This window comes from Spermophilus citellus (assembly GCF_964194105.1).
Source record: "Spermophilus citellus genome assembly, chromosome: 3".
Lineage (NCBI taxonomy): Eukaryota > Metazoa > Chordata > Mammalia > Rodentia > Sciuridae > Spermophilus > Spermophilus citellus.
The window spans coordinates 225,950,584-226,020,531 of record NC_138184.1 but is presented as its reverse complement, the minus strand read 5'-3'; the positions used below and the strand labels follow the sequence as shown (position 1 = coordinate 226,020,531).

The 69,948-nt window shown below is 47.0% G+C and overlaps 3 protein-coding genes and 1 long non-coding RNA gene across 6 annotated transcripts in view; 2 read left to right on the top strand and 2 right to left on the bottom strand.

Annotated features, from left to right (window-relative positions):
• AOC1 (amine oxidase copper containing 1) overlaps nucleotides 1–4,016 on the bottom strand; it is a gene marked incomplete at its 5' end in the record, with an annotated part of 10,867 nt that extends 6,851 nt beyond the window's left edge. The window contains one exon of the mRNA XM_081285103.1: nucleotides 3,853–4,016. Coding sequence (XP_081141229.1) covers nucleotides 3,853–4,016 — 164 coding nt within the window. The remainder of the gene's footprint in view (nucleotides 1–3,852) is intronic.
• A 2,132-nt stretch (nucleotides 4,017–6,148) lies between these two features.
• Nucleotides 6,149–8,377, top strand: LOC308645844. Its single transcript, XR_014021284.1, has 3 exons — nucleotides 6,149–6,421; nucleotides 7,759–7,956; nucleotides 8,137–8,377. It is a non-coding gene; the product is annotated as an uncharacterized lncRNA (long non-coding RNA).
• Nucleotides 8,378–35,883: 27,506 nt separating this feature from the next.
• On the bottom strand, nucleotides 35,884–40,054 carry TMEM176A (transmembrane protein 176A). 2 transcript variants are annotated; one of them, XM_081285960.1, is made up of 7 exons: nucleotides 39,906–40,054; nucleotides 39,064–39,271; nucleotides 38,608–38,718; nucleotides 37,522–37,578; nucleotides 37,137–37,352; nucleotides 36,531–36,641; nucleotides 35,884–36,183 (listed from the first exon to the last, which is right to left on the bottom strand). In XM_081285960.1, exons 2-7 carry the CDS (start codon nucleotides 39,253–39,255, stop codon nucleotides 36,142–36,144), a joined length of 729 nt encoding a protein of 242 aa, XP_081142086.1. In that variant the 5' UTR covers nucleotides 39,256–39,271; nucleotides 39,906–40,054; the 3' UTR covers nucleotides 35,884–36,141. The 2 variants fall into 2 exon arrangements, with proteins under 2 accessions (XP_081142086.1, XP_081142087.1); XM_081285961.1 differs by having other exon boundaries at nucleotides 39,064–39,335; nucleotides 39,906–39,997.
• A 151-nt stretch (nucleotides 40,055–40,205) lies between these two features.
• On the top strand, nucleotides 40,206–47,528 carry TMEM176B (transmembrane protein 176B). Of its 2 annotated transcripts, XM_081285958.1 has the most exons (8): nucleotides 40,206–40,438; nucleotides 42,845–42,864; nucleotides 43,022–43,230; nucleotides 44,894–45,010; nucleotides 45,326–45,382; nucleotides 45,627–45,851; nucleotides 46,671–46,790; nucleotides 47,194–47,528. In XM_081285958.1, exons 3-8 carry the CDS (start codon nucleotides 43,024–43,026, stop codon nucleotides 47,275–47,277), a joined length of 810 nt encoding a protein of 269 aa, XP_081142084.1. In that variant the 5' UTR covers nucleotides 40,206–40,438; nucleotides 42,845–42,864; nucleotides 43,022–43,023; the 3' UTR covers nucleotides 47,278–47,528. The 2 variants fall into 2 exon arrangements, with proteins under 2 accessions (XP_081142084.1, XP_081142085.1); XM_081285959.1 differs by lacking the exon at nucleotides 42,845–42,864 and having other exon boundaries at nucleotides 40,247–40,438.
• Nucleotides 47,529–69,948: the final 22,420 nt, after the last annotated feature.

Here is a 69,948-nt window from a genome sequence, read left to right as displayed (position 1 = left end):
CTCAGGGGTTCCCCAGTAGCGGGGGGTGCCGGGTGCTGGCAGTTACAACACGTGTCCTGCTCTGTTTCCTTATCATTTTGCCACAGTGCCAAGTTCCCCGGGAACTGTCCTTGGCTTCCTCTTTTTCAAAATGCAATACCATAATCTGTGTACATAGTGTCACAATTCAGAATTGAGGACAGGGGGGATTTACAGGCTGACAGACTCACCTGGAGCAGACATATGGACCAAGAAACTGACACCCACAGCAAGTCAGGGAATTCAACCCCTAGGCAGAACAGGGAGCCAGAGACACAGAGGCCACTGACTTAAGAAACCTTTGTCACCCCTCTCTGGGACCTGACAGGATTCAGAAAGGAGGGAGGATGCAGCTGGGGGGCAAGACAGTCAGGTTCGCTAAGGCAGAGAGCAGAGGCCGAGGGCAGCTGGGGACAGGCAACATCTCTGCACAGAGGGGACAGAACCAAGGGTCCAGTTAGGGGGAGCTTAGCCTTAATCTAACAAACGTGGATGAGGCCGGAGCAGCTCCGGGGTAGAGCGACAAGCATACAGTCCACCAAAGAGCGTGGCTAGGAAGAACCAGAGGTCCTTATCTCCTTGGTCACTGAGGCAGCTTGCCCAGAGATGGCGTCTGATCGTGTGTTTGTGTTCTTGTATCTCTCACGAGAGTGCTGGCGTTGAAGTCATTTCAGTGTGTCCTGAAGATGAAGGATGGAAATGATGACCTATCTCCGTGTTCGACTTGCAATTCTAGAAGGTCTTTGGTGTCTCTGGAGGGGGATTAGCTTTAAAGGCCAAAATGATGATGGCCACAGTGAAGATGGAAGCTTGCATCTTCCACTCTTCATGTCCTCTAGGAGGGACACTTGGGGACTCTCTGTCATGGGCTCACCATCTCCATGGAGAGCTAGGAGAGCTTGGGCCAGAAGAAGGACAAATTGATTTTGAGAAGTCTGACCTGTTTCTCTTCCACAAAGGACAGAGAGACTGGCATGAAGACAGACTGGAGAAGACAGGTCCCAACTCACACCACAGCAGCCCACTCAAATTGGAACAAGTCCTAAATGCAAGAGCTAAAGGCATAAACTCTTAGAAGAAAAGAGAGGAATAAATATTCTTGATCTTGGGTGTGGCCAGGGCTTTTTAGGCGCTACCCCCAAAGCCCCAAAATAGCACAAAACAAACAAAAGGGAACAGGTGAACTGGATGTCATCAGTGCTTTGAAGGCCACTAACAAGAAAGCAAGAAGGCAGCCCGCAGGCTGGGGAATGTCTGAAGACGATGTATCTGATGAAAGTATATGGCACATCTGAGGAATTCACAGCTCGAGAATAAAAGACACCAATTAAAAACGGGCAAAGGGTCTGAACAGACAACCCTCCTAGGAAAACGTTCAAAGGGAGGGGAGCTCACGAAGACACCGTCAGTCACCAGGGAAATGAGATCAAAACATCAAGGACATTCGAACCCTCCATTAACGAGGCTGGAAGACTCAGGGAGTCTTGTCAGCTGCAGCTCTCCTTCTCTGCTATGGGACTTCAGGAGGCAGGTAGAGAGGGGCTGAGGAGGGGCGTTGGGGGTGTGGCTCTTGTATCTGGCAGCGGAGCCTCTGCTTCCTGACCGTTATGCCAGCCACTTCCCTCCACCCTGAGGTGTTCAGCCTCACCTCGAGCTCTGAGGCATGGAGCTGGCTACCTAGGACTGAGACCTCTGAAACTATAAGCCCCCAAATAAACTTTTCCTCCTTTAAAATTCCTGTTGTTAGGAATTTTAGTCACAAAAGCAGAAAAAGCTGACTAAAACATTGCTACAAATCAGGATTTCTTAACACCAGGAAATTACGAGTGTCTGAGATGACAGGTGTGCCTAATACTGTACTCACCACACATTTACACAACTATTGAAAGGTCACACTGTACCCCCCGAAATATGTACAATTACTATGGGCCAATTAAAAGTGAAAAATTAAAAAACAATGGTTCGATATCACTTCGCACCCACTAGGATGGCCAGAATAAAAAAGTGATGGACCAAGTGCTGCCAGATCCTACCCACCTGGTGGCAATGGAAAATGTAGGCACTTGGAAAACTGGCAGTTTTCCAAATGATTAAGTATAGAGCTTCCAAATGACCCAGCAAGTCCACATCTAGGTAAATAACCAAGATAAATGAAAACATATTTTTCCACATAGAAGCTTGTACACTAATGTTTACAGCAGTTGTCATTAACAATTGCCAAAAGGTAGAAGAAACTCAAATCCTTATCAACAGTTAAGTGCATAAACAAAATATAGTAGATCTATATAATGGAATATTATTCAGCTATAAAAAGTAATGAACAAAAAGGGGAATTTACCAACAGGGTATAACATGGGTGAACCTTAAAATCATTTTCTTAAATGAATAAAAGCCAGTTATGAAAGACCACCTATTGTATGGTTACATTTATATGAAATGTCCAGATTAGGTAAATCTCTATGCAGAGCACAGAAGTGCACTGGTGATTTATGAGGGCTGGATGGGTTGGAGGGATGGTGTGGGAGCAGGTGGGCATGGGGTTTCTTTTTGAGGTCATGATAATTTTCTAAAATTGACTGGCAATGTGTGTACCTCTATGTGAATGTACCATAGTCCATCGGTACCTACACATTAAATGGGTGAACTGTAAGGTGTTTAAGTGGTGTCTTAACAAGGCTGTTTAAACAAAAGTGAAGGGTCTACTACCTAGGATATGCAAAGAACTTTTGAGAATCAGCTGGAGAGAGGCAGCACTCGAATGGAAACCTGGGGAAAAGTATCTCTAAGGCAACTTACAGAAGAGAAAACAGAAAGGGCTAAAGAGACATGAAAAATGTGGTGGTTATTAGAAAAATTCCAAGTATTCAACAACGAGCTGTAATTTTACACCTATGATGAGCAGAAATGAGAAAGCTGGATGAGGCCAAGTGCTGCAGGAGGTGTGGGGAAATGGGAACCTCAGGTGTGGCTTGTGGGGAGGGGACATAGACGGGACAGCCATCCCAGAGTGCAGTCTGCAGAGCAGAACAAATGAGATCACTGCATGTCCTGTAGACCTGCAGGCCTGCCTCCAGGGACATGTGCCAGAGAGATTTCCACACAGGCCGCTAGGGAGGACAGAGGAATGAGCTGTCCGTGGGGAGGGACAGCTGGAGGCCACCAGGGGCCCATCCCTGGGACGGTGGTCAGTGCACACCATGAAGCTGTGCATGCAGAAATGTGGGCGTCCACACAGCAACTCACAAGGGTGGGTCTTAAGGTGAGTGACAGCACATCAAAACACATGCACGCAGCCACCTGAGACCTTCCCAAGGGCTCCTGTGTATAGAAGGAAAACTGAACCTGTTAGAACGCCTCCTGGCCAGGGATGTGGGTGAGAATGCATGCGCACACACAGGCAGACAGACACACACACACACAAGAGGGAGGAGAGGGGCCTTGCTTGGGCCTCTGAGGTAACACCAGGCCTGACGTCACACTTGGCTCAATTCCGCAGCTAATGTCCACAATTAAATGAAAGAAGGACCCCAGGAGACAGGCTGAGTGCCGGCAGGTCATCAGCCCAGGGTGCAGGCGGCCGTGGGAACAGGCACCCTCAGCTCTCACGCCTGGGCCTGGGAATTGGAGGGCAATTGGAGGGCGCACGGAGGACCTACAGTTAGCAGCATGAACAGATACGACTGGAGGGCTACTTGAGAACCGGCCTGTGGGGTTGGAAGGAGATGGCACGACGGCAACCCCCCAAGCCCTGGGGTTCCCTCTGCATCAGCCTCGTCGGGCTGCTAACCAGGCACCACAGCAGAGGGTTTAAAGTAACAGAAATGACTCGCTCACAGTTGGGAAGTCTGGAATTGGTGCCACAGGGCTGGCTCCCTCCGAAGGCTCACTGGCGGGCGTCTTTCTTGCTTCTTCCAGCTTCTGGTGTGCTGGCAAACCTTGGCATCTCCCTGGCTCCTTGATTTTCGATGCCTCACTCCAACCTCCGCCTCTGCCCTCATGTGGTGTCCCCCCGGCCCCCCCCCCCCCCCCCCCCCGTGCCTCTTCGGTTTTTATAAGGACACTTGCCACTGGATTAAGTCATCACCCACCCTATTCCATCTTAGCTGACCCATCTGCAATGACCCTATTTCCAAATCAGGTCACACTTTGCAGCCTGGGATGGACATGAATTTGGGGACAACACTATACAATCCGGCACACCCTATTTACGTGCTGCATTGTGGAGAGCTGGGCCCAGAAGCCTTTTTTTTTTTTTTTTTTTTTTTTGGCACTGGAGATTGAACCCAGGGCCTGTTAGCACTGAGCTACATCCCAAGTCCTTATTTTATTTTATTTTTTTTAGTTTGAGGCAGGGTCTCACTAAATTGCTTAGGGTCTCACTAAGTTACTAAGGCTGGCCTTGAACTTGGGATCTTCCTGCCTCTGCCTCCTATGCCACTGACTGATGTTACAGGTGCCTGGCCAGCCCAGAGCAGGTGAGTGAATTCTGTGTCCCCAGTGGGGTGGGCGTCCTTGGCCCTGGGGTTCCACAGAGGAGTCTGCCTGGGGCTTGCGGTGGTCAAGGACCTTGGGGGAGGAGCACTGTCTGGGTAGGGGACACGTGGGAGTAAGTGACAGAGCTGAGATGAGCAGCTGTTCCTGGGATACAGAATGGTCGGTTCTGGGGGAATGTGATGGGTTTGGGTTGCTGAACTGGGGAAGGGGAGGGGAGGAGGTTAGTGTGAGGGACCTCTTGTGCTGCTTATAGAAATGTGGGGTAAAGTGGGGCCCGGGAGACCCAGGAGAAAGAAACCTTTAAGAGAGGCCACAACAGAACTGAGGCACAGCTGTTGCTTTTGACTCAGGTCCGTGGAGCTGGGGAACTTTGATGAGATTCCAGCTCTGCTGCCTGACTCCTCTCTTGCCCGGGCTCCCTGGCTGCATGTCTGGCTGCCAGTCCCTCCCTGTGGTTAGGTGACCCTAATTTCTGAGATACAGTCCCTCCCTTCCTGGGGTTAATGATTGGTGACAGTTACAGATAACACTTGGGCAAAGATTGTACCCTTTATATTCTGGGCAGCCTGCCTGCCTTAAAGGGGAAGAACCCACGTGCCTGGAAGAAGACAGGAAGTCTAGTCCTGGGAGCCGGTCTTGCAATGAGAAGATAAATTCAGAATCTTGGAGTTGGTTGGCCACAGATCTCAGCTTATGGATGTCCCATGGCTAAATCTTGATATTTGGTTTCAGAAGGATACTGCTCATTAGATCAGATGAGACAACCTAAGAGCAGGATCATTCTCACAGAACCACTTGAAAGAAAGGGCCGCAGCTGCTTCTGTTAGATTAGACCTTTACCTCGGCCAAGCCCACATCACAGGCTTGGGCCCTGACTAGGAAAGACTGATTAGCAAAGAGAAAATCCTCCCATTTCACAAAAAAAGCAGGGGCCCTGACAAGGACAGAGGGTTTGGGCAATCAGCTGTGGATTTCTTCTTGATAGTATTTGTTCACTCAACAATGTTGACACACTCTGCAGGCATTCTTCCATGAACAAACATGGTAAAACAATGCTCCGGCTCACATTTCAATGAGGACCCATGGGCAGTACACAGAGATATAAGGGGACAGAGTGGCGCAGGCCCAGGCCAGAAGCAGGGCAGGTCCTTGGCTGGCTTCGGGGGAACTGGACCTTTCAATGGTCTCCCTCGGCCCAGCCTGCTCATGTTTGTGCTAACAGGGGAGGTGTCGGAACCCCTCCCGCTTTCCTTCTGGAGTCTGAAATCCTGGTTGTTGGGTTTGGCAGACAGTGAGTGTGGAACCCCGTGACTAGTCCCAGCCTTCCCCCCAGCTCCAGGTTCCTACTTCCTGGGCAGACGCACTGCCCAGGCTGTGCTGGGGTGGTTATCAGAAAAACCTAAGCAGATCCTCTAGGTTCACCTGCTTAATTGTCCTAAAAAGCGTCAACTTTGGAGACCACACGGTGGGCAGCACAGTACTGGTCTCCCACCGGCTTTGCTGTAGTTCCACCTCTGATGTGTGGGCTACGGTGTGGATGGTTAATTCTTTAGGGACCTGAAGGCCACTTTGCTATAAATGGGGGCTCTCAACTTGGGCCTGCAGATGACCATGGGTAACGGGATGGCTGGAAAGGTGTGGCCTCTCTGTCTTCATGTTGTGCTGTGTCCTTGGCTGCCTTAACCTCTGGGTTAGATTCTACTCAGCTCTGTATGTAGACATGTTGGTCATCTGAGTTCAGGGTGAACTTGACATCTTGCCTAGCCTCTCTCCTCCCTCTTCAAAGGCTGAAGACAGCTACCAGTGGCCACGGCCAGAAATACCAGGACACGAAAGGAATGATAAGAGGTGGCATTGCGTTCCTGAAAGGTCTCTGCCTATTCCCAGAGAGGCAGGAACTCCCCTCCTGGTGAGCCAGCCGGTGCCCTCCCTCACTACTCCTGTCCTGCCTCTGCTCCCCTCTCTGACCTACGGCATGTGCTAAGCCTCCTCCCAGCCTGCTGTGCTTGTCTGTTGGGACACTTCATCTGGACACTGTCCCTGGACTTTGGCATTCCTATGGGATGAGCTTCTTAACCTGTTCCAGGAGGGAGACAAGCGCAAGAGCAACACCCCTCAGATCCTGCAGGGGTGTCCCTTTCCCACCTCCCTGCCTGGTGCCTGCTGTGTGAAGGCTTTGGGTAGGACTGTCGGCTTGGCCTTGAGAGGCTATGAGCACGCGGGTGGCCTGGGCCCCTGAAATGTGGAGTAAAGCAAGACCCGAGGGAACCCAAGGAGACCTAGGAGAAAGAAGCCTTGACGAGAGGCCCCGAGAACACTTAGGCTAGTGGAGCCCTTGGGCAGAAATGCTGGGATGGAAGTCAAAGTTCAAATGTGTTTTCTCATATGTGGACAGGAGAGAGAGAGAGAGAGATTGAGATCAAGATAGAGAGAGAGAGAGAGAGAGAGAGAGAGAGAGAGAGGGAGGCAGGCGGGGGAAGGGGAGTATCTCACAAAAATAGAAGGGGAAACAGTAGAGGAAGGGAATTGAGAGGGAGGGAGGAGGGGGGAAATGAAGTACGGGGCATGGAGTCTACCACGTTATGCTGTGTGCATGTAGGAACACAGCACGATGAATCATATATATTTATATAGTGATAATGCACTAATTAAAATAATAATAATAATATTAGAAGGGAGATATTAGAGAGGAGCGGAGCAAGTGCATCACGGGAGGGAGGAGGAAGGGAAAGGGAGGTAAAATTCTGTTCTGTGCATGTACGAGCTTGACACGAGGAATCCCACTATTATGTGTAATTATCAGGCACCAATAAAAATCCATATCACTAATAAAAATATAAAATGAGGAGCATTAACACATGATAAGGGTATGATAAAGTTATTGACTGGATCAAAGGAGATCAGATGACTATAAGGCACTTAACTGGTGTTGTGGCCATAGAAGCCCCTCACTCAACGTTCACTCTTACGACCCTATGACCACAGTCACCCTGGCCACTGGTCTGGGTGGGAGGATGCAAACATGTAACACAGGGGCCTCCTGGAGTCCTGGAGGGGCAGGGAGTTGCAGTGAGTACCAATTAGCAATTCTAGATTTTTCTCCTTGTTCTGCTCCATAAGATTGGAGACTTTTTAGTTCACATCTGTTTTAGGAACAAATTAACTTGCTTAAGAAAGTGTCTCATGCATCCTTCTCTCTTTTTAAAGATCTTTGTTTTCTGTCCAAGTGTCTCTCTTTTCCACCAGAGTGAGCTGTTGGCCATGTCAGGAATCAAGGCTTCCAAAATCACAGGCAGCCTGCGCTGGGGCCTGCTGAGGGAAGCCGTGGTCTTGCTGGCCAGCAGGGCCCTGTCCATCTGTAGTTGACTACAGACACCACCAGCAGTAAACTACAGAATGACAGACTGAAGTTTCCTTAGAGGAATGGAGGCTGGCCTCCTGCAGGTACCTAATCGACTATGAAGCTCTATGTGTTCTGACTCCTAAGTAGCTCTGGATTCCTCCCTGTCCCAGGCTTATCCTCTCCTTCTCCTGTTCCTGTTCCTCCTCCTCATTGACCATTTTGTCTCTCCCTGACCTGTTCCTTTCTGAATAATTCTCACCTTTGGTTTACCTTGATTCCAGGATCACAGGATAGACAAGTATCTATGCTGGGATGGAAACATGGAAATTGAAACTACCTCTCAGGCAGCAGCGACTCCCCTGGTGACGAGACGTTGCAGGACCAGTGCCAGGGTCATGATCAACCAGACCCGACCTGACCAAGATGGCCAGCTCTGCAAATCCCCTCGGCTCTTGCCTCACCCCAAAGCTGTGGCCGACACCCCAAAGACAGCATTCAGACCTGTCTTCCCCATGGGGCGGTGCTGAGAATAAACCCTTTTCTGCTTTACTGTTGCTGGTCTCCTGTCTGGCCAACTGGGGGCAGGGGTGGCCGAGCCTGCTCTGTTGGGACTCCTTCAGTCTGACCTAAGACTCTGATAACACACTTAGGATGGCCTCAAGGATGGGGCAAGGGAGGGCCTCGGGGGAAGAGTCTGCATGCAACCTCACAGGCCCTTAGTGCAGGGACCACGGGGCGTGTCTGAGTGAGTGAGGCCTCCCGGTCTCCCCAGGTCCCCCCTCCGAGGGCTGAGCTAATGTGGTGCTCTGAGGCTGGGGCCTCCCCACCCTGGGCTTTTCAGGGAGGCCTTGGGTTTTCATTTTCTTCTGAGCTCTGCAATTTATGAGGCAGCCTTGGCTTGGGTTTAGAAGGTCAGGGAGGGGAACAGGGTGGAGTAGTGAGGCCAGCTCTTGTGGCTGATAAGATGAAGGAGTGGGGTTGAATGGCAGAGGGCCCTGCAGGCCCATCGTCAGCAGGTACCAGGAAGGCTCCAGGCAGATTGGTAACAGCAGTAAAAGCTTCACTGAGGCCAAAGTCTCAGGTCACTGGGTCTGGGCTTGACCCTCACCAGCTCCGACCCCTTCCTCTTGCGATCTGCTCCTCAGCTTCCTGTGTGCTACAGCAGTGAGAGCTGGGCCAGGGGCTCTTCGTCTCAGAGCAACTGGCCCCTTGCAGTACTGGGTCTGGAAGGTGGCCGAGGACCCAAGGGACAAGCTTGAAGGGACTAGCTGACAAGTGCGTCCTGATCAGCCTCAGAAGCAGTGGCTGGCAAGAATCCTCAGGTTGTCTGAGCCACCACATTCCAGTCGGGCTCCTCACCACGCAAGTGGCCCTCGGGGCTCCTTCTCCAGCTTGGGGTCCTCCTCGCCTTCTCCTGTTCCTGTTCCTCCTCTTTGTTGTCCTCTTCCTCCTCCTTCTTTTCTTGCTAAAAGCTGTGGGATTTTATAAATGGCGAGGAAAACTGTATGGTCACAGATTATCCATCTGAGTGGAGGGATGGGCGAGGCCCAGGAATTACTTGGGATCCCTCGCCAGCCCCAGAATCCAGAGCTCAGCGCTGGGCGGGGCCGGCCTGGGAGCAGCCGGCGCTGGGCTTTGAGGTCTGTGCCCAGGCTGGGCAGCACGTTCGTCCTCGCTCTCCTTTTCATTTGTGCCTAGTAGGATTTGGCTGTTTTGTTTTGCAAGCTTTAGCCTGTGTGCGCTGTGTAAGGGGAGGAGAGGGGAGGATTGAGGCCTTGTGTTCCTGCTAAAGGGAGGTGGGTGTCACAGCAGGGAGCCTGAAGGAGTGACTGACACGCAGGCCGCTGCTCAGCTCTTCTCTACAGTTAGGGGGTCCTATGACGTGCACGAGGGAAATTCCAAGTCGGCTGAAGAATGAATGAACACCAACATCCACGTCTACCCCTCACAGGGCCCTGGTGACAGTGGGCTGGGGATTTGTTTCTTCCTAGAGATAATCCTGCAGTAGGCATCATCCATGCCAGGGCCTCCCAAACTGGCTTCCTTTTGTGCCTATGATAGATCGGTGTTTGGGAAGAAACGACCCAACATATTGGTACGTTTGGCACGCTTACCCATGTAAGTATTTTTCCACACTTGAGAAAAACACCTTCAAACAAATATGAGACCTCAAGTATGACTTTTACCAATTCAGTGGCATTATGACTTATCCTAGAAGGTAGGGTTCAAGTCCGAAAAATTAAATTTTTATAGGGATTAGAATTTCTTGGCACCCAAATAGTTGCTTGCCTCTTGTTTTAAGCTGTACAGAACCTGGCTGGTATAATTCAGATTCTGACTGGTGGTCTCCAAGCTCAGACTTTTCCTGCCCAGTGGCTGCAATGGAAATGTGCTTCCCAGGAGAAGCCCCAGAAGCTTATCTTGGAGAAGGGGCAGCCCAGGCCCAATCCGAGCAGGCTCTGAAGCCACAGAGAAGCTGACATCACTGATTGTGTTGAGGGGGCGCATGCCGGGTGCTTTGAGTTCCAGAGCTAACACAGATTCTGTTGGCCACCAGACAGGCCCTGCTCTAAGAGCCTGACATGTGTGATCTCACTGTATCCTCACAGCAATCCTCTGAGAAAGGCCTTGTTCTGTTTTTTGTTTTTTCCAGTGTTGGGGATTGAACCCAAGGCTTCATGCGTGAGAGACGTGTGCTCTACCTCTGAGCCACATTCCCAGCAGAGAAAGTCCTTGTTATAATTCCTTTTCCCAGATGAGGAAACGTGGCCCTGAAGCATCTAACTTTTCCTCATCCGGGCTGGGTCCTGGATCAGCCTCACCCTGAGTCCTGGGGGAAGAGGCCCATTCTCTAATAACTGCTAGTGTCAGCACCTGGACTAAGCCCTCACTCTAGGCCATCGCCAGGGACTCATGGGACATCCCCTGTCATGGAAGGCCTGAGGGGAGGAGAGGGGCCTTGCACCTACTTGAGAAGGCAGATGTTGTGATCTTCCCTCGTGGGTAGAGCAGCGTGGAGGTGTGTCCCGGGCACCATACTCTCATTCCCTTTCTGGACTTCAGTGGGAGGGCCCCTCACCACTGGGGGTTCAGTGGGGTTCAGGGAGGCTGGGAAGGATCCTCTCAAGCTGATCAGCTGGGTTCTCACCAGGTCCCCTGAGGGATGACACTGCCTTCCCAAGGCATGAGGAGCATGGCCTCTGCCCAGTGCAGGTGCTCAGGGGCCTCAGTCGGTGCCCGTGCTGTGGACATGATTAGAAGCTTCTCCAGAATGATGGAAGATGAGCTGGTGTTTTTCACAGGGCTTTGAAGGTTTGTGAGTTCTCAGGGCAGAAAAGGCCTCTTGGAGGTGGGGCTCCGACCCTTTTCAAAGAAGCTACGTCTTGACTAGTTTGGGCCTCCTGGTCATGAGGTGGCCTGGTCCACTTAGGAGTGCTTCCCAGCTTCTCTGGCCACTGGGGTCCTCTGGAACATGGTTGAGGAATGAGCCGTGGTTCTGCTTTTCCTGGCGTTTCCTGGCGTTTCCTCTCAGTCATTTGTAACTGACATTGAGGATGCTCAGTGTGTCTTCCTGTCCCAGCAGCGGAGCTCCATGATGCTCCCAGGCCCCACAGAGACGGCTCACTGACTGCTGTGTCCCGAGACCTTTCTCTGTGTTCCTTGTCCTTTAGGGTTTTGGTCACCAAGGGAGTAGGCTAGAGCCTGGAAGTCCCTCTGGATTTCAGTGACTGCAGGGAGCTGTGAAATCCAACGAGACCTTCTAGGGCCCCAAAGTCTGCAGTTTGGACCAGACCCCCCCCCCCCCCGCCCCGGCTGTCCTCTCCTGGCTGCACATTGGAACAACTGAGGGAGGGAAGATTCCTAACTACTGGTGTCCTGGGCTCCAGCCCTGGATTCTGACCTAGTGGTGGGGAGGGCCTGGGTTCCAGATGCACAAAAGCTCCCAGGGTGGTTCTCAGGTGCAGCAGAGAAAGAGCCATCCAGGGAACAGCCCCACAGGGGCAGGGTGCTCACACCCAGGCCCCCCGGGCCTGGAGAGATCTAGTTTGTTTTTGAAAGTCAAGCATCAGGTTCTCATTGAGTTCAAGTCTCTAATCTTTAAAATATTTGATTTTTAAGGAAGTGAAATTCCCACTTGCTGACTGTGGTGAAGGAAGACTCAAGGATGTGTCTGCAGTCAGCCTCCGTCATGGGCTGAATTGTGGCCCCCGAAATTCGTATGTTGGCCTCCTAACCCCTGGTCCTCAGAAGAGGACTGTCTTTGGAGATGGAATCTATGGAGGCAATTGAGCTAGAACAAGGTCCAGAGGGTAGGCCCTAATCCAATCCTAATCTGTCCTTTTAAGAGGAGGAGAGTATGACACAAATGACACAAATGACACTGGTGGTGTGCGTGCAGAGTGGAAGGACATAGAAACAAGGCAGCCATCTGCGCGCCAAGGAGAGAGGCCTCAGGACAGAGGGCCCTGCCAATGCCTTGATCTTGGCCTTGCAGTCTCCAGAGCCCTGAGAATTAAATGCCTGTAATCCCCGGGTCTGTGCTGTGTTGTTATGGCAGCCTGACCAAGATAATCCAGGCACCACAGCCAGCCAGCTGTCACCATCCCCTGGAGTCAGATGGAAGGCTTGACAGACAGCCAGGAGGAGGGGGAGAGGAGCAGGTGGGCTGACCTCTAATCTGCCCCCCTCTTTACCACGTTGGACAGGACTGCCTGTGCCCGGGGTCACGAGTCACCATCCATGGAAAGAGGGGCATGTGCTTGCTGCCTCTGCTGTCCCTGGGGGCCAAGCAGAGCACACACTGAGAAATTCCCAGCCTCCCTGGTGTTTCCGTCAGGGTGCTGGGGAAGGAACCAACAGGATATATAGAGATACACGAGGGGGATTTATTAGGGGAATTGGCTCACGCGATTACCGAGGCTGAGAAGTCCCGCCACAGGCCGTCTGAAAACAGGATCTGGCTGAGTGCTGCAGTCCAAGTCCAAGGCCTCAGAGCGAGGGTAGACGATGGTGCGCCTCTGAGGCTGAAGGCCTGAGAACCCGGTACCACTGGTGGAAGTCCTGGGGTCCAGACAATGGAGAGCCTGGAATTCTAATGTCAAGAGCAGGAGAGAGTGTATCCCCACTCTAGGACAGAGGAAATGGCCTTTTTATTCTATTTATGTCCCCAGCTGATTGGAGGGAGCCCACTCACCCTGAAGGCGGGTCCTCCCCACTCGGTCCACTGACTCACAGTCAACCTCCTCTGGAAACACCCCACAGACACACCCAGAAATAATCCTTTGCCAAATCTCGAGGTATTCCTTGCCAGTCAAGTTGATACATAAAACCAATCATCACCAGTACTCCCCTCAACAGCTTGGCACCCACATGCATCCCCTTAAGCCACTGTTAAATCTCTGAATAAAGACAAGAGCAAGGTACCAATTCCGCCAACAGGATTCAACTGTCCTGAGTACAGCTGGGGACAAACCAAAGCCTTTCCCAGAAGAGGAGGTCACGTCCTTGAGTGATGTTTATTCTCCTGACATCCTAGAGCTTAAATGTGCCATTAACAATACTTGAGTAGTGATACAGAGTCAATGGATCTCATGTTGTGTGATGAATGGGTGAGAAGGGAATGAAAACACAGATGTTATTAGATGTACATGCACACACGAGCGAAGTCTTAACACAACGGGGAGGAAGTCCTCGTGATGTTTGCAGTCCTCGGTTCCCACCTTCCAATGGAAGTGGGATCACTGTCGTGTCTCCAGGTGGCAGTGTTCCTCCCTCTGAAGCGAAGACCTCTAGGCTCAGCTCAGGTGCATAAAGTTGGAACAGGAAGCAAAATTTTCCGGTGGGTCAGTAGGGGTAATGGTAAGTGTGCCACTCCCATCCCCACCTCTGGATTCCTGGACTGGAATCTGGGCCATGGAAGAAACAGTACTAGGCATTGGGTGCTGATTCAGAGCACGTATATTCAGAAGATGCTTGCCTCTGCCCTGCAAGGTATTGTCACCTACCTGGTGCTACAACTAGTCTTCACAAGTCCAGTCCACCTTCAATCCAGCCAGCTGCTTCAGGGTGATGGGGGGCATGGCAAGACCTGTAAACTCTTTCAGCGTGAGCTCATTGCCACATTTCTTTGGCTCTGAAGTGAGTTCCCGCTCAGAAGCACTGCCCTGGGAGTGCCACGGAGGTGGACAAGGCATTCTGTGAATCCATGGCAGCACTGGCAGAAGCACTGTGTGCAGGGAAGTCAAATCTATGTCTAGACTAGGTATCTACCTCAATTAAGACAAAACTCTTCCCCTCCCATGATGGAGGAGGTCCAGTGTAATCAACCTGTGTGGGGTAGCTGGCTGGTTGTGTCAGGGAATGGTACATTAATGGCTCTCAGTGTTGATCTCTGCTGCTGGCAGATTGGGCACTGGTTGTAGCCAGGTCAGCCTTGGTAAGTGGAAGTAGATGCTCCCTTCCTGACACCCTGGGAGAGAAGACAGTATACATAGCAGAAATAGGAACCACGGACAGCCGGGCCACTTGCTGTGCCTTCAGGACCTGCTCAGCTCAGGTACATGTACCACACTTCCATTTGATGCTGTGAGTGCTTGATTTTATCCTTTGATAGTCAGAACCCTAGTTCACAACCAGCAGCTCAGGTCACATGGGAACTTGGTGGGCCATTGCCAAGCCTTCAGGTTCTACTAGATCCCAACAGCAGGCCAAGAGCTGTCTCTCAAAAAGACTGCAGTTATCTGTGGATGATGGCGGGGCCTTGCTCCAGAATTCTAAGGGCCTTGGTTGCAATTCACCTATAGGGGCCTGCCCAAGGCTCTAAACAATATTCCTATCTGCCACTGTCGTGCCAAGCACCATGGGATCTGCTGGATCATATGGACCAGTGGCACAGCAGCTTGTACAGCAGGCTAGACTTGTTGCTGAGCCTTCTGTTCTGGGACCCTCAAAAAACTAGCAGATTTTTGAGTCACTTTGTAGATGAGCCAAAGTAGTACACCCAAACAAGGGATGTGTTCTTCCCAAATCAAGGTGGGCCCAATAGGCATTGTACTTCTTTCTTGGTTGAAGAAGAGGACAGATGGGACAACTTATCCTTCATCTTTGAAGGGCTACCTCTATGCCTCTTGGACTTGACCCCCAGAAATTTGTAGTTGGATTTATTTCTCTGACATAGATGTCTTACCACTAAGTAAAGGGTGGTTGCCTTTCATGCTCAGTAGGTCCATCAGCATACTGTCATCAGTGTAATGGACAGGGAAAGGTGAACTAAATAATGACATAGGATTGGAGAGTTGATATACTTATGAGGGTGGGCAGTGAAGGTGTGTGTATCCCCACTCTGGGACAGAGGAAATGGCCTTTTTGTCCTCTTTATGTCTCCAGCGGAGGCATACATGTCTCAGCATTTGCCAGCTGAGAGGGAATTGCTTCTGGTGGGCCTTATGGAAAGAGATGGAGGAAAAGGTATTTTTGAGATCAGTAGCTACACACTGAGTATCAGGGGCTGTGTTCGTCTCAAGCAGTGAAACCCCATCTGGCACAGCAGCTGCAACTGGAATCATCACTCGGTTAAGCTTCTGATAATCCACTGTCATTCTCCAGGACCCATCTGTTTTCTGCACAAGCCCAGCTGGAGAACTGGGTGGGGATGTGGTGGGAATCCTCACCCATCCATTTTAAAATCCTTGATGACGATGCCCATCTCTTCGATCCCTTCTGGGATGAGGTATTCTTTTTGATTTGCTGTTTTCCTAGGTAGAGACAGCTCTAGTGATGACCATCTGTCCTTTCCCATCATAAGACCCCTCACTCCATGGATCAGGGAATCAATGTGAGGTTCTTCTAGCTGCTAAGCGTGTCTATTCCAGTTATGCAACTGGAACTCAAGAAATGACCCCAGGATGGGTTCTGGGGTGCACTGGACCCACTGAATTGTATCTGAGCTAATTCCATAAGCTCACCTCCATGGATTGCCTGACTTCTATAAGGCCCTACTCTGACTGGAGGGCTGCAGTGATATTTTGGGGCTCTTTTTGGGGGTCATTTCAGAGCCAGTGTCCTCAGTGTCTGATTATGTCCTTTCCCCCAGTACACAATCCGCCTGGTGAAAGGCTTCCTTTTGGAGGAAGGCTGGGAGAAAGATTGACAGGATGAACATTTGATAGTGTACTAGGGTACTTCCTGGAGGCGAGCGACTCAGCCTTGTTTCCACTCAAAGTGTTCTCGGTCTATAAATGATCAGGCCTGGGAATTGATCGAGGGGCAGCAATCCTCTGTTTTTGTGATTTGTATTAAGCTTTCGTTGACTTGACCCAAAAGTCTTTTGTTTATACAGATTAAGAAAGAATTCAGCAGCATCTTATCTCTTTCACTGGTAGGAACACCACCATCTACTCACCAGTGAGTCAGACTGGGCCAGTCGTGGCTTTGCCTCTGCTGTCCATTGTGGAAATCACGCTCACCTTGTGTTTCAAGCTGAGTGTCTTAACTTGACCCCTAGCACCCTGGAATCAAATATTCCTATTGCTTTTAAACTTTCTGAGAGAGAGAGAAAGAGAGAGAGAGAGAGAGAGAGAGAGAGAGAGAGAGAGAGAGAGAGAGAGAGAGAGAAAGTTCCCACGTAAGGTCTGGCCTACAGAGGAGAAGACAAGTACAAAGCTCTTCAGGGACACTGGGTCTCCCCTCCCAAATTGATTTCTCAAACTATTAGTGAAAGGCATGTCTTCATATTTCCCTATGTGAGAGGGGATTTATTAGTGAACTGGCTCAAGCAGTTATAGAGGTTGAGATGTCTTATGATAGCCCATCTGCAAATTGACATGCTAGGAGTATGGCTCAGTCCAGTTCCTAAGGCCTCAGCCAGGGAAACAGATGGTGTAACTCTCAGTAGGAAGCTCAGGATTGAAAAGCCTGGGCATATATTCTGGAATCCAAAGGTCAGGGAGCCTGGAATTTTGATATCCAAGGGCAGGAGGACAGGAGAAGAACATGTCCCTGTTCAGGAGCAATAGGAAATTGCCTGATTAAATGGTGCTTGCCCACATGAAGGGCACATCTTCTCCACTTAGTCCACTGACAGCCCAGTTCCTTTAGAAAAACTCTCAGAGTTAGCTAGAAACAACCCTTTGCCAGTTGTCTAAGTATTCCTTAATCCTATCAAAATTAACCATTGCACCTGGGAAGAATGAGCCAGCTGGGATTTGGGAATTTGCAGCGTGACCCACCCAGGACCTTCTCAATTGGCAGGTCCAGGAGCTTTCTTCCACCTGGCTTTCCTGCCACTCCATCTGGTCATTATTGTGCATCTGTAGAAAGCTAGGCTAAGTCTGGTTAGCTGGACCAAGAAGCCCAGTTATTGGTATTTTTCTATTTCTGGGAAAAATGGGCATATGTATTTGTGTTGCAGTCCACTATCTATCAATCACTTGTAGAAGGAATCATATACAAATATTAACAATGCTTATCTCTGAACTGTGAAATGATAGAAATTTTTGTCTTATTCTATTTCTCCATGTTTTTAAATTTTCTTCAATGGGATGTGTGATTTATTCTTATAATCAGAAAAATGCAACAAAAATCTAAAACAAAAACACCGTGGTCATGGAGCTCAAGGTCTTTTTTAGTAAGCAAAATGATAGTGATTTTATTAGATTCAGTACTATGCAAATCATCAAAAACCAAAATAGAAATAAAATAATATTTGGAATTGAAAATAACATAAGAATGAAAGAACAGTTGTTCCACTTAAACCACTAAGTAACATTTATGTGACTGAAATAAGTGATCTAGTCTTATCTGAATTGAGAAAACATACCAAGGTACACATGATTTCACACCAGTCTCATTGTGTATGACTCGATCTTCATAAGGTTGAATGTTCTTACATGTATTAAAGCACAAAGAAGAAAACTTTTATAAAAAGAGGACATTCTAGTAGTATCACATCTTCACATAATACTGATGATGAATGTTTTAACCACACAATTCATATTAGGGAAACAAGCTGGAAACCATCATGTGTTTCTAAATATCAGAGAGGCACATTTCAGTTACACAGTAGGCGCATGGTTGATACATGCTTAGCGCAAAAGGTAGTACAGTTTGATTGGACAGCTACTAACTGATTACAGTTCCTAGGTTTGATTCTAACAAAATCCAAGTTCTTGGTGAACAAACTACTCAGAAAAAAGATATCAATTATGTAGAAAAGTCAGAGATTACATGAGGATGTTCTTCATAGTCATGGCTGGATTATTAACCTGTAGGCTTTAGGTTGGCTTAGAATGAGAAAATTTAGGAACTCAAAATCAGCCTTAGAACCACCAGTTAGAAAGCAAAAGTCATCAGCCCCACCCCAGGGCCCACACAGCAAGGTCTTCAAGCTGAGATAGAAACCTGGCGCCTGTATCTCAGGGAAACCAGCTGCTCATGATCCTCTTCCTGTGAATCTGGTGAAAGGGTCTTAGACACTGGTCTAAATTCTGCCCTCCATCTAAAGAGAAGTGGACTCCAAGTCCTCAAACAGTAACCAGAATGAATTACAAATAAAAGCTGTCAGCTCTTCTTGGAAAGTGGGCAGCTGAGAGCCACTGCCTGTCTGTCCCCCATGCTCATGTCAATTTTCACAACAAAGCAGATTGCTCCCTCCAATCAGAATCCTAAGAAACCAAGGTTTTTCTGGCCAAGGGCCAATCGCATCATTATTTAGCAAGCTCCCTCCTCACTCACTCCACAAACGTGTATTAAGGCCGATATCTCAGACGCTTGCTGAGTTAGGCATTGTGCCAGTTGCTTCATGTGTGTATTTTATTCAGTCCTCATAATGACCCCATGAAGGTCATCATATTACAGATGAAGACAGCAGAACCACAATATCAGTCCACCAGGTGCTGGTTTTGGAACCACACATCTTGATGCCAACCCAGACAGCCTTAAGTGTCGACACAGAACTGGCTTGAGAGAAGAGTCAGGCCTGTAAACATGTGAAGGTCATAAATTGTCAGGAGTAGGGACCAAAGTATGTCCAGGGCTGGGAGGAGGGAGTGTCCCCTGGCTTAGCTGGGGCTGAGGTTTACATAAGGCTTCTCAGAGGGGTGGCCTTTGCCTTGGTCTTGCGAGGCAGGTGAGTGTGACTGGTTGTGCGTGAGGGGAAGGATACTTAGTGGCAAGAAATTTATTAGTGGTCAAGGGAACAATGCACAACAGGTTTGAGAGTAGAGCTGGACGCAGCAGGAAGCCATTAGCAGGAGGATGCTGCATAAGCCAATGGTGATCTCTCTAGTCGGAGCTTTATTCAGCAAGAGAAAGGAACAAACTGATGCCAATTCATGTAGCATCGGCCAGTCCTAATGACATGGACTGGAACGTTCACAGGACGTTTATAGAAGCTCCAAAGGCAAAAGGAACTGTAGTTGCCTCTAGGGGGTGGAGATGGGGAATGGGGATGGACTGGGAAGGGGCATGAGAGGACTTTCTAGGGGGCGATGGGATGCTCCATATCTTGATGGGTGTTGACACATGCTTGCGGGTCACATAAGCTTGAGCATTTGGAGAAATGTAAGGGTGCGTGTGGTGGGCTGAACAATGGCTCCCAAGATGATCACATCCTGATTCCCTGAAAATACGTTCCTTCACAGGGCAAAAGACCTCTGCAGGTGTGATTAAGCTGAGGGTGTTGAGATGGGGGAGTACCCCGGTTTGTCCATGTGGGCCCTCTGTGATCACTAAATCTTTGTGAGAAGAAGGCAGGAGTTGGACTGTGTGGCAGAGATGTAACTATGGAAGCAAGATGCTGGTGTGATGCAAGGAAAGGTCATGGGCCAAGGAATGTTCTAGAAAATGAAAAGTCAAGGGAATAAACTGTTTCTGGGAGCCTCCAGTAGTAATCAGCTTTGTTGACACCTTGACTTTGGTCCAGTGGGACTGATTTTGGACCTCTAAGAAAATAAGTTTGTGTCATTTTTAGACAAAGTATGTGCTAGAATAAATACACTAGACCCCAGACTTGTGCATTTTGTTGTGTGTTAATTTTACTTCAAAGGAACTGAAACAAACATGGAACTCTAATCAATGATACGTACCCTGAAGTATTTAGGGGCCACTGCATAGAGATCAACAATTTACTCTAAATGCATAAAAATAGATAAATGGATGCACAAATAAATGGATGTATAAAGCCAATACAATGAAATGATAATTGTAGAGTCTAGATATATGGATATTTACTGGAAATTGGTTTTTCCTCTTTCCTGTAATGTTTAAATTTTTTTTTGTGGTAAAATATTGGGGGAGAAAGGTGGGACCCTCAGGGGTGCATTTAGGAACTGTGAGTGGTTCTTGGGTCAGGGTGCTTGCACTGGGGAGGGGTAGTTTTGCAGCCAGGAAGAATGCCAGGAGGCATGGAAGGAAATGTGGGGGGATTGGAACTACCTCCTGGAGTCCAGGCAGAGCCCATGGACCCTTAAAGCAGAGTAACAACAGGACTTGTGTTTTCTCCTCTCACTGCAAAAGTCACTCCCCAGACTGAATGCTTTTCACAGCTGTTTACTCAATTTGGTGTGCAGATCAGTTGGAATGGAGTTGAGAGTTCTTCAGAATTGGCTGAAGGGGCTCCTCCCTCTGTCTGCCTCATCATTGGGAGATAGGGGCAAAGCAGCAAAGCTTGGGGCTCTTACAGCAACAAATACAGACCTGAGAGATGACAGGTGGAGGAAGAAGGACAGTTAATGCAAGCCTTATTTTAAAGGACTGACTGTTCTTAAAAAACAAAAAATAAAAAAACCCTTCTTGAATACATTGAACAACTGAGGTGTTTATTCAGTGAAATGATTAAGAAGCCAAGGTCAGGATTTCTAGATTAAAATTTCAGTTATTACATCTTCTAGCTGTGCAGCCTATCAAGTTACTGAACTTCTTTGAGTTTCCAAATTAGGGCTTCAGAGGGTTGCTGGGAGGATTATAATAAACAAGATCAAATTATTCATCATAAAGTACTTGATACAGTGCCTGGAAGTGCTCAGGAAATGATCAGAACTATCATTATTGTTCATTGACTTATTATCAAATAGCAGGGATGTGTGGGAAGCCCATTTGCCATCCCTCTAAGGTCTTGAAAGGGATGATTGAATGCATAACTTTAGTTTAGACTGTTCTGCGCTTGAGACCTATGTCCCTAGCTTCCTCAGGGGCAACTTTGCTTGCCTACTCCACAAACTCTGACAGAACATGTTGTGCCCACAGTTTTCCATGCCTCCCTTATCAGACTAAGTGCCACCCAGATGCTTCATCATAGAGTCTGAGTCCCGCCAGGCTCACGCTTTGACACACCTGATGTACCACCAGGTTCTATTTCCTGGGAATTTCCTTCATTTATCTCCTCTATGTCACTGTCCCTGCTATTGTTTTGGTTCACTGTTTCCTTATGTTTTATCTAATTTCTTGCAGTTGGCTCCTGGCACCCAAATTTGCAACTTCCATTTCTGTCCCTGCTAGAATGACTTTTCCACAGTGGAAGTCCAACCATTTGCTGCCCCTCCTCCAGCTTCCAGGGGTCTATGGTGGTACACTGGCTCACGTGGACATTACAGCCTGACCTTGCATCAGTCCCTGCAATGCCCCCTCTAGCCTCCACACACACTCTGTCACCTGGAACCCTGAACCCCACCTCCTTGCCTGGCTGCCTGGACTCTGATGCTTCTCTTGATCATTTCCCTTTGGGGTTGCACATCCACCTGGTGTTGACCTTCATCCTAGCCTTTACCACCTGATCTATTGATCAACTGTAACCTTTGTCTTTTAACTCTGCAGCCCCAATGCTGAGTTTAATGGCCGGAACATTGTGTCTGTATGCTTTGTAGAGAATGGAGTTGATTTCAGGCTTATTGACAGTAAAGCTGAAGAGAAAGAAAACTCAGCATGTCCATTAGGGTCCTGTTAGGAAACAGATGGCATTCTCAGAAGGTGGAACAGAATTAAAGTACAGACTATGTACAAAGATGAGGCAAGTTAAAGAAATCAACAAGGGCTGGTGGAGTCAGCAGCAGTTAAAGTCAATTTTCACCCCCAGATGGGAACAGGCAAGGGGATGGGGAGGGGTGGTTACTAGAACAGGTGAGACCTTCAGGACAGGAATATTGGCAAGATTTGTGGCCTTTGGCAGAACAGTGCCATGCTAGAAAGTGGTCTGGTATAGAAGAGGCCAGGGGAGAAAACACTCTGTTCTCTTCACCTGCCAGGACACCTACAGGCTGAGCCCAACCCATGCCTGTGAATGGAGTCCCTAAAGGCCAGCCTGTAGGGCACAGGGCAGGGTGAGAGGGGTGAGGAAACATCCTGCGCACCCATGTTCTCTAGTCTGAGCAGGGGAAGGAGAGCAAGAACACAGCACCCCCCTTCTCCTGGCCTCCCTCTTCAACCAGAAAAGCCATGCTGGCAGGCAATGGTCCAAGCACACTCCTGACACTTCTGTCTGGAGCAGCAGTCACCAGCGCCCTGAGAGAATTTCCGGTTTTCCTGATGGTCTCCGCTTACTCCATGGAGAACTAACTCCTCAGGGTGAGCCTGAATAAGATACGGTAAGAAACCCGGAGCTGGGCTCCATCGCTCATGGTGATCATAACGGATGACCTCTTCTGCTGCAGACCCAGAAATGGACTTTCTCACACCTTTCTTTTATTATTATTGTCCTTGGGTCTGGCCACTGCTCGGTTAGGAAGAAGGCTTAAAACACCAAGTCTCTAGGGTAGGACCTAATTGGTTTCCAAGTCCTCTATTCTGAGCCCCCCAAGGCAGCCCACAGGCTCTGCTGAAGGCAGAAAACCTCGCAGAGAATCACGGGCAGGAATAACTTGAAGTTGGAGTCCCAAAGGAACCCAAGCCTCCGAACAGCAAGTAACCGCGTGGCGAGGAAGCTCATTCTGATCAGCGAAGGGAACCTGCCGGACCCGGGAGTGAGGCTGCGCTGGCCATGATGCCCAGTAGCTAGCGCGGCTGCGCGGCGGAGCGCGCCCACCTGGCAGTAGTGACCCCAGGACGTTTAGGAAGGCAGGTGCCGCAGGAAAGCCCAAGTCCGCGGCACGTACGTGCCAGATGGGCGCTTCCTTAGGTAGTACGCGCGGCCCATCTGGGCAACAGTTGCAGAAACAGATGGGGGCAAGCTGTCCACGGAGATGGGTCGGTCATTGCACAAGCAAGCTGGGCCACGCACCGTTTACCACGGCGGCGACACCTCGCCTTCTCCAACTGCACTGCACCTGGCGCGGCGCGGGGGCTGGTCCCCCTCTCGCCTGACCTGCAGTAGAGGGAACCAAGGGCCGCGCCCAGCGGGTGGGCGCCGCTCAGTTGGGGGTCGCCAGCTCACGGCTCGGAGCCCCTGCGGGGTGTTAGGGCGTGTCCTCTTAGTTTGTGTGTGTGTGTGTGTGGGGGGGAATGACCATATCTTCGTAGCCAATGGATAATCTGCCTGCCGCTCACTCTCTTAACAGCCAATCTGTATTCTAGGCTCTCTAAGCCCCGCCTTTCTTCCCACCTCCACGAACAGCGCCACCTAGTGTCTATACCACGCATCTTCGTTGGCTTTGGAGACTGTTCTGGTTTTGGAGTTCACTTTGCAAATATTTAATGCACGCCTACTGTGGGCAGGCTCAAAGCCAGGTCCTGACTTCCATCCATGGCTGAGACTGACATGTGTCCCTTAAATTCACTGGGAATAGCTCTACGTTTCTAAATTCCTCTCATCCCGTCCCTCCACTAAACCACTTAAGTCTTTATGAATTCAGCCATGGACGGGGCGTCAGATTTCAGCTACTGTGACAGTTCTTGATTTCATCAGTCCTTGTGACTGGCCTCTATTTCTTTTACTACACTTCCTGATCATTTTGACTTCCAAAGCTTCTGGAGTGGTATCTCTGCTGTTGGTTTTATTTCCTTCTCATTGAAAGTGCTGCTCTTCATATGACTCCTCTTTACTTGTGGTTCTATCATAGGGCTGTCCCCCAAATGGAGGGCAGACCTTAATTCAGGGCGTGAGGGCCCTTGATGTTGTCGCAGAAAGGAATTTATGGATGGTTCAAAGTGAGGCACAAGTTGAATTTTTTGAAAGGAAGAAAGAAGTGCACACTCTGAGATGCGGGTAGAGTGCCCCTCACTCGCTAGGCATAGTAATACATGTAAGAGTGATAGTTCAGGGACATGATCTAAGAGGGTGATTTTAGTTCTCCTTTGTGCTGGGAACTGGATATGTTGACCGTTACTGTTATGGGGGTCATTTTCTGATGTGTTGACCGTTAGATTTTTTTCCTTTCTTCTTTGTTTTTGATTCATTTTGCTTTGTGAATTTAAATAGTATTACATTGGTAGTACTGTTACTATTACTTACCTGTGGGTAAGGTCTAACCATTGATTTAACAGTGCTATTTGTGATTAAGGTATGTGAAAGTGATATTTAAATCTAGACTTTAAATCATGGCCACTCTTGTATTGTCCAGTTGTCTCCTTTCCATCTACCCTCTCTCTAATTTACCATGTACCCATTTCCCCTAATTTTAGGGAATGTGTTTCCTGAACTTCTTAACTCCATAGTTGGGATGTGTCTCACTGATGGGACATCCTGATAACTAGTCTGAAGCAGGGACTTATTCCTTAAAGGAGGTGTTCATTTATCTATCTCTTTTGGATTTGAGTCATGTCATTTTGGATTAAGTCGAATTATAAGATGTGGACTCTTACCAAGGTCACTACCCACCTTAGGCGAATTTTCATCATTTGTCCTTATGATAAATCCACAAGGGATGTCCTGGCCAGTCTCTGGGTAAAGGAGGGGCTCCTGGTGGCACAGAGTATTATGGCTGGCTGTACTGTGGTGTATGTATATACCTGCCAGCTGTGCCAGAGACACAGAATTCCATTTTATGAAAAAGGAACAAAATATTATGCAAGGGTCATCTTTAAGAGTATTTTTTTTTGCTGATACTTTATTTCTAATTTGATAGAAAATTTCAGCGGTAGCCCTTTTATGATTGGTGCCTTTTGTGTCTTGTTTAGGAATTCTCTGTCTTTTGAGCTAAAAGTGACCAGATTGCTGGGGGCTCGGAACTGTGTTCTGAGGGTTTTCTGCTGTGGGCTGTGGGTCACACTGCTTTCTGAGATGGGGGAATCTCCAGGATCTCTGTGTTCACCATTGTGGGCTGGAGGAGAAGCTGTCCCTGGGGTCCTTCTTCCATGGTGCCTGTGTCTCACTGGGCCAGGTTTAGTGAAAGGGTCAGGGCAGGACTGAGCTGACTGACCATGGATGCAGGGTGGACTCCAGCTCAGAACTGGAAAATCTGCTTCCTGAGTAGTGTGCCCTGTAGCAGGTGAAGGAGGACAGGGAGAACATTGGCTGGAGGCCATGGGCAGTAGGAAAAAACTCCACCTCCTTCTAAATCTGGGGTTTAGGGGGTATAATGGCACAACCTGACCAGCAGGCTCAGGCAGAGCAGGTGGTATGGGCAAGCCTGGAGGAGGGGGTGTGGAAGGCATCATGGTTTCTCAATGTCAGTAGGCACTGAGGAGGCCAAGAACTGCCATTACAAGGGCAGTGCCTCCCACATAGGAGGCATTAGCAGATATTTGTTCAAAATGAATGAATGCTTTTCAAAGAGCTGCATTAAAAAGTTCAATTATTTCATTTCTTTTTTTTTTTTCCTCCTGAAGAAAACTTTTTATAGCCACTAGGTGGCGGTGTTAATCACCTCTCAAAGGCATACTAGAGATAAATAGGAACCAGGCATTTGAATTTAAATTCAGCTTCGTTCTAGTTCGGTTTCTGAACTGGTTAATCATGAAGTTTAAAATATGTATTGTCCTAAGAAACATTTGCAGGGTGAAACAGGAACAAAAACCCTGATAAATTACTTTCTCTTCCAAGCTGAAGATGGCAGGTATTTTTCTTCTACAGTGTTTCTAAATCAGTCCTTTTATGGCCACACTGGATGTAAATTCCTTCCATTCTTCATTCAGATAAACTCATGTCAACTCAGTTTGCCCTTTTGCTTGGAATGGACTTTCACTGGCAGGATCTGGCAACCTCCTGTGTTTATTGTCTCTGGAGGATCTGAGTCTTGGAAACAGCTCCCCTCTGCCTGCCCCACTTCCGCCTGCGCCATGACTCCCCCTCTGATTCCCGTTCCCTCCTTCCTTCCCTGCAGTCGAAGAAAGTTCCAGATATTTGTTTTTTTCTTTTGTAGTAAATCGGATGCCATGCCATCCCCCCTTTCCATTAAAAATGACACAACAACAATAAGAACAATGATAATGTACCTGTGTATCTGTGTATCTGAAAACAGCTAAAGCCACAGGCTGAGTGAGGTTCCAGCCTTGATGGGGAAATGCATCCTCATGAATCTGGGATGTGGAGATAGACATGGGTCAACAACCCCAAACTTTCCTCCTTTTCCTTATTTTCTCATTATTCTAGTAAAAGTGATCTTTTCTTTTTTTCTGTGCACAGTTAAATGAGTTTTAATGCATGTTTGGATGTGCATAGCCAGCATCCTGGTTAGGGTCAAGAATGATCCCATAACCCCGAATCTCTCCTGTGTGATCCCTTTTTAATCAAAGCCTCCTCCTACTCCCTGCCCCAGGAAACCATCTATGTGTTCTCTGTCACTATAGTTTTTACTTTCTGAGCGTATCATATGAATGGAATTAGGAAAATTTTAACCTTTTGAGACTTTCTTCAGCATAACTTCGAGATTCATTCACGTTATTGTGTCAATAGTTCTTTTTATTTTAAGTGGTATTCCAGTATATGGCTATTCCTACAGTTTGCTTATCCACTCAACCATGGAAGGTTATTTGGGTCATTTCCAGTTTGGGGTAATTATAAAGAGAATTTCCATGAACATTCACACACAGGCTTTTGTGTAAAGGTGAGTTTTAATTTTCTAGGTTATAAACCCAGGAGTGGGATCACAGAATCATATTATTTAAGTTTAAATTTGCCGCAGTCTTGGCTGGGCACAGAATCACGAGCCACTGAAGCAGGAACAAAACTTTATTTTGAAAAAGCCGCTAACACTCTCCGCGCCAGCGAGTCAAAAACCGGTCCTCCCACGAGGGTGTCTGACCGGAACCGCGCGTCCCGGAACACCCCCCCCCCCCCCCGTCTCCTCCGACCTCCTCCGGAATTCCCTCCTACTATCCTTCCCCAACCAATGGGAACTCTCCAGCAGTCCCGTAAAGTCCCGTAACTTGAGTCCGGTAGCAGGCCAAGGTGAACAGCGGGAGTCCAGTTTGCATATGAATGTAAATTTTAACATAATCATCTCAGTGGCTAGCTGGCGTCACTTTACAACCAAAGGTGCCATACATCGTATATATGCTTGTGGCTCCTAGCATAAATTAATTATTTTTAGAGTGGCTGCACCATTTGCATTCCCGTCGACATGTGGCCTGTGTTTCCTGTTTTACCTATTCCGCTTTGCATGTAGTGGTGTTTGATCATGATTTTAATTTGCGTTGACCACAGGCTGACTTTGAACATCTTTTCATGTACTTATTTGCCATCTATATATCTTCATTGATAAGTGTCTATTTAGGATTTCTGCCATTTTTAAAATCTAAATTGTTTGTTTTCTTCCTATTGAGTTTTTAAAAATTTTTTATTTTATGGTGCTGGGGATTGAACCCAGGGCCTTGTGCATTCAAGGCAAGCACTGTACCAACTGAGTTTTCTCCCCAGCCCCTTCCTATGGAGTTTTGAGAGTTCTTTATATATTCTGGCTACAGTCCTTTTCCAGAAATATGGCTTATAAGTATTTTTTCTAACATGTAGCTTGTCATTTAACGAGATATTTTGTAAACCAAAAGTTATTCCTTTTTAGGGAATCAAATTTACTAATTTCATATCTGTTTTAGTCAACTTTTTCATTTCTGTGACCAAAGGATCTGACAAGAACAATTAGAGGAAAAGTTTATTTAGGGGCTCACAGTTTCAGAGGTCTCAGTCCATAGATGGCTGACTCCATTTCTCTTTGCCCGAGATGAGGCAGACATCATGGTAGAAGGGTGTGGTAGAGGAAAGTAGCTGGGAAGGTGTCACCCAGAAGCAGAGAGAGACTAAACTCAGCTCACAAAGTACATGTGCAAAGACCCACCTCCCCTGGCCACACCCTACCTGCTAATAGTTACCACCCAGTTAATCCCTTTCAGGGGATTAATGTGCTTAATAGGTTAAGACTCTCATAATCTGATCATCCCACCTCAAACTTCCTTGCGTTGTCTCACACCTGAGCTTTTGGGGACACCTATTATCTAACTCATAACAATATCTAAGAACTTTTGGCCTAAACTTCAGCCACCCTTATTTTCTTCTATATCCCTGTATTTTCTATCCTTTTAGCCTTCTGTCCTTTTAATATACTTTTAATGTCTGCAGGAATTGTGACATCCCCCTTTCACTCTGGATTTTGGTGATTTGTGTAGTTTCTCTTATTTGCTTTGTCACTCTTGCTGAAAATTGATCATTTTATCGAGCTTTTCAACACAACTTTGGACTTCTTTGATTTTTCCCTGATTTTTTTTCCCATTTCATATTTAATCAATTTCTCTTCTTTATTATTTCCTTTCTTCTGCTTGTTTTGGGTACATTTTGCTTTTCTTTTTCTACTTTCTGAGATGACATAGTAGATTATTGATTGGAGACCTTTCTTCTTTTCTCATACAAGCATTAACTACAATAAGTCTCCTGCTAAATACTTCTTTAGATGTATCCCACAAGTTTCGATAGATAGAACTTCCATTTTTGTTCTATTCAAAGTATTTTCTAGTTCTCTTGAGACTTCTTCTTTGACCCATGAATTATTCCCAAGTATTTGATTTGATTTCCAAGTGATTGAAAATCTCCCCATTACCTTCCTGTTTGTTGATTTTCTGGGTAGATTCCATTGTGGTCAGAGAATACAGTCTACAATTTCGGTTCTTTGAAATTCGTTGAGGTTTGTTTTTTGACTCAGGATGTGGTCTGTCTTGGTGGATGTCCGCAAGCACTGGAGGCAACGAGTGCCTACAGTTGTTGAGTGAGTCCACCTGCTGGAAAGCCCCAGCACGTCATCTTTGAGGGGATGGTGAACTGTATTGTGGGCCAGGACTGTGTTCAGTGGGTGGCCATGGCTGACCTCCTGCTTGTTGGACTAGCAAAGGAAGAAGGACACATCTTTGGGTTGATGTGCGTCTTCAGCAAATCCAGGCAGTAGGCTCAGGAGGCACCCACATGGGGTGGAGGCAGTTAGGTGAAATGAGAGCTTGGCCGTCTCTCTCTCTCACAGATGCTATAGGTTGCACCTTGACTTTTCTCCTCTGACCTTCATTTTATCCATGCTGCCCCAACACTGCTTATCACTGACACTTTTTAAAGGTGATATGTCATGTCATCATGCTTTCTGGAACTTTCTGGAACTTTCTGAGGCTGCAGGGAAGGAAGGAGGGATCGGGAATCAGAGGAGGACTCGTGGTGCAGGCGGAAGTGGGGCAGGCAGAGGGGAGCTGTTTCCTAAGACTCAGATCCTCCAGAGGCAATAAACACAGGAGGTTGCCAGGTCCTGCCAGTGAATCCTCTGGAGGATCTTCATTCTTTAATGATGGGTTCCATCCTCTGTGTGCTCACTGGACAAATTTAGCTGTCATTCTTGGTGATGTGAAAATTAGAACCATGTCTGGCTGTGACGGACAGAATAAGATAAAGTAACCCGTCTCTTCCACACATTAACATCTGAGCAGGCAGCGCAGGATTAGCGTGTTGTGCACAGGTCCCACTTTTTACGCCCTGTTGTTCTCGGTTGAACATGTTCTATTTTCAAATCACCTCATGACCCAAGATGGCTTACTCAAAGGCCTGCCATCACACCTGCATTCCAAGCATCAGAGAAGAGAAGCAGAGTGGGCAGCAGTGGGCAGCGGGCACAACCTCTCTTCTATGGGTGCTTCCCACGAGGTACACGCAATACTTCCCTTGAATCTCTTTGCCTAAATGAGGCTGGGAAATCTGGTTTTCATTCTGAAATGTGCTCAGTTGATTTCCAGGTGACCAACTGGGGTCACAGTCAGACAAAAAATTACAAGGAATAAAGTAAGAAAAAAAGTAAGATTGAGGAATAATTTCAGTCTCCACAGGGAGCCCTTCCTCCCTGTCCCTGTGTGTGGTGACCTATGCCTTTCACAGTGTCTGTGCAGGTCAGCCCCAGTGACGATTTATGTGGCTCAGGCTTTCCGAAGCCCATCCTAGAAGTTTGGAGGAGGAGGAGGAGGATATTCTTATCTGAACAGAGGTGAGGACCTTTGGGGTTGTCAAGGACTTTCTGTTCTCCCACATTTTGCTGTTACTGGTCCACTTCTTCCCTTTGCCTGATTCCTGCCGCAGGGTGTCCAAGGCTTAGACTCGGCTGCCTCTGTGCCTGTCATGTCCCCCTCCTGTTAGTCGGGCTTTAAACAATTGTCCACAGTTTACAAATGCAAAGGAGGTTTGGAAACTGACCCAAGGTCACGGGCCAGCAGTGGCAGACTGATGCATGTGTTCAGGTGTCCGCAAGTTCAGAACCCCTCAGAACACGGTTTCCTCTGTGTCCTCTTTCCCTCTGTGGTCCCCAGGTTGTCCCTGGTATAGTTCTGCCAACTGGGGCTGTGGTCAGACTTTGCTTGTCCAGCTCTGTGGCTGAATTTCAGGGAGCATTGAAATCGTCTGTGTTGCTTTTAAAAAACATCTTCTATATCCATTTGAGAAGAGGTCTATCAAACACGAAGAAAACTCTGTTGAGATTTCAACTGGGATTGCATTGAATCTACGCAGCAATTTAGAGGGAGATGACATTTGTGTTAGTCAACTTTTTGACCAAAATACCTGACGAGAGCAACTTAGAGGAGGAGAGGTTTATGTTGTGGTCCCAGAGGTTCAGTTCTCGGTCAGCCAGCTTCCAGAAGAAGCATGGTGGTGGGAGGGGGTGGTGGAGGAAAGCTGCTCAGGGGCCTGGAACAAAGGAGACAGACAGGAAAGGGGCACAAGAGAAGACGAGCCCCATAGTGCATGACCCCAGTGACCTCGTTCCTCCAGCTAGGCCACTCTCAGTCGTCCACTCAGCCATCGATGGATTAATCCACTGCTGAGAGCAGAGCCCTCTTGATCTAATCTTTTCCCCAAAGCCCCACCTCTGAGCACACGAGGCTTGGGGGACATCCCATATCCAAACCCCTCTGTGAGCATGGCATACACCTTTCCATTTTCAATCAGTCTGGAGTATCTTGATCTATTCCTAGGAAACTTATAGTTCTGTTGTTACTGTAATGCCTTTTTCCCTCCCTTCCTGCTTCCCCCCCTTTTTTTTTTTTTTTTAAAGCCGGCAAGGAGTTTATTTTTCTTATACGAAGAGGTGAGTGTCCAGGATGGGTTGGGCAGTCGTTATGCTGTTGAGGGCCCACACTCCTGGAGCCTGCAGCTGGTTTTCTCCTGGCCATGAGATGAGTCCTCCAGCTCCAGGAATGGGCCCCAGGTCCTGGAGGGAGTAAGTGGGATGGAGAAGGGTTGGGGGGCAAAGGGCAGAAGGTGGAGAGGATGGATCAATCATTCTGTTCCAGGTGACTTTTCTTGACTTGTCCTTGGCTGGGAGCAGGAGTCACAGCAACCCTTGTGCCATGGTTTGGCTGTGGCTGGTCCCCCAAAGGCTCATGTGTTGGAAGCTTGGTCCTCCTGGTGGAGCCTGGTGGTGGGACCTAATTGGAGGTGGTTGGGTCACTGGAGGCACGCCTTTGGAAGGAACCAAAGTAGTTCTCTGGCAAGTGAGTTACGAGTTATAAAAAGAGCCCGCTGGGCCCTCGCTCTCTCTCTGGCTTCCTGTCTTACTGCATGGTCCCTCCCTCTTGCACATGCTCCCACGGTGATGCTCCCAGCCATATTGTGATGTGCAGCAAAGGGTGCCCTCCCCTGAGCGGCTTCCAGGTCTTGTCTTCTTAGCTTCCAAAACTATGATGAGTAAATAAATCTCTCTCTCACTCTCTTTTTGGTAGTACTGGTGAAGGAACCCAGGAGTTAGATCAGCCCTTTTGAGGTTTATTTTAAGACAGGATTTCACTAAGTTGCCCAGGCTGACCTCGAGTTTGCAATCCTCCTGACTCAGCTTCTCAAGTAGCTGGAATTACAGGTGTGTGCCACCGCTCCTGGCCAACCTCTTCTGTATAAGTACCCAGCATCAGGTACTTTGTTATAGCAAGAGAAAAGGGACTAACACATCTGGTTGCAAAAAAGATTGGGGGTGGTGACTTTTTTTTTTTTTAAATAGGGTACACAGCTGCCTTGAACAAACCTGGATTTCTGTTAGTAAGGAAGAACGACTACGAGATTGACGGTCTCTAGGAATACTATTTACCTTAAAGTCTTATTTATTTATTTAGTTAGTGGTGCTGATGGTCAGACCCAGGGCCCTGTACAGGCTAGTTAAAGTCTTATTTTAGTGGAACTGTGCCAATATGGTTGTTATTTCTTTTTCCCCCATCCTTTTACTCTCAGTCTTTGTGTTCTTGTTTTGGATGTGTTTTATGTAAATGGCATGTGGCTGAATTTTATAAAATACAGTCTATCTTTATATTTTTAAGGAAAAATTTATCCATTTGTGTTTATTGCAGTTATTTACATAATTTAATTTCGACCCATGACCCTTGTTTTTCTGCTATTTGTCTCTTTTTAAAAAGCATTTGTTTTTATCTCCTGTTTTCTTACTTTGCAGTCTTTTTTTCTCATTTTACATTTTTTCTCCAAATTTAAAGTTTTATGGTTATTTCTATTCTTTTAGTAATTGTCTTTGAACTCTTAATAAAGGACTTGCATTTAACTATTCCAATCAGGTATTAGTTGCCTGAACACATGAATAAATAAGCTAGCAAAGGCTAAATTGAATTAACTTTTTTTCTAAACAAAGTCTGTATAACCCTTTAACTTTATTGTTTTTTGCCAGGAGGGAAAGAAAGAATTTTGCCATTTCTTTGTTTTGTTTTTGTACTAGGGATTGAATCCAGGGGCACTTAACCTACTGAGCCACATGCCCAGGCCTTTTTATATTTTATTTTGAGACAGGGTCTCTGAGTTGCTTAGGGACTTGCTAAGTTGCTGAGGCTGGCTTTGAACTTGCAATCCTCCTGCCTCAGCCTCCTGAGTTGCTGGGATTACAAGTGTGTGCCACTGCGCCTGGCTAATTTTGCCTTTTTTTTTTTTTTGGTCAGTGTCACTTGAGTGCTTTTAAGATGTCCTTTTTGGGGCCTGAGATTGTGGCTCAGCGGTAGAATGCTCACCTAGCACGTGTGAGGCACTGGGTTCGATCCCCAGCTCCACATATAAATAAATAAAATAAAGGTCTTGTGTCCACTTACAACAAAACAAAACGATGTTCTTTTTGTTTCCTGAAATTTTGCTTTGACATGTTTAGATGAGAATTTCTTTTCATTTTATGTTTGCTCGTTTCCTCTCTCTGAGAATTATTATTCTGATGTTAATTCAGGAAATTTCTCAGCCACTGTGTCTGAACATTTCTCTCACTCTGTTTTTTTCCTCTTGGGCTTCTGCCTGGACATAGGTGAGACCTGGTGTCTCAGCTGCATTCCAGATAGTTCCTTCAGACCTGTCTTCTAGTTCACCACTTCTTTCTGCAGCTGTTTGCTTACTGGGATCTTTATTTGAGTTACTATAATTTTCATTTCTAGATGCTCTCATTGGGATTTTAAAATCATATTTGATTACTTTTTAAATTTTCTTATTTTTGCCCATGGTTGAATTACCATTTTTTATTTCTTTGAACATATGAAACATGCTAACTTTATAACTTTGTATTCTATATCTAAATATGACAGTTTTGAAAGATTTGTGTCCTTGATTTGATGTTTGGAATTTGTGCTAAATCTCAGGTGTTTTTTTTCCCTTTCCGTGAAACCATGCTTTCAGGAATTTATTGGAGCCCCAGGTGAAGGTGAACTTCTCCAAACAGTTTGCATTTGTTTCCAACAGGCGGCATCTGAGTCACTGCCATCTTGAGGGCCTTTAAAGTCTCCTTCCAGGGTTTTTGATCCTCTGAACAAACTGTGGCTTCTTGTTGCAACCAGCTTGTGTCTGTGACTCTCCATCTCACTCCTTTCACCAAGATTCTCCTGGTCATCTCGCTGATGGAGTGGACTCCCTGCAGTTATCCCCTGATCAGGGTGGAAGATTCCTAGAGCTCTTCACTCTGACTGCTCAGCCTGGGAGGCTCTAAGTTGCAGGAGGCTGGCAGAAGCCCAGAGGGCAGTGCACAGGAGGGAGTGGAACAGTGGACTGTTCTCATCAAGGTTCTGTTTGAAGGGCTGGCCTTGGGCTGTCTTCTTGGCTCTTGGCTTTTGCAATGTTCCTGTGCTGATAAGGTGGTCTTATGTCCCTGACACAATTCCACCACCTCAGCTCTCCTGGACTGTACAGATGTGATTTAGGTGCCTGATTTTCCCTTTGGAGTCTTGAATTGTAGTAGCTGTGCAGGTAGAGAATGCCTCTGTGGCAGCCCCCAGTAAAAATTTTTGACTTTTAAGTGGACTTCCCTAGGCAGAAACACAGACATGTTCCTGGGTGGTCTCTCACTTTGGGAGGATGCAGGAAGCCTGGGCTTGGATTCCTCCAGAACCCATCTATTGTTGAGGTTGTCACAGGGGTCCCTTTCACGTAACAGGGTACACTTCAGGCTTTAAATATAAATCTTGCTGCTCAACCACTGGAGGCTTATTTAAAAATGAATGTGTTTCTTTTTTTCTTTCTTTCTTTCTCTCCTTCTTCTCCCCTCCCTAACTGTGGGAGAAGCAAGATCAATATTCTTCCTGTCCTACATTGGGTTTATTGTATCCTTTGACTCACTGACCAAGGAATGAAAAATTTTTAGGAATCGGTACTAGTAGATCTAAGAGACAGCCATCTCTCAAGGCTACATCTGGTTATGAGTTGTACTCCTGATGGACACACCTGGAACCCGGCCCATGTATTCTCCTTTAAAAAGCCCCCTGTTTGGGGCTGGGGATGTGGCTCAAGCGATAGCGCGCTCGCCTGGCATGTGTGCGGCCTGGGTTCGATCCTCAGCACCACATACAAACAAAGATGTTGTGTCTGCCAATAACTTAAAAATAAATATTAAAAAATTCTCTCTCTCTCTCTTTAAAAAAAAAAAAGCCCCCTGTTCCCCCTGGAAGTTACAATTGCAGTCTCTGAATCTTGAATCTGCTGAGTTTCTTATTTGCTGACAAATTAATAAAACTCTTTTTCCTTTTTCTCAAAAGCTTGTCCTTGTTATTGGATGGACAATGGAGAAAAGAACTGAGTCTTCACTATCAATATGGTGTGTGTCCTTTCTCTGTCACAGAGTAGCCTTGAGTACAGGCAGAGGCTGCTGGACTTGGTGGGTCCTTCAATTGGAGCCCTGGGCATGTGGAACCTGACACAGGCAGATACTGGTTTCAAGACTCATCTCTCTGAATGTGCCCCTACTTCTTTTATGACATTTGAGAGTTTCCCTCATTTTTCTGGTAGCTTACCCATAAATTTAAAAATAAATGATTCATATCCTGCATTTTAGTTCTTTCCCTTCCATGGGAAAAATTATTCTGTTTTTTTTTTCAATCATACTGTTGGACATCCTCTCTTGAAAAAGATGATTTCTAAAATAATTTTATCTTGGTGTTATGTGTCTACTTCTTAATATTGTCAAATGGTCAAAATAAAAATCCAATCATCAAATGGCTGAGCATTTACCTTTTTAAATCTGAATGACAGGGAGCAGGACTCAGAGTCTCCGCACCCTTCATCCTTCATACCCAGAAATTAGGATCCACAGCCACAGAACCAGACTCAAAGGGGGTCTAGGTTCAGGGCCAGCAACTCTAGACCCAGGTACAAGGTTGGATCTGTGGGAGGAGCGTCTTGGGTCTGTGATTGGCTCACGCTCCACTGCCCTCCCAGCCGAGAGAACTTCCCTGGAATAGCAAAGTAAGAATCCAGGAGCAATTTATTTTCAAATTACTGCAAAGGAGGGGACAGGGAGGGGTGCAGGATGACGAAGTGAGCAGTGGAGAGTGGAGAGCTGTTTGAAGGTCGGTGGAGCAGGGCATGGCCATGGTTGTGGGACGAGCACAACCCCATGGTCGTGAGGTTATTGGAGTCTCTTCCCTCCAGTTTGCTGCTTCTTCCAAGAGTCAGATCCGGGGACAGGTAGAGCAGAAGGAGCACCTTCTGCTTCAGAAGGAGTGAGTGCTCAGGGCTAGACCCCATTTGCTCCCAGTAGTTTCTTCTCTTGTCTTTTCTAGGGAGGAAGAGAGCAAGACAACCCTAACCAGGAGAGAAAGGGAAAATTCTCTCTTCCAGGACAGCTTGATTCTGGAGTCAGCCAGATCTAACATTGGCTGAAAGGTACCTGATTTAAAAAGCACCAAAGGGCTAACATAGCTATGAACTTCCCTGGCTTCCTGGGCTCTTGGGCTGGAGACACTTGATTGAAAACAGGATTTCTGAGTTGGGGTAGAAAGGCAGGATGCTACTTGGAACTTATATAGAGGGCCCTTATCCTTCCTAAATCACCCATCCTCCACTGCTGTCTCCTGTGAACAGCTCTACTACCCCCAACACACAGACATACATTCAGGGACTCACCTTCTTCGGGGGGAATCTTCTCCAGCAGTACAGGCACAGGGGGGCCAGAGATGCCAGAAGCAACAGAACCCAGACACCTATGAGCATGGCCTGGAGGCTTATGATCAGGGCCTGGGGACAGAGGGCCAAAGCTAGGGTCACCAGACTCAGTGGCTCTCCTTCCCTTTCCATGCTTTTTGCCAACATGGGTCACTCTGCACCCCTCATCCCCAATTTTGTGGCTTCTGGGGTGAGTCAGTGCATCCCGTGTGTAGGATGCAGCTAGAATCCCTTCCCTCTGGGCTTCAGTGTCCTCATCTCTACGGAGATGGACTTGGGTCTAGGACTTGATTCCCTGACAATCCCCAAGACTTGAGAGGACCAAGGGAGCAGGTTCCTTTAACGTCTTTGCAACACTTTGAAGTCCTGCGGCCCCGGTTTTCTCATGGTCGGTATTTTAGGGCTTGTCTGTGCCACTGGTCTGCAGCACTCACGGTCGCAGGAGCTCTTCCTGTGGTGCTTGGTGACGATCATCAGGTGAAGAGCAGGGGCACCTGTTTCTGTGGACGGCCTTATTCTCGCCCCTTCCTGGCCCTCCCTGCCCACTCCTTCACATTGGCCACCTACCTTCATCATGTTCACCTGGGAGATGCACAGGTTTTGCCTTCTGACTTCTTTGGGACTTGGGGTGATGGGGGATTTAGTGGGCCAGTTTTCTGAGTAGATTTTACAGTCATCTTCATCTACAGAGTACTGGTATTCATGGAAGTAACTAGCCCCAATTACGATGGCCGCAATGGCGGTGCAGAAAGATGCCAGTATGAGAAGGGTCCTCAGCAGGGCCTGGGGAGGGGAGGAGGCAGGGGCAGACTTCAGCAATGCAGTCTCTCCCAGAGCCTGCACTGGGGACAAAAGGGCCATGCTTGGTGACATTCAAGTATGGTGGGGTAGGAGGCTTGGACTGGCCTCTGGCCTGAGCCTCCTTCCTTCCCCTGCCCTGACCTGAACTCACCCAGCAGATTCCACCCCGTTTCTCGTAAAGAAATCCAGCAACTCCAGCCAGCACGGCCTGGGGAGAGATTAAACCAGCAGTGACGTGCACAGGAAACGTGAGTGCCTCTGTGTCCCCATGAGCACACCATGCATGTTCCCAGGTTTTGCGCTAAGTAGTAGTTATGTAACTGGTGAGGATGCTGAGTTGGGTCAAACCCCCGAGGCTACAGAATGCTCTGTTCTAGTGACATCTAGAAGCGCTTGTGGTCAAGACAGGTGTGAGCCTTTCCTCCCTTCTCCAAAACCCTCCTTTTTGAGCCACAACAGGTGCCTCATGAGAGTTCCAGGGTTGGGGCAATCTTAGGGGTGGAAGTCCAGGTTGTTGGAGAAGCTCTCAAGGCAGGATGAGTCTTTGGTCAGCCCCAGGTCCCAGGGCCTGTCCTAACAGCTCTACAGTTCATTTGGTTAGGCTCAAAGAATCAGAAAGTCTGGTGTAGCCCTGAGGACAGATAGATCCAAATCCTGTTTGGCTATTCTGTAACTAATCCAAGTGTTTCTATCACTGGATGGATTGGGATGATGTCTTTTGTTTTCTATCTCTCTAAGTGTGTTTTACTATCCCAAGAGTGCAAGTCTGTCGGAGAGTCCCCAGGTCCACCATGAGCAGCCCACTGAGCTCCCATTGAAGACTGCACACACACATCTCTTGACCTTCGTGCCTGGATTCCCACTGATGTGCAGAGCACAACAGGGAACTAGGAGGCTACGCTTCCTCTGGGGATTGCAGACTCTCTGTCTGCCTCCCCTATCTCAGGGCAGACATCTGGAGGTGAGTAGGTCCTTAGAGCCTTAGCTAATAACTGGGACAATGGGAACGAGGACCTAGACTGGTGGGAAGGGCACTGGGCAGGGGACCAGAGAGATGACCCTGTGACTTCAGACATCGCCCCACTTCCTTTGGTTATTTTCTTATCTGCACCAATGACAAACTGACCTAGAAAATGAGGGACTTTTTGATGGCTAACATTCTGTTCCACCATGTTGGGGTGGTCCTGGGAAGTCCTATCCTTCTGTTGGGAGGTTGGTCACCTGCTGCCTCACTTACCACAGCCCCGGTCCAGATGGCAGCTCCCAAGTAGCAGAATTTGGTGGGCCCGTAGATATAGAGGAATCCCCCCAGGATGCCGCTCAGGACACCTAGCACCAGCTGCACCACCTGGAAGACAGAGGACCTAAAGACAAGCTCCTGGGTGCCTGCACAGAGGCAGCCCTGCCCCCAGGCCTTATGGTGGCTTTGTGGACCCGTACTTCAGGTACTGGTGGTTAAAACCCAGAGAGGGGACTCTTTCAACTCATTCCCCTGCCTCCTGCCCCATGCCCTGCTTGTAATGAGAAGATGGAGAAACTGATTTCTAGGAAGAAGAGAAAACTGGCCCAGCACCTATTTGGAGAGAGACTGGCAGAGAGTGTGTGACCCACAAGAAGAGGGTCCTTCCCTTGGCCTAATGTGAGGGACTGGGATGTCCCACCAGGGCCCCGTGAGATGGGCAGCCACACTCACCCAGGAGGCCACCAGCAGCCGGCTGTTGCCGAGGGTCTGAGGGGCTGTGCCTCCGGGGAGGGCTGGGAGCCACAGCAGAGAGCATCCTGCCAACAGGAGCTTGGCCAGAGCCGACTCCTGGTGGACGTGCACACTGATGTGGGTGGGTTGCAGGGCCTCGGGAGCCACCTCACCATCGTCTGCAGTCCCCATGTCCTTGGATAACAGGCTGTGAGGGAGGACAGGAGAGCGAGGAAGAGCAGATGGCAGATGTTCGCAGGTTCACTGGAGTTCTGGAGATCAGGGCCAGAGTGCCCAGGGTCACTGGGTGGCTGCCCTAGTCACAGAGCCACACATGTGGCCCTTCTTGAAGGCTATCTTCAGGGCAGCCTGACCCTGCCAGGGCTCCTCCTCCATCTCATATCTGTTCCTGCTACTCACGGTCAGATCCTGGCGTCAGGGTCAAGCTCTCCATGGGCCTCACCTGTCCACCACCTGCCCCCAGCTGGGCTCTCCTCTGGCCTCTCCTCTCCAGAGCCCTCTGACTGTTCAAATCCCGAGGCCCCCAAGCTCTGGCCCTCTGTTGAGCTTCTTTTGGCGGCTCTTCCCCAGTGGGCCCTGGAGACCCCTCAGTCCCCAGTGGGGGTCCTCCCTGTCCACTGAAGCTCACTCAGCACTGACCATGCCACTTGCCCCACTAGTGGTGGGTGGAGGTCAAAGGCCAGAACCCTCCTTGCCTCTTCCCTTCCCATCTGCTGGAGCCATCCTGGTGGGGTGGTCCCTCCCTCCCCGGCCAGCTCTGAGGGAGCCAGGCCTGTGGGGGGCCAGGTGGTGCTGGGGGGCCAGGGCTGGGGCCTCCTCACCTGCTCTCCTCAGGGCCCCTGGGCGAGTGTGTGGCAGGGAGAGCTGTGAGGACCCTGCCCTGGCTGAAGGAGGAAGTTGGTGGGGAGCCAGAGGGATGGAGACCCAGGGCGGTGACCAAACTTTAGCACATCCCCCAGACAGCTGGGGCTGGGGGTCCTCAGGGGCTTTCCAGACTACGGTGTCACTGGGCACTGGGGAGCTGGAGCCATGAAGGGTAGGCACAAAACTGACATGCCCAGGGGGATCCTATGAAGGTGTCCCCTCTTCCAGCCCCTGTCAGGCCAGGGCTTTCTGAGCAAGTGTGTGCCTCTGCTGCATGCTGTCCGAGTAGGGGTGTGTGTGTATGATGGAACCCCCCCAAGATGGGCCCCTTGGTTTCAGCCACTTGCGGGGAAGTTTCCAGGCTGCCTCAGGCCCTCTCCCTCCACCCCTGCCTCCTGCTCCCCTCCCTCCCAACCACCCTGCAAGGTCCTCAGCTCCAAGTCTTCTCCACCCAGCTTGCTCGGCTCTGCCAGCTCCCAGAGGACAGCAGGTGAGGCAGGGCCCTCCACTGCCCAGGGTCCCTTCAAGACTGAAGTGGCCTGAGGGGAGGAAAGGCCGGCACCTGCTCTGCCCCACCTTCCCCAGCACCTCCTTCTCTGTCCCACGCTTGGGTGGATGGAGCTCCTTCAAGACTGAGCCCTGAGGGCTGTGGGTGGAGGGAGCAGGGTGCTGTGTCCCCAACCCCTCGAGCTCTGGGAGGAAGGACCGGGAAGTGTCCAGGGCAGCAGGGCAGAGCCCACTGCGTGGAATCAGTGGAAGGTGGGGATGGAGTCTTCCGGGTGCTGGAGGGTCCAGATCTTGCTCTTCAGAGGGTTGGAGTGGAGTGGGAGGAGTACCCAGGGAGCCTTCTGGTAAAGTATCTGGGCACAGGACACATTCAGTACTGCAACCTGATGCCAACTCTGGGTCCCCAACAGAAGATCTGAAATCAGGGCTGGTCTTCCTTCTGTGTGCCCATGAGTGAGCCTGGATCTCTTTTTTGCCTCTTCCAAGCTATCAAAAACCTGTTCTTTTACCTCAAAGAAGGTGGAGGTGGTGGTGGGGTGTGAGATGTTTCGAGAGTGGCAGCATACCGTGGGAGGTGGTATCGGAGTCGATATTACTATTTGATTTAATCTGCGACACTTCACTTGCATGCCTTGTTAGAGTCACCTGTGTAAGATTTCTCTTGGAGCTAGGGAAGTCAATTTTAAATTATATATAGAGAAATGATTTCACAAAAATGGGCATGATGATTTTGAAAAAATGGCATAGGGAATCACAAAACAGCATAATCAGACATTAAACTCTATACTAATTAAATTGGAGTAATGATGCAGAGCTCATCAGACACACCAATGGGCAGAGTAGGAAGACTGGAGTAGACCTCCCTTCCTATGGGAACTTTGTTTTTGCTCAGGAGAGCATCTTGAGTTGCTGAAAGATGACATATTTCACAAACAGACAGTAGCCTTCAGAAGTTAAGCATCGGAACAACTACAAAAACTCAGATCCACGTCTTCCAAATTAGGACACAAATTCCAGAGGGATCAATATTGAAAAGTAAAACCAAAAGCCTAAAATCACTTAGAAGAAAACATGGGAGAGTTATTTTAACGTCTGGAACTGGGATGACCTTTTAAAGTATGTAATGTGACCTAGGAAGCATAAAAAGGAGGAAGAGCTTTTATAAATTTAAACTAGAGTTTTAAAAATGAAAACTATGAAAATACAAGCAAAGTCAAACTATAAGTAACAACTTGGAAAGAAATAACTGCAACTCGTGGCAGAGATTGTAAGCTTTTTTGAATATACAAAGAAATTCAATAAAGACCAAAACAAAATAAAGCAGGAAGCACATAGGATATAGAGGAAGAGCTCACAAAACAAATGACAATGGCTCTTAACACATGAAAAGATGATGGACCTCATTTATGATAAGAATGAAAATTAAAATATAATAGATACTGGAATATATTTGAATGAAAATTTAAAATATAGTGGAATAGCTCCAGAAGGCAGATCGGCAGTTGCCTGCAGCTGGTGGTTGGGGTGCTTACTGGGGAGAATCATTGAATCATTTTTTTTTCAACATAGATATCTATAATCTTAATCGTAATAGTGGTTGCACAAAGGTATAAATTTGTCAAAATTCATTGATGATCTCAATGCTTTAAATGCTTATCACATTTAAAATGGAGCATTTTATTGCGCAAAATTACTAACATCTGCAATGGAATGTTATTTCCCATCTAATATTGAAATAGAAGAGTTTGCTGCACCCTCTTGTGCCGTGGGGAGGGCAGCTCCACTCCTGTTGGCTGCTGCTCCCTCTGTGGAGAGCGACTGTTCGTACCCTCTGAAATTGTAATGCACATTTCCACATTGGCTGTAATAGAAAAGCATTGGAAATGACCTAAAAGCTGTCAATCAGGGAACTTATATAAATCATGATAGATTCATACACCTGATGCTATGCAGCCAAGCAAATGAATAAAGAAGCTTTTCATGGATACATGTAGGATTGTTCTACAAACATATACTAATAGGAAAGCAGTATTGTGCTGGCCAGTGTGTACAGGATACTGCCATTTCTAGGAAAAGGGGTGAGAAAGATTATTTTTAGACCATTTTGGGTGTGAAAACTGTCATTGGAGGATATGTAGGAAACGGATCATGTTAGTTTCCATTTGGGAGGCAACTAGACGTCAGGGAGAAAAAGACAGAAGAGAGATTTTAAAGGTATAATGGAGATGGAACCCAGGGCCTTGCACATACCAGGCAAGTGCTGTACCCCGAGCCACGTCTCCATATCTCTTGAACTTTTTAACTAGTGGAAAGTGTTGTGTGCAAACATATATATCGAGTCACTAAAATTATTCTGATTTTTAAATTTGTCCTATCCTACACCCCACAGGTCATTTTGGGTCCAATAAGGTATGTGGTGAAATTCTGGATTTGCATCCCAGGGTAAGGTTGTTGGGACAGTGGTATGGGTCCAGGAGGACCTCTGGACTCAACCAGGTCAGGTATGGCTTTTCACCTCACCTGATTCTCAGACTCCATTCACTCTTGTCTGGCTTTTCCCTACCAGGCATGATGACCCAAAACAAGGTGACCGTGAACGGAGTTGATGTGGTCTCTACGCTGTCCCAGCCCACCCACATTGATATCCACATCCACCAGGAATCAGCCTTGACACAGCTGCTGAAAGCTGGGGCTTCCCTGAAGCAGTTCATTTCACGCCCTCGGGATACTGGGCCTTCTGGGGCCAGGATAAACAATGCTCAGCTGGCTCTGGGGGTGAGTGTGGGGGGCTAGGTGGGACACCAAGGTGACACAGAGGATGGAGAATAGGAAGTGAAAAGGAAAGTGGGCTGAGTCCCACCAGGAGGGACATAAACTCTGTGCGTTTGCCGTCATGTTTGGGAGAAGGCTTGGAGGGTTCCCCACTGAGGATGGGATGGAAAGAAATGGTGCAGAGCGGGCAGTGCCAGCCTAGGGCGGGGCAGCAAGCAGAAGACTCTCTGGAGCTGCTTGTGCAATTGGGGCTGAGGGCTGCAGGTACAAGGCCATTTGCTGGGCCCTTCACCTGGGCTGTCACCTAAACGTGCTCCACATCCTGCAGAGAATTCATACACAAACGATAAGGTGGATCCGGTGATATGAGAAACAAGAATCACACCTTGTGTCCTGGGCAGGCAGGAGTGGAGTCTGCACCAGACCCTGAGCGCAGAAGGACTGGGTTTAGAAAAGGTGGTGGCAGCAGCAGAAGCAAAGGAATTCCAGGTTAAGGAAATGGCAGGAACAAAGGTTAAGAGGCCAGAAAGCCTATGCAATCATAAAGAGCAGAGAGAATCGGACTTTCAGCTGAGAGCCTTGTGGCCAGCTGAGGGCCTTGAATGACAGGGAGGCCTGGTGAGTCGGCCTCGGAGGCAGGAGGGCTGTGGGTGGGCTCCAAGCAGGAACCTGGGCCCTGGCTGCCTCCGAGCAGGAGGTGTCCAGGTCAGACGTACGGAACGTCTGCTCTCACTGGTCGTAGCAGAAGTGGGGAGGGAATACAGGCGTCCCCACCCCTTGTGTTTGGGTCTCTGTGACTTGGGAGTCACTGGCTTTGGGATATGAGGGAAGACATGGGTTCAAGATGCCGAGGTTGGAGTGTGGCTGACTGGGAGACAGGAGTCCTGGAGGGCAAGCGAGGGGACCTTGGAGCGCAGGGGCCAAGTGGATTTCAGCTATGACCGAGCTGAGATGTTCCCAGGACATGCAGCTGGTGGTACCCAGGAGCCCGTGATTGTTGGGTTTCCTGGGAAGTTGGAGTTAGGGTTGCATGGTTGATTGAGGGGTAACACCTATGAAATGAAAAGAGATGGGAAAGGTCGGGCAGGGGGCTCTCAGCCTGCAGTGCGGTGCTGACGAGGTCTCTGTTGGGGGGCTCCCTAGCCAAGATGGCACATCACAAGATTCCACATTGGGCGTGATGGCCTTGAACCATTATCTTGCTCAATCACTGGCTGGGACGCCATCCCCAAAGAATGTGCCCTCAGGTTGAAAGAGGAGGGGGACCCCAAAGGAGCTGAGCTGGGTAGGCTCTCAGCTACCACACTCCTTTCTGGATGGGGTCACACACTTTTGTGCCTACCACAGAGCCCCGTGGGGCCAGAAGCTGAGGTGAGACAGAGTATCTGGACCAGAGAATGAGACTCCCAAGGGAGAAGGGGAAGAAAAACGTGGGACTCACCAGGTGGATGAGAAAGTGTTTATATTCAGAAGAAGCAAGGGAGGAAAACCAGTCAGACCTACGAGAGGGAGGAGTGCAGCTCCTTGAAAGGGAACAGAACCTTCTGGAGTCGGAGCTGCGGAGAGGTAGACAGAGGAAAGGCAGGAAGCCCATGGGCAGGAGAGGGGAGGCTGCCCTGGGGTGTGCAGGCCACGGGGAGAGTCGACTTTTTATCCTGTCTTGCAGGTGACCCAGATATTGCTGGGGGTTGTGAGCTGTACTCTCGGAGTGTGTCTCTACTTTGGGCCTGGGACCGGGTCAGAGCTGCGGGCCTCTGGCTGTGCCTTCTGGGCAGGCTGTGTGGTGAGGAAGGAGGTGGCCAGGAGCTCAGAGGGAGGCAAGGGGTCGGCGGAGAAAGTTCCTTTGGCTCTGGGTGGGGGACTTGCGGAAGCCACCAGAGTCCCAATGCCTTTGCTTCCAGGAAGCTGTCTTGCCCTTTTTGTCTTCAAGGCAAGGTTGGGAAGGCGGGGAGAGTGGAATTGAAGTTCTGTTCAGGCCAGGTTTCCTCACTTGTCTCTTGACCCTGCTTCGCTCTGGATGTCTGGGAACCATTGGAGGAGGGGTGGGTCAGTTCAGGGGAGTAGGCTGGAGGCCTTCTCCTGGTGTCTTCTCTTCCAGGCCATCATTGCCGGAGCTGGGGCCATTGCCCATGAGAAGTACCCGGGCAAACTCTCCGTGAGTCGTGGTCATCCGCGTCTTTCTCTCCTACTCTTTTCCATCTCTTCCCTCCTGGGTCTAGTTTTCCTGCTCAGTTTTCTGTCTTCTACCCTTTGGTTCTCAACATCCTGAGGGTACCCCTGGGGGTGTTGACGGGGTTTTCTGTGACAGGAGCTGGGGTAGGAGAGACAGGTTGGAGGGTGGGGGCCTCATGGCTCTGCCATTGCTGGATACGATGTGCATCTTGACCTTCTCCTTCCAGGGCTGTGTATCAGGCCTGCTCATCCTTGCGTGTATTGCCACAGCAGTGGCTGCGACTGTCCTCTGTGTGACTAGCTTAGTCTGGCAAACCAATGACGCCTCCGTCACGGAGATCAACTCTCTGTGTGATGGTCTCAACACAACCACTAGTTACAGATACAGCTGGAGGAGCTACAACGACAAGTGGAAGGAGGAGAGGTGCAGGAATTACATGGAGAAGATGATGGTGAGGAAGGGTGCGGCCTTCCAGGGACCCATCCTGATCCTGGGCTCCAAGGAAAGGGGACAATGGAGGGCTGAGGCGCAGGCTTTGCACCTGGACCTCACCCGGGTCTCACTAAGCCAAAGATGTTTCTCAGCCCCCCACAACCTGGAGATTTCCTGAATCTGGGGGATGAGGGGCAGGGAGGAGACTGTGGGCCACCCTCCTGGCTTTTTGTGGGTGTTGCTGGTTATCTCTTGCTATCTACAAACCATCCCCCAACATAGTGGCATAAAGCTCTAGCTGGTTCTTTCCGAGAGTTTTGTAGGTTCCCTGGGCTCAGATGGGCAGTGCTCACTTGGGTTTTCCCATGTGGTTGCAGGCAGATGCCTTTTGGGGGTGGTCATTTGAGGGCATGAGGACAGCTCTTGGCTGCGAGCTCAGCTGGGGCTTCAGCCAGAGTTTGCAATGACTTCTCCAGGAAGCTCTTAGCACGCAACAGGGTCCCCGGCGTAGAGCTGTGAGCGACTCAAGAGGGGGAAATGGAAGCTGCCAGGCTGGTTGGAGGCTGCTGGTCACTGTGTGGGCCATTCCCATTGGGTTTCACGGCCAAGGCAGACCCAGGAGTGGAGAAGGAGACCTCACTTCTCCAGAGGGTGGCGAGGAGCCACTGCTGAAGCCAGGGATGGAGGGATGGTGGTCCCTGCTGCCGGGAAACGCAGTCTACCTTGGTGGGAAGTGGCTCGCACAGGTCCTGTGCGTGCTTGGGTTGATAAGGTGGTGGTCTGGACGGGATCCGAGGGGCTGGCTCCTGACCGTATCTCTTTCTTCCTTTATCTCCAGAAAATGTTCTTAGCGTTCTGTTCCCTGCTTGCAGCTGTCTGTATCCTGAAGATCATCTTGGCTTTGGCTTCCCTGGGACTGTGTCTCCGGAGTGTGTGTGTCCAGAGCTCCCAGCCCCTGGTGAGGTGTCCAGGAGGTGCTGCTGAGTGGTGTGGGTCTGAGCAGTAAAAGAGCGGGAGAGGGAGGAGCATCGGGGCCTGAACTCCCTTGTCCAAGGTCAGGCCCCACCTCAGAGGCAGGGCTCCCCACTGCTCTGTCTGGGAATGGGACCCGTTGTGCGTCAGGGGCTAACTCCTGCCTCCCGGTGCCTGTCAGCCCCTTCCTCTACTCCAGCTCTCCACTCTCTCCTCCACTCGGTCCTGGGCACTGCCCATCTCCCCTTCCTCTGCCACCTGGCCCTGTTTGCCACTTCCTGTCAGCCTTTCTGTTCCCTCTTTGCTGGGGTCAACTTCTGGGGAGCTGACTTTGCCCTCAGTGTTTTTTCCTCCTTTTGGTTGATTTTTTCCATTTGTCTTTTCCCCAGGAGGAGGAAGGGTCAGATAAGAAGCTCCTGGGGGAGGTCCCCTCTGTCTCCAAGGAGGAGACCCCAACTGTTGTCATCTCTTGAGCAGCCTGACCTGGGGCTCTGCATGTCCCTGTCCAGAGCACCCTGGGCCCACATGGAGATGGTGACTGTCCCTGGGCCACAGGCATCCCTCTTGCCTCTGCTGCAGCTGCTGTGCTGCCCTTCTCCAGCCCTCTCTCCCCGCCTTTCCTCCACCATGCTCTTCCAGTGTCTTGGTCCCACGAAGAGGTCTCGTCACATTGGAGAAAGCTGATTGAAATAAAAAACAACAAGAAAAAGAATTGGCACAGAAAGATGGGTCTTCCTCGGTGTTTACACTTTGCGTGTGTTATGAGAGCTTTCAGCCCACGGAAGCCAGGCCCAGCCAGGCTGCGTTTAGTTAGGCTCTGCTCTGTGATCCCAGAGCTAAATGGCCCCTTGCCATCTCCTTCCATTCAGTGTAAGGTGAGGTGACTGTCATGGGCACAGAACCTTCTCACCCTCTGGGATTGGCTGTGAGCCTCAGAACTTTGACCTGCAGACTTCACAGAACTCTGGGAGCACGGGCAGGACGTCCCCTCCTGTTCACTCCCCACTTCCCTTTTCTTGCTCTCTTTTCGGTAGTGTTGGTCCTCTCTCCCTCTCAACCTCGCTACACACACACACACACACACACACACACACACACACGTCCCTGCTGTTCTTCACTTTCTTTGTAAATGATAGAATTAAGTTGTTTTGAAGTTTCTCATTTTCTTTGCACCTATATGAAAATAACCACAAAGATGTGATCATTTCTGAAGGTACGGTGCTCCAGTCTCCGCGAGGCGGGTCCTGATCCTTTGCTGCCCCGTGGGGAGGAGCTGTTCTGCTGATGTGCAGAAATGCTGAAGTGAGGGGATGTGGCTCTCATGCATGAAAGCCAGGAGCAGGGGCCTGTGAAGAGGGTGGTCTTACTGTCCCCAGGGCCCTTCTCCTGCTATTCCTCAGAAAGAGATTCGTTAAAGAAGCCTGTGAGACTAGCGTGTGTTCAAGCATTGGATGGGGGTCAGCCAGTCATAGCCTGAGGGGTAATTCAGCCAGCCACCTATTTCATAAATAAAGGCTGAGACACAGCCAGCCCGCTTGCTTACACCTCGTCTCTGGCTGTTTTGGGTTACGGTGGCCGAATTGACACTGAAGGCCCCAAAGCCTAAAATATTCACTATCAGGCTTTTGACAAGAACATTTTACACTTTACTGACCTAGGGTAGGAGGGAAGGGTTGGTTTTCCATAGTGACTGAGGGGCGTGGAGTGTTCCAGAATCCTTCCGGCCAGGAGCCAACTGAAGATGGACGGCAAGTGGAAGGCAATGGGTGGGGCCTCGTGGGAGGACATTAGAGTCAAAGGGGGCCGTGAACCCTGATGGTGGGTTTTAGGAGCGACCATTGAAGCTGAGCAGGAATGCCAGGGAAGAGGCTGAGATCAAGTGCCGGGGGCCTGAGACGCTGCACCACAGGACTCGGGTGCTGTCCTAGAGTTGGTGCTGAGCCACTGAACGACTTAAGCAGAAAACATACTCCGATTTTTATTTCCATCTCTTACTGATTACAAACCACATCCAACAGCCTGGAAACCTGAACAGGACACATGAAGCTGAACTCTGAGTGTGGGTAGATAGTCATTTCCTCCTCAGGCCACGCCAGTGTCCTAACAGGCTAGAATGCTTGGGCAATCAGGACTCACAGAGCTTAACTGGTTTACTCCTCTCCCAAGGTCTGAAATCCACAAACCAGCCCTCAGGAAAACCTGAGCCCAGGATCACTGGTAACCGCAACCCAAGGAAAGAAATTAGAGCCTAAACCTTAGCATTTACTTTATACCAGCTATGGAGCAAGGGAAGCCCCCATTCTTTGCCAAATAAGTAAATGCAAACGTAGTGGAGTCCAGAAGCCAAGCTGGGTTGAGGTGCATATTGTGCAAAGAGACAGAATTGGTCAGCTTCCCATCACCATAACAAATCCCAGAGATAATCAATTTACCAAAAAAAAAAAAAAAAAAAGAGATTATTTTAGCTCATGGCTTTAGAAGTTTAGGCCATGATACACTGTCCCCAATGGTTGTGGGCCTGTGGCAAGACAGCTCATCAAGGCAGGAGCAGGTGGTGGAGCAAATCCACTCACCTGATGATCAGGGAGCAAAAAATAAAAACAACAACTCCCCTCCACCAAACAACAAACAAAAACATGGAAAGAAGGGGGACTGGGTTGCACTCTTTTAAGAGCACACCCCCAATGACCTGAGGATCTCTCATCAGACCCCATCTCAAAGGTTCCAGCACCTTCTAATAGCACCACTCTGGGGAGCAGGCCTTTACCATGTGGACCTTCGGGAGATACTTATGGCCCAAACCCTAGTAGAGACTCACCTAGGTAACCTTCAAGGAAAGCAGATTCATAAAGAGACGTTTATTGTTGCCTGTCTGTGAGTCTGTGGTGTTTCTGCATGTCTTGGGAGCAGGGGTCCTGACCCCTGTACTCCAGTCTGTCTTTCCAAAGATATTTGTGTCTGCTCAGGAGTAGCCCTGGAAACTAGTGTCTCCTTCTGGAGCAAAGGACAGGCAGGCTTACTGCCTGTAATAAAAGAGTCAGGTTCCTTAAGCTCAGGGGTCTTCTCCTGGAGCCCAGCTGCTCACATGTGCAGCTGGCACTTGCAATGCCTCTTGGCCTGGCCGTGGGAACTGGGCTCTGGAACCAGTGCAGAAGGGCTGCATGCCGGTAGCAATGGCTACTGCCGTGGCTGTGAGTCATAATGGTTCTTTATCTTTTGATTCAGGGGTTTTGTGCTTCTACCAGCATCCATGAAACCGTGCCGGGTTCACACGTTGAACTTCATTGTTCTTGTGTGCTGCTGACTGCACGATCAATAACACACAGACTTGGTTTGTGGATATCAAGGAGTTGGCAATTTTGTTAGGACACAAGATGTGAATCCTAGGCTGCAAGGAATGAATATTACTTTACTGTCAAATGAATGACACATTAGGCAGGAAGGCAGTCAGTGTAGGGAGATGAGGAACAGAAGAAGGGAAGATATAAAGGAGAAGGCACTCAGGGGGAGGGGGTTCCGAGGTGGGTGCGCAAACGGGCTTGACAGGGCAGAATGGTCAGGGTTCTCACACCCCAGTGTTCACGAGTGTATTTGATGGGGCTGAATTATTTGCTCATTCACCAGCTTGATCTCAAGAAACAGTGACGGGGTGGGGAAGGTGAGGTGTTGCCTATTAGTCGTCACACATGTTGACATGCAGGACTCCATCTACAACGATCCTAATCTGCACGGCAGCAGGGGTGTCCTCGGGGCTTGACAAGCACCCAGAGTCCTTGGGGGAGAAAGGGCACCATTCCATCCCTTTCTAGAATAGAGTGGAATGTAGTGGATGCTATGGGTTGGATATGTCCCCCTCAAAATCTGTATGTTGAATTCTCAATCCCAAGTGGCTCAGAATGTGACTGTGTTTAGAGACAGGACCTTTACAAAGGTAATCGAGTTAAAATGAGGTCAGTGGATCCAACATGTCTGGCCTCCTTATAAGGAGAGGAGATTAGGATACAGAGGGAAGACGGGAGGGCACAGAGACAGGCCTCAGCAAGCCTCAGAAGAAACCTGCCAACACCTACACCTTAGACTTCTGCCTCCAGAACTGTGAGAAAATGAACTTCTATTGTTTAAGCCACACAGGATATGGTATTTTGTTTCAGAGGTCTGAGCAGACTAGGACCCTTGGAGATGGGGCAGTTGGGGAGTGGGCCCAAGGGGCACCCCGACACTCCCTTCTCAGGGATCCTTCCACAGGCCTCCCAAGGGCAGCCTCTGATGCAGCAGGGCTGCACGCACACCTGTCTTGGCTCTCCCAGCCACAGCTGCTGGGGCTGCTGATCCTGGGTGCACCACAGAGCACCCCCTGTCAGGTCTCCTCAGGTCCTAGGCCACTGTCACACAGTTTCATGTGGCTGCCCTTTCCTTTCTCTCTGCGTCTGACCTTCACCGTCTCCAGGAAATCCACCATCCCCCAGTGCTGCCTTAGGACCCCCCCACCCCTCACAGGCTTTTCCAGGATAAGCTCTTTCATCATAATCTCCACAGCCACTGGGATTTCTAGTGCAATCTCCTTTAATATGATTTCCAGTAAATCTCCAACATTTCTGTATCATCTCTTCAGGGAACACAGATGCTAACAGGGCAGGAAGAGCAGCCCTCAGTAGTTTCAGCCTAAGATTTCAGCCAAACTCAGAAGCCAAGGCATGCTTCTGAAACGCCTTTCCATTAAGGGTCCTGTGTGGTCAGAAAGGCGGCGGATTATGTCTTGGTCAGTTTTTCTATCACGCTGATGTTGGGTTGCTGGGGTCCCCATTCCTCCGGAGTATCCTCCCTCCCCTGAGCAGGGCCCTGCCTCTCCCCCCTAAGACTCTGCCCTTTCTGGTTCCACTCAGAATAGAAAACTCTGAGACCCCTGAGGGGTAGCAGCTCTTTGGGAGCTACCCAGTCTCAAATTGGGCATTTTCAATCCTTGGGGTGTCTCTGGAGAGGATGAGGTGGTGGAGGGGGGAGATAAAACCCCACCCTTCCTCTGTAATCATGACGCCTTTGCTTGTGGGGACAGGATTCTCTGTGTGGGTCACACCAACCCAAGGGATGGCATGATCCTGACCCCTTAACATAGAAGCAGGTGGTCGGGGAGCATGCCTGGGAGAGGGACCACGTGGAGGGAAGATTTTTGACGCACAATTCTCTGCTTTTCTGCAGGTTGGGGGGGATCCTGGGGGTGGGTATTAATACATATTCACTTAATGAACAAATGAATTTGGGGGTAGAGGTGACAGGGGAATAGCTAATTCTTTTTTTTCACTTGTATATTCAGTGGAATAAACATTTTGGTGGTCCCAATTCTTGCTGTTCAAAATGTAATTCATTGTCCTGTAACCTGGGCAACAAGCGGGGGTGGGGGGGGGCTTGCTAGAAGGCAAAATGTCCACACTGCCCCGAACAGGTGGGGTCAGAATCTGATTTGTCCCAATGTCTCAGGTGCTTTGGGTGCTCAGAAAATTTTAAGAAAGTCTGGTTCATAGGAATCACTTTTGATGGCCTGCTGGGGAGATTCCAGATATGGAACAAGGCTCCTTGAGTTTAATCTTTTTATTTTATTTTATGATTTTACAAATTAATTAACCTCAGAGTTTGAAAAAGGAATCTCAGTGATTGGTAAGAAACAGGCGGAGCTGAGCTGAGGGCACACGTCAGAAAGGGCTCTGTGCTTCCCGCCTCCCCTCAGCGTGTCCACACCAGTCCTTTCATGGTCGGACGGGATGGGAAATCTCCTTTTTCATTCTGGCAAATGAAAGTCAGCTCCTCTCTTGTTTTGCTTTTTAATTGTCATTGTTGCAGGAAATGGTCCGTGTGTCCTTTGGCAACTTCTCCCCTGACACGAAGTTTCCTAAGGAGGGAAGATGGTCTCCTTTGCAGCTGACCCTCGCTGTCCACCCATACGCCTCCAGAATTACCTAGAAGCTTCTCCTAAAGTTTTGTTTTTCTTTTCTGTAGAACATCAGAGGTCACCCCCCATCTTTTGTTTACTTGGAAAAGCCAACAGCCATTTGTCCGTTTGCACAACTCAGTCTTGGTGATGAAACTGTATATATACAAATGGGGATAACTTGGAGGGCCTGACGTGGGTTGAGCAAGTAAGTATTCTCCAGCCTGTTTATGCATGATGTATTTGTTGACAAATTTAAACCACCCAGAGCATAAACAGGATTTTTTTTTTTTAACCACCGCTTTTAACTCTGTGTTGGCAGCCTGACATTTCCCCATTGCTCTTTGGGTTCGTCAATATTAGGACTAGATTCCAGATTCCACAACTTGGTCATTAGAATGGACCCCACTGGGTGTCCCAGGCCCACTCATACTCATTTCAAAAGCTGCAACCATCAGCGCTTGGCACCCCCACAAGTAGACCAGGCCCCTTGGCCAGGGAGGGCCAGGGAAGGAATGCTGGCACGGGGCGAGACTCCTCATCATTTCTTTCCCATGATCTTCCCTCTCCATTCCCAGCTAGAGCAGGGAGAAGACAGAAGGCAGGGTTTCCTAAGCTGGCTGCAGGCTGCGGGGACAGGGTGAGCTTTCTTGCCTCAATCTACATCCAGCTGATGTTTGCGGCTTCTGCTCATATGACCTGGGGGGGGCCGTGGGTCAGGTCTCCTCGTCTGGGAGGTGCTTGGAAATTTCCCTGCCCCCTAGTACATGAGCTGCCTGGGAACCTGCTGGAATAGTGTTCCCAAAGGAGAGAAAGATGGAGTGGCAGGGAGGGCTCTCCTGGCTTTGCAGGTGTCCCTAGGTGAAGTGTGGAACTCTGCTGCCTCCAGTTCTGCACAGAAGGCCGCAGAGTCTCAGACCCATAGAGGGGCTTGCAGAAAAAATCGCAGCTAAGTTTCAGGAAAACTGTCAGCTTTGTAACAATCCCTTCGGGAGTAGGAACAACACACCGCAGTTGTCTGTCTTCACCAGGGGCTGCCGGGAGCTTCTCAGCCTTGCCCCTCTTGATCCCTCCCCATTCCCCCTTCCCACCACGGAGCTGTCTCCCTCTCCCCTTCCTGTCTGCTCTCCCACCATTCAGGAGGATTTCTATTTTTTAGTGTTTTTCTTTGAAATGTTTATTTGAAAAATATGTGCATTAGTTAAATAAATTCTTCAGGTAATTCATATGGTTTTCCTCTGTCTGGAAAATGCAGTACAATTAGAAAATACGATATTCTTGTTTTGAATTTTAATTCTACCTTGATTTATTTTAATCCCACAAATTAAATATTTTAATATACTCAGCATTTATTTAGATTTACCCATGACTGAACTGGGTGCGGTGGCACATGCCTGTAATTCCAGCTACTTGGGAGGCTAAGGCAGGATAATGGCAAGTTTGAGGCCAACCTTTAGTGAGAACATGCTCAAAAAAAAAAAAAAGAGTTTAGGGTGTAGCTCAGTGATACCATGGCCCTAGGCTTCATAAGAATTACCCATGATTATGTTAAGAAAAAAATACTTTATCTCCTGTCATTCAGATTGGTTTTCTTCTTCCCTAAAGTACAAACTTTGTTAAATTTTTTTTTTTTTTAAATAGAGGGCTAGGTGGGAAGCCTTCTTAGTTTTATTTAGTAGTCTATTCCTTATTATGTCTGGCTCATAATAGTAGCATTTGATGTACAATTCTAGCTCCACAGTATTTTCCATGCACATTGTAAGGATGTTACTTTACTGTGATTCAACTTCTTTGGTAAGAGATTAATTTCTCAGGTCACATTTGTTTATTTGTTTATTTTGTGATGCTGAGAATTGAGCCCAGGGCCTTTGCACATGCCAGGCAAACATTGTAACACCAGCCCTCTCTGGTTGGTTTTAAGAGTTTTTCCCTGTCTCTGGTGTTTTGAAGGTTACTTCAAAATGTGTAGGTATTTGTGGATTCTTTTCCCCTGAAAATTATTTAGGAGGAATTAAAGAACTCTTAGTCTCAGAATTTACAGTTTTCTTTTTCCATTCTGTACAACTCTATTATCTTCTTGCTAGTTCCTTTTCTACATTCACTTTGCTATCTCACTGGAAATTCTGATTAGTCCTAAGTTAGACTTTCTCACTCTGGCTTCCTTCTTTCTAAAAACTTTTATATTTTTTCCATCTCTTTATTTCTTCCTGCTACATTCTTGTTTTATTCTCCATAATTATTTTGCAGGATTAGCTTATTTCTGCCTCAGTTATATGTAACCTGTTTTAAACATTTTATTATACTTTAAATCCCATTAAATTTTTCTAAATATTGAATTTCCTTCTTTCTCAAAGCTTTCTATTTTTATATTATCTTATTCCTTCTTATTTCTTGTTGCTGTTGGATTGTAAAGGTTCTTTATACACTCTGAATATAAATCCCTTGTCAGATATCTGGTTTGCAAATAGTTCTCTGATTCCACTGAAAATCTATCTCATTTCTTTAAACTTAACTATTTTCTGTAGGAAATAACTTCCAATTTTGACATCTTTGCATTTTTTATACCAACTCTCACTAATGATATTGTACTTCTTTGTTTTTATTTTAATTTTGTTATTCACCATTTTAATGATTTCTAAGTACAAAAATGGTTGCACAGTAGCATCAAGTACATTCACTTTGTTGGGCAGCCCTGACCACTGTCCATCACCAGAGCCTTTTCATTATCTTCAGCTGAACTCTGTCCACAGTAAGCAACAACTTCTTGTTCCCCCTTCCCTCCAGCCCTTGGATAATGGCTATAACCTGCTTTCTAGATTTTACTATTCTAGGTAACTCATGTAAGTGGAATCACAGAATATTCATCCTCTGGTGATTGGCTGTTTACTTAGTACAGTGTCTTCAAGGTAGCATAGATCAGAATTTAGTTTTGAGTCTGAATGATATTCTGTTGTATGTCTGCCCCACATTTATTCATCCATTCTTTTGTTGATAGACTCTTGGATTGTTTCTACCTCCTGGCTATTGTGAATAAGGTTACTGTGAAAACCCGGGAATCTGTTGGAGACCTTTCTTTTGGGTGTGGAATTGCTGATGGTACAGGAATCCCAGGCTCCTCTCCACCAGTTTCCCTCTACCTAGCCATGATGAGGGCTCCAGTTTCTCTGTCCTTGCTATCTTCTGTGTGTCTCTGTGCATGTTGTTGTTGCTAATAGTAGTGTTGGTCAGTTTTTTTTCCCTGTGACCAAAGTACCTGATAAGAGCAACTTAGAGGAGGAGAAGTTTATTTTGGTTCATGGTTTCAGTGATTCGGTCAGTAGTCAGCCGACTCCATTGCCCTGGGCCAGGGTGAGGCAGGGCAGCACAGCAGATGAGCACGGCAAAGAAAGCTGCTCAGCTCGTGACAGCCAGGAAACAGAGCAAGGAGCCAGAGACAAGACGTGCAATTTATAAGGACACAACCCCAGTGACCTACCTCCTCCAGCCATGCTCCACCTGCTTATGGTTACCACCCAGGAGTCCATTCAAATTCTTAATCCATGCAATGGATCAATCCACTGATGAGGTTGTAGGTGGCCCCAGTACTCACCTCCTTCAGCCATGCCACACCTGCCGACAGCTATAATCCACTCTAAAGTAGGATGAACCGATTAGGTTCCACATCTCATAATCTAATCATTTCACCTCTGAACTCTTCTGCATTAGCACAGGGAATTTTGGGGGACGCCACAACTCCAAACCATAACAGTCAAACTCATATATGTGAAGAGGTGTCTACTGTAGCTTTGATTCACGTTTCCCTGGTGCTTAATGATGCTTATTTGCAATTCACATAACTTCTTTGGGGAATGTTTATCCAAATCCTTCACCATTTTTAATTGATTTTTTTGTTGTTGTTGAATTATACTAGTTCTTTAAATAATCTGGCTATCAATCCCTCATCAGATGTATGACTTGTGAATATTTTATTCTGTGGGTTGAATTTTCACTACATTAACACTGTCCTTTAATGCCTAGTCAAGGGTGCCCAAACTACCTAGTGGAAAACAACAATCTTCATCAAATGTGCTGGTAAAACTGGTCTATATGTGTGTCTTTATGTCAGTATCACCATGTTTGACTACTATAACTTTGTATTAAGTTTTAAAATTGGGAAATGTGCTTCCTTCAACTTTTTTCCTCTTTAATATTGTTTTGGCTATTTAAAGCTTCTTGATATTTGCTCTCCTTTAAGTGGACCACACACCCAGCTCCCTTTATTTATTTTAATTTTATTTATTATTTATTTATTTTGGACAGGGTATCACTGCTGTGTGGCCTAGGTTGGCCTCTAACCTGCATCCTCCTGCCTCAGCCTCACAAGTCCCTGGGATTGCAGGCTGGCAGCCCCTGCACCTGGCCTGGCTGCATCCTGGTGAAGACAACTGACCCAACTGTAGATAGAGTTTCCTATGGTTCATCCAAGGCTCTCATCATCTCAGTTTGCGCAGATGTGAACTGAATCTGTGAATCTCCACGGTGTGAGGAAGCTGCCCAGCTTGGTCTTCACTACACGTAGTCCTGAGCCACCCTTGCTGCCTTTGCCACGTGTGAGGTCAGCTCATCACCTGGCTTCCTTCTGTCCTGCGCTGGGGCTGCCTGGCTCTTCTACCCTGAGGCCCCGGGGTCAGGCTGACCTGGCTGCGTTTAGATGTTGTTTGGTCCCAGAGGAGCCTTAGGAAAGCGTGAGCCAGTTTCACACACGGAAAGTGGAGATTTCAATTGGAATTGTACATGGACAGAATAAAATTTTTAATTGTGCTAAAAAATATTAGCACAGTAAAAAGACAAGTCGATTCTTTATAAACAGAAAAGACAATGTTAAAAAAAAACCTCTTTATTTTAAAAAATAAATTGAAATTAACTTCATGGAAGGTGCTGTAAGGAAGAGCGAAGTCTACTGAGATGTGGCGTCAAGGGTAAAACGCAAAAAATCAGGACGATCCGTGGAAAAACCCTTCCGAGGCAGAGGGCGGCACACTTTGTCCGAGTGCGCCACCTGCTGGTAAGGACTGAAGAGTGAGCTTCGTTTTCACTTGCGGTTTCAAGGTGGCATAAACCGGTGTAGTGATCCACAGGGGCACCAAGGCGACTTCCACAATACTCCACCATCATTCTCCCAGGTCGCCACTCCCTGTGAGAGACTTTGGGTTACAAAAACATATGTGTAGCATAGTATATTGCTTAATCTTTGCAATGCCTGCAAATACACATACATTTAAATACTGTGTATATTTGTGTGTTTATATATGCATGAGATAATTTTAGAAGGAAACTCCCAAGCTAGTGACCTTGACTGCCTCTAAGAGAGGAATTTTCATTGCATACTTATTTGTATGTTTGGAATATTCCCTAATGAAGATGGTGATCTAAATCATTCAAGACATGTTTTAAACTGAAGAAAGACTCTTCTCCCTTCTTCCGCTTGTCTCTAATCTGGCCTTGTCATTAAACCTCTTGCTTTGGTCATTTTGATTCTTTAACAACACAGCATCCACCCAGTGGAGCACTCCAGGCTAAGGCAAGAGCCTTCTCTAAGGTGAGTGATGATCTATCCAGGGAGGGGTCAGGGTTCAGGTGGGGCTGGACCCTGTAGAAAAGAGAACCCTTGTTGGATGTTTTTTGGTTGTAATTCCCTGTCTGACAGTCTCAGGCCTGAGCCAGTCCACCCAGAAGGGAGAAGCCCACTGCAGAGACACACAAGGGCAGAGGCGGTGCTGGTCCTGTGTCTCGAACTCCTTCATTTGAAAGCATGAACACAAAGCCCTGGGCACCAGATTCATGAGTGCCCTGGAAGGTAGATGAGCCAATCGAAAGGCAGACCCTAAGAGGAGCAGAGGTTGGGAGAGTCCAAACAGCATGTTCAGTGATGTTAGGATAGGACTGTGCTGCAGTATCAAATCTGTGAATGCAAGAACATGCTGTATAGAGGGACCGTCAGAGAGAACAGTACAGCAACTGACATTTAATTTGATTCCACCAAGAATTAAAACCATAATTGTTGAAGGTTAAAACAATTCCAAACGAAAGCTAGAAAATAAAAGAATGAAAAAGAGAAATAGGCATAAAATATGAGACAAAAGGTAACAAGCACAGAGGACAATCCCAGAGGTGGAAGGAGTCTCTGAGAGAACAGAGAGAAAGGGAGGAAAGAATGAAAAGAAATTCCCATAAAGTCAAGGAAGACTTCAGTTTGCAGATGGAAGGAGGCTGCAGCGGCAAGGATAATAAGCAGGGAAGACGTTTACTCACGTTCACACCCATATTCATGGCAACTTATGCCTGTGGTAGTTTTCTTTGTATTTAATTACACACGTGTGTGTTTGTGTATAATTAACCCAGTTGTACATTTTGAAGTATGGTTGGTAGACTGTGAACTGCACGGCATAGAAAGTATACAACTTGATATACTCTGGCACATATCCATTGTCCCCCAAAGTGCCCTCATGCCCTTGGCCACCGTCTCCCTCACTTAGCCACCAGCTTGCTTTTCAGTCTGGGGTGCATCTGCTGGAGTGTTACACAAGTGTGATCATAAATGCAGACTCCTTTTGTCGGTGGGTGTTGTTTTTTTGCCCGGCATACTAATTTTGAGGTCATCCATGCTGTCAGTAGCTCGTTTCTCTTTTATCCAAGCATGATGTTCTGTTGTGCGGATACACAACTCTTAGATGTCCGTTCTTCTGCTGATGAACATTTGGGTTGCTTCCAATCTTGGACTGCTACAAATAAAGCTTCTATGAAGGTCAAGAGCAGGTTTTTATGGACACATACTTTCTTCTCTCTTGGGAATGTACCTAGGATCGCTGGATCCTATCGTGGGCATGAAATTACTTTTTAAGGAACTGATTACCTGGTTTCCACAGAGGGCACTATTTTATACCTCAACCTTTCCCTGCCATCCCCACCTGCACTCGGTGAGCTCAGCCTACTTCATTTTCATCCATCTCATAGCCCTTTTTAATGGATACATAATGTTTCCGTGAGAGGAGCGTATTGGAATTTACTCAGCGCCGTCCCCACTGATGAGCCTCCCTTCCTGTACTTTGGCCTCTAGAAACAAAGCTGCAGTGCTGGTCTGTACTAACTGGGTCTTTAATTGCTAGGAGATGGGCTCTTGGAATAGGATGGCTGAATTGAAGGATATAAATATTTTAAAATAAAATAAATTTCATCTGAGAGCTTTCCAAAAAGGCTATAATAACTTGCATTTCAGTAGCAATGAGTGCAGAGAGTATCCGTTGCTCTTTCTTCCCAACCTCACCACTAATTTTCCCCAGTAGCCAATGTTATAACTTTAAAATATTTTTTCAAATTGTTATTTTAGTTTTTACTTCCTCACCTATTTAGGAAGTTGAGGTTTTTCTCATAGGGTTTTGAACAGTCTACAATGATGTTGCACATGTTTATTTTTGTGAGTTCTATTTATAACAGATTTAAAGTTTTCTCTTTTAAAAAATCTATTGTTTTGTTGACAGCATCGTGCTATATGAAAAATTTTAAAGCTGTCTTTTATGATTTCTGGCTTTATAATTCCCCCCCCCCCCAAATACTTGGTGTATAATGCAGGAGTGCTCTACTCATGAGCTACATTCCCAGATCCTTTTTTTTTTTTTTTTTTTTTTTGGAGACAGGGTCTGGCCACTAGGTGGCCCAGGAAGGTCTGGAACCTGCATCCTCCTGCCTCAGCCTCACAAGTCCCTGGGATTGCAGGCTGGCAGCCCCTGCACCTGGCCTGGCTGCATCCTGATGAAGACAATTGACCCAACTGTAGATAGAGTTTCCTATGGTTCATCCAAGGCTCTCATTGTGTCAGTTTGCGCAGATGTGAACTGAATCTGTGAATCTCCACGGTGTGAGGAAGCGGCCCAGCTTGGTCTTCACAACACTCACTCCTGAGCCACGCCTGCTGCCTTTGCCACGTGTGAGGTCAGCTCATCACCTGGCTTCCTTCTGTCCTGCGCTGGGGCTGCCTGGCTCTTCTGCTCTGAGGCCCCGGGGTCAGGCTGACCTGGCTGCGTTTAGACATTGTTTGGTCCCGGAGGAGCCTTAGGAAAGAGTGAGCCAACTCCACACATGGAAAGTGGAGATTACAAATGGAATTGTACATGGACATATCGATTTTGGATGAAGTATAGTTTTATTGTAGTATTTCATACACGAACCTTGTGTGCTTTTCCATGAGTGCAGATCTTGCTTTGTGTTTTCCAATACAGTTGCAATTTTATAGCTAGTGTATCATACCTGCTTGAGACTATCTGTACACCGTCAAGACGGTCCATCAAGACGGTCCACCAAGATGGTCCAAGGAGCAAACACCCAGTTTAAAACAGAGCATTGCCCTGGACGCCTCCACCTCACCTCCATGGCCCCCCAGTCTCCCTGCCTCTAACCTGGGGGATTTACTGTCTTGCTCTTGTGGTGATTATGCCCTCGTTTTTCTTTATAGTTTTATCACCTATATCGATTGCTCTGAACAATATTTATTTTTAGTATTTTTCATGGTTAACTTTGAAAAAAACAAGATCAGACTATTCTCTTTGGGGAAGAGAGTGGTTATTTGGTCAGATTCATCCATGTCAGTGCAGAGAGTTACAATTTGTTCATTTTTACTTCTGCACATCACTCTATTGTCTGGGTATCCTACCATTTGTTTAACCATTCCACTGTTTGTGAATATTTGGGTCATGTTTGGCTTTTTGCTGTCTGAGTCTTCTTTTAAAAATATCCTAGCCAGGCACAGTGGCACAGGCCTGTAATCTCAGTGACTTACGAGGCTGAGACAGGAGGATGGTGAGTTCAAAGCCAGCCTCAGGAATTTAGTGAGGCCCTAAACAACTCAGTGAGACCCTGTTTCTCAATCTAATACAAAATAGGGCTGGGGATGGTTGAGTGCACCTGATTTCAATCCCCAGTACCCAAAACAAAACAAAACAAAACCTCATGCAATTCTAAAAAGGTTTCTCTGATGTTCTTCAAACTTTTGCTTATTTTTTCACTAAAGCAACTTTTTAAAATATAAATCCTCTTGTGAGCATTTTAAACTGAACATCTAAAATTTCTTCATCATAACTATTTGCAAAGAATGTACTTTATAGCACATTGTATATATAAACATTTTTTAATGAAAGATTGATCCTTCTTTTAAAAAATATTTCTGATATAATACAGATGACGTGGTAATTGGATATCAACCATCAGCTATTCTAGAAAGACATGAGCAAGTTTTTTTCTAAATAGTTAGACATTTTACTCTGTTCCTTTGCCTCTTTGGCTGTTCATTTACCTCCCTACAGAATTTTATCTTCTTGTAATGGATTTTTATGCATGAAAAATCTTCATTACCTTCACATCCATTTCTACCACAAAGATATATATGAAAATTGAACAAAAAATGTTTATGACCACAAGGCTTTAAGTGTGAAATTTTTTTCTGTGATTACCTATTATTAAAGTAACATTAGTACATAACTGATTGAAGCAACATGAATACATCACCTCTGTAAAATAGTTTATCTGTAACTTTAATTTTGGAAATGCATCTCCCAATGGATGGAAGGATTTTTTTTTTCATTTATTTCATATGTACATAGATGATGTCATTCTCATCTGGAATGAAACAGTGTCGACTCTATTCTAATATTTTGTTCTGATCAGTGCAAGCACTAAGAAATCTTGTTCACATAAATAAATCGATAGAAATGGGAACAATTTTGTTATAGCATTGCTACTCAATTCTTTATACTCCTTACAAGAGAAATGCTAAAAGCCACATAGTGATCTATCATTAATTTTTAATTATCCACTAATGGATATGTCTTCCTTCATTTTTGTTGAAAGCCAAATAGTGGAAACCGCTTGACTTGCAAAAATATTTATTAATCAGTCATTAGAGTCGTTCGATTTCTCAATATCTGGGAAGTGTACCAAAAAGGCTTTATCAAGACCTAGCAAATGACCCTAAGTGGTGTGTCTTACTTTTCAGAAAGCTTGAGAAGTGAGGTTCACAGATCCCCACTTAACTCACTATACCTAAAAACTTTTGGAAATAGTGTACTGAACTCAGTGTGTCCAGCACTAATGTGAACAGTGATCCCGCATGGGCGACCTTGTTCCATCTGAACCCCGGCTCCTTCTGGGGCTAGAAGACCTGACAAGAATAATCTTAGAGAGGGAAAGGTTTATTTGGCCTTCCTGATTTCAGAGGTCTCAGTCCATAGATGGCTGACTCTCTTGCTCTGGACCCATGCACAGCAGAAGGGTGTGGAGGAAGAAGCGGCTCAGGACCTGGCCACCAGGAAGCAGAGAGAGAGCTCCACTTCCACTCACCAGGGACAGTTAAACCCTAAAGGCACACCCACCCCTCCAGCCACACCCTATCTGCCTATGGTTCCCAACAAGTTAATCCCTATCAGGATTAACACACTGATTAGGTTAAGACTCTCATAACCCAATCATTTCGCCTCTGAATGTTTTAGTATTGTCTCACACATGAGTTTTGGCGGATGGACACATAACTTGAAAGCCTGTCCTAGATACCTTATAATTTCCTCCATAAGCATTTTACCACGTAGCTCTAATAGAGTAGGACTCGCCCTTTATTATTACCACATAAAAAATCCAGTAAAGATTTAATATCATGAAACATCCAGGTGAGGTTCACAGATCCCCAATTGTCTTTATGAATTTCTTCACATCTTGTTTATTTGAATGCAGATCCTCACAAGGTTCATACACTGCACCGCGCAGGTGGGGCAGGCACTTCCGTGGAGAGTTATGTTTAGTAATCACTGAGAGCTATCATCCAGGGCCTCCAATTTATCAGGGGCTGCATATCAACCCTCCTGTGGTCACTAGCTGGAACATTTCTACAAAAAGAAAGCGTTGGCCCTTGGGAGTGCTTTAAGGTTCCCTCTGCTGCCTGGAGTTCAGAACACACTGCCCAAGATAGGCCAATGGGGCTAAGAATTATTTTGAGCTGAAGGCACTTAACAGGAGGTGGAAGAAGATCACTCTGACCTTTGCTCTGTTTCCTAAAAGCCAGAGATGAGCTCCCCACGTAGCACATGTTCTTACTAAAAGGAGGCAACATCTTTTTTTTTTTTTTTAAAGAGAGAGTGAGAGAGGAGAGAGAGAGAGAGAGAGAGAGAGAGAGAGAGAGAGAGAGAATTTTTAATATTTATTTTTTAGTTCTCGGCGGACACAACATCTTTGTTGGTATGTGGTGCTGAGGATCGAACCCGGGCCGCACGCATGCCAGGCGAGCGCGCCACCGCTTGAGCCACATCCCCAGCCCCCAACATCTTACTCAGAAGGTTGGGGCTGAGGGAAATCCAAACACACAGCCCTTCTCTTCCAGTCACTTCTCCACCCACTTAGCGCCTCCCCCAAGCCCCTTGCCTTCCCTCACCACGTTGGCACAACCTACCGCTCTTGGTCCAAGTCAGTACTATGTCTTTGGACTCTGCTCCTGTGGGTTCCTTTCCTATGAAGGCTTTCCTACCCTGTGAAGTGTGGATTAAGGACCGTGGTATCTTTTTCTCCCATTGACCTGCGTTATGAAAATTTAACTCGCAGAGGGAGCTGGGAAAGAAACCTTAAGAGCACAGAAGTAAAGTTCTGCCTCCACCATCCGCCCGTTTGACAGGCCCCATCCTTTTCAAAAATTTCACTGATTTGCTTTGACTTTCTTATTTCCTGGCACCATAAGATACTCTGGGATCATCTTGTGCTCACTTTCCCTGTTCAGCCCTGGAGTCCCCACTTCCATACTCCCCTGAGGAGTCCTGGTTCCTTTCATTGGAGAATGGAATTTGGAACCCAGGATCTGAGTGCTGGCTGTGCTGGCTGCTCCCGAGCTGCCACTCCTTGTAGTCTCTCTCGCTGGACGAGGCGAGGAAATCCCCGTGTGTGCGGCTGACCCACGTGGCTAGTCAGAGTTCTCGAGAGCAACAGAACCACAGAACCTATATCACCACAAGAGGGGACCTATTAGTTTGCCTCATATGATGAGAGGCTGGAAAGTGTCACACGGTGGTCTGCAGGCTGGAGAGCTGAGGAAACCACGGGCTACTCTAAGAAGCCAGAGGCTCAGAACAAGACGGACCAATGATGCAGGCCCGGGCCACGGTGACAGCCTGGAAGGCCCTAGAGCTGCTGGCTCAAGTCCATGTTTAAAGGCTGAGGAGCCTGGAGTCTGATGTCCACAGGTGACAACAGCAGTGAAAGTGACCCCCATTCTGCAAGAAGGTCCAGCGTGGGTGCATGCAAGCCCCTGCCACTGGTGCTCCTTGCTCCTTCCAGGCCCCCGGATGGTGCTGCCCACTCTCAGGGCAGGTCTTGTCCACTCAGTTCTCAGGCCACACTTTAGTCCTCTCTGGAAACACCTCCAGACACATCCAGAAGCGTGCTTTAGAAATTTTCTTGGCGTGTCTTAATCCAGTTAAGTTCACAACCAAAATTAACCATCACACACTTATTTATATTTATTTCCCTCTCTAAAAGGAACCAGCCATAGGTTCATGTTGATATTTCTGACTCTTGTCCAACCCCAGGGTTTATTCTAGCATGATCTCTTTGTTTATTTTAACCTCTTTCCCTGACGGTGAGAAACCTGGATCCCATTAACTACCACAGGCTTTCCTGTTTGTTGAACTGCAGTGTGTGATGGTTTCATAAGGGTTTGTGAGAAACAACCTTAGCAACCGGAGAATAGAGTTTGATTCGCACACCCTTTTGTTTTCAGCCTTACTATCTCCAGTCAAAACACGGCCTTGCAAAGTTACTGAGATCAGCTAAGTAACCTCCCCTGCCCACTGCAGTGTGGTTGTTATTTATTTATAATACAGTTAAATCAGTCTGTCTCAGTCTGCTTTCCATCTTGGGTGGAAAAAAAATCAATACCCTGGTTGATCTTTCAGAAATTCACATAATCTAAAATTTGAACTTTGTGGTGCACAGGCCTGGGGGTCAGACAGGGCATGCAATCACGATGCAGTAGGACAGCAGAACAGCTGTCCTACCCAGAGTCTCCCAAGGATGCCCTGCAGTGGGACATCATTTCTGAGGCCTGACCCCCAACTCTTGAAAACCACTGGTTTGTTTCCATAGTGTCTGCCTTTTCCAGAATGTTGTGTAAATGGGATTATTCAATAACATTTGGAGTCTTATTTCTTTCACCGAGCAGTTTCATCCATATTGTGTGAATCAATACATAGAGATAACTTTCATTGCTGAGTAGCGTTCCATTTTGTGACTATACACCAACTTATTTATTATACCACCTGGCTGAAAGACATCTGAGTCATTTTTAGTTTTTGGTAATGAATGAATTTTCTGTAAACATTTACAACAGGTTTTTCTATCAGGATAAGTTTTCAATTATTTGGGTCAACAAATGGGAATGGATTGTTGGTTCACATGGAAAATGTATGTTTAACTTTAAAGGAAACTGCAAAACTACTTCCAAAGTGCCTATACTGTTTTGTAGTCCCGCTGGCAGTAAATGAGAATTCCACTTACTTTCTCATCTGTGTTTCCATGACCGAAACATAATACTAGAAATAATCCACTTAAAAAGAATCATGGTGGGAGCATGTGCCAAGGAAACCTGTTGAACCTTACAACTCCTTCACGGCACACCCCTACTGACCTGAGGTTCTCCCTGAAGTTTGCCCACCTCTGTAAGATTCCACCCCTTAGCCTTGTGATCTGAAAACATGTTCTTTTAGATTTGTTAAGGTTTGCTTTATGGCCCAGAATAGGGCTTGTGTTGGCAGATGCCCCACGTGCACTTGAGAACACGTGTCCCACTGCTGTTGGTTGGCCTGTCCTACAAACTCCCATCGGCTAATAGTTAATAGTGCTGGTTCATAGTGCTGTTCCAGTCATCCTTGCGCTTCGGATTTTCTGCCTACTTGTCTATTCATGACTGACAGGGAAAGGTTGAAACCTCCCTCTGTAATTGTAGAGATCCATCTGTCTGACCTCCAGTGTTTCTTGATGTGCTGTTTTGTTAAGGGCCTGTCCATTCTGGATTGTTAATCACCTTGGTGGACTGGCATCTTTATCTTTAAGTAATATTCCCTTCTATCCTTAAATAGTCCTTGTTCTGAAGTTTCTTTTTCTAATATTATTATAACTACTCCAGTTTTCTTTTGGATATTGTTTGATGGTATATAATTTTTAGCATTCTCATATTTTTAACCTATTTATGACTCTATTTTCAAAATGGATTTTAAAAGTCTTTATATAAATGGGCCTTGACTATTTCTGGCTTTTTACTGATGTATTTGGTCACTCAAATTTAACATAGTTATTGATATGGTTAAATTAAAATCTCCAATTTGTAGCTGTTTTTTATCTACTCTGTTATTTTTTCATTTTTCTGCCTTCTTTTTCATTAATTGAACTGTTTTTAAAACAATTTTTTAGATATTGATGGACCTTTATTTTATTCATTTATTTATATATGGTACTGAGAATTGAACCCAGTGTCTCACACATGCTAGGCAGGCTCTCTACCACTGAGCTACAACCCCAGCCCTCTAGTTGAACATTTTTTTATGATTATATTTTTCTCTCCTCTATTGAGTTATCATTTGTACCTCTTTAAACAATTTTTAACCATTGGTTTAGGAATCTAAATTTTTGATTAGTGTATCATTATATAATATTTTACCTACTCACTAGTAGTTTGACTTTTAAATATCATAGTTCTACTTCTCTGCTATTATATATATTAATCATAATATATTTGTATGTAAAATATCTCTACATTTTACCATATATTATATCAGTATTCCTTCTACTCTTTGTATTCATATCTATGTATATGTGTATGTATTAATGAATCAACAGAAAGATGAAGAGAAGTCAGGCGCAGGTTTAAAACAAAGCAAAAACCCAAGCAATCAGATAAGGGGAACAGTACTAGGTGAATCGTGAGGGAGCAGCAGAAAGCCTTCACCCTGATCCAGAAAAGTCACTCAGGGTAGCCTGGGAAGGGCCATCCGCACCTTGTATTAGAATAAGACTCTTGTAATGATCTCAGACTTACTTCACATCTTCACAGCACTCATACCATTTTTATTTGATGACACCTTAGTTGTCCTGGCTGTCTCTCTAACCAATTGTGAGTTCTTAAAGGGGAGGGAGTTTACCATATGCAAATTACCCTTTTTCTTCCCCTCCCTTTCCTATTTTTCTCTTCTCCTTTTCCCAGTTCTCTCATCCTCTCTTCTCACCTCCTCTTTCCTTAGCCACCTCGTTTCACCCTCCATACCTCCTTTCACCCACCTCTTAAAAAAATCAATAGGCCTATTTTTATTAAGTTTTAGGTTTACAGAAAACTTTGGAAAGTTCAGAGAGTTTCCATACACACCTTGCCTCTGCCCCCTCAGTATCTGCTATTAGTAATGTCTCGCATTCGTGGGGTACATTGTTGAAATTGATGAACCAATATTGACCTATCACTAATCAGAGCCCATAGTTGACATTAGGGGTCACTGTGGGTAATGTACCTTCTATGTACATTATACATATGTATAGTGACAGTACCCACCATTACAATATCATCCCCAATAATTTCACTGCCCTAAAAATGACCTTTGCTCTATCTGTTCATTTCTCCTTCCCTTCCCAGAACCCTTGGCAATCACTGACCATTTTACTATTTCCATAGCATCACCTTCTCTAGAACGTCATAAACTGGAATCACACAGAACGGAGCCCTTTTGGATTAGTGTCTTTCACTTAGCAATATGCATTTAAATTCCTCTCTGTCATGATTCATTAGCTCATTTCTTTGTAGCATTGAACATGGTTCCGTTGTGTGGATGGACCACAGCTTTTCTGTTTACCTGTTCAAAGACACCTTGGTCTTTCAATTGGTTTTGCAATAATGAATAAAGCTTCTATAAGCATTCATGTATAGATTTTTGTCTGGACATAGTAATATATTTTTTAAATAAGGTGTGGAAAAGGAGGGATTTCTAAGAACAACAGAAACACTAAAGAAAACATGTATTAAAATTTCCAGACTGAGGCGGGGAAAAAAAAAAACATAACATTTATGAGCAAAACAGCAGGGGGCGGTATTTGCAAAGACATTTTACAATAGTTGACTGTTCTATTTTACTTAGTATATTATGAACTTAAATAGATTATCAAGCCCTTTGACTATTTTGTATTATTTTTTACAGGTATGTCTGTGGTAGAAGAGGGACACAGCAGCAAATCTCTCTGCAAATCTTGTAAGTATTATAAGATCATAATATTAAAATCTCAAGAGTCCAAGAAATCTTATAAGTATTTAGACCTGCTAAGGGTGACCAGAGTTAGATTTGTGTCTCATTATTAGAAAACATATCATGAAGTGCAAAACAATCGTAATCTATAGACTTTTAGATAGGCAGAGTTATTTTCACAGGACAGAGCTTTGACTTTTGAATGCTAGATATTTCACAGATCTCGTAGGAATAATATTTGCTGTTTTTCTCTGTAGCTGTAGGAAAAAAGGATGATTTACCCCTTTGGTTATTTTGCTGACAGTTCTTTCACCAGCAATCACACAATCCTTTGTTGTAAGACCAGTTGATGGCCAGAATTAGAATTCCACCAATTAACACCGAATGAAAAAGAAGAACCCCAAATAGCCATTCTGAATAGGGAAAGGAAAGGATGCAGAGAAGGGGTATACATGTGTGTAATGGTATAGATAATTTGTATCTTTAATGCACAGGGCTTTCTCCAATCAACAAGAAAAATATAAATAACTAAATATAAAAAATCAACTAAGCTTATGAAAAGCAGATTAGAAGAAAGGCACTCAATTGACCTAAATGGATGGCCATCCCATCTCAGACCAGAGAGCATTGAAGGTGAGGACTGAAGGTGGAATCCAGATTATTTGTTCCACGGTCAATTTGCATTTTCTCTACTGCACAGGAAGTCACGGATCCAGATCCCTGTTTTCTGGACTCAGGATTACTAGCCTACATTTCATAAGGTGGGTAAAACTCCACATTTCCCTCCACCATGGAGGCTTAATCACTTAATCACTGTGGTTTTGACACCTTTGAACAACGTCCCCTTCTTGTATATCAATATTCATAAAATACATACTAAGAAGGCCTAATGAGTTGGCCTTAGGAATAAAATCATTTATGACAAGCCTGTCTAG

What these genes read in the sequence shown, in the direction of transcription:
- TMEM176A (XM_081285960.1), bottom strand. Translation starts at nt 39,255, where the DNA reads ATGGGGACTGCAGACGATGGTGAGGTGGCTCCCGAGGCCCTGCAACCC. An exon ending in GGCTGCTGGTGGCCTCCTGG is followed by an intron (nt 38,719 to 39,063) that starts GTGAGTGTGGCT and finishes TCTGTCTTCCAG; the next exon opens with GTGGTGCAGCTGGTGCTAGG. An exon ending in AACGGGGTGGAATCTGCTGG is followed by an intron (nt 37,353 to 37,521) that starts GTGAGTTCAGGT and finishes TCCCCTCCCCAG; the next exon opens with GCCCTGCTGAGGACCCTTCT.
- TMEM176B (XM_081285958.1), top strand. Translation starts at nt 43,024, where the DNA reads ATGATGACCCAAAACAAGGTGACCGTGAACGGAGTTGATGTGGTCTCT. An exon ending in ATGCTCAGCTGGCTCTGGGG is followed by an intron (nt 43,231 to 44,893) that starts GTGAGTGTGGGG and finishes CCTGTCTTGCAG; the next exon opens with GTGACCCAGATATTGCTGGG. An exon ending in ATTACATGGAGAAGATGATG is followed by an intron (nt 45,852 to 46,670) that starts GTGAGGAAGGGT and finishes CTTTATCTCCAG; the next exon opens with AAAATGTTCTTAGCGTTCTG.